The sequence below is a fragment of the Pleurodeles waltl genome, chromosome 5, assembly GCF_031143425.1.
Source record: "Pleurodeles waltl isolate 20211129_DDA chromosome 5, aPleWal1.hap1.20221129, whole genome shotgun sequence".
Lineage (NCBI taxonomy): Eukaryota > Metazoa > Chordata > Amphibia > Caudata > Salamandridae > Pleurodeles > Pleurodeles waltl.
In genome coordinates, this window is record NC_090444.1 from 299,797,109 (window position 1) to 299,869,197 (window position 72,089).

The 72,089-nt window shown below is 44.8% G+C and overlaps 1 protein-coding gene across 1 annotated transcript; it reads right to left on the reverse strand.

The window, feature by feature from the left end:
• Window positions 1-19,128: 19,128 nt before the first annotated feature.
• LOC138297023 (uncharacterized) lies at window positions 19,129-49,121 on the reverse strand. Its single transcript, XM_069236541.1, has 5 exons — window positions 48,968-49,121; window positions 48,777-48,875; window positions 48,501-48,629; window positions 47,741-48,376; window positions 19,129-19,244 (listed from the first exon to the last, which is right to left on the reverse strand). Exons 1-5 carry the CDS (start codon window positions 48,984-48,986, stop codon window positions 19,129-19,131), a joined length of 999 nt encoding a protein of 332 aa, XP_069092642.1. The 5' UTR covers window positions 48,987-49,121.
• Between the last annotated feature and the right edge of the window lie 22,968 nt (window positions 49,122-72,089).

The window sequence follows — 72,089 nt, forward strand, 5'->3', positions numbered from 1 at the left end:
AAAAGATATTAAAAGGCAGTCCCCATGTTTACCTGTGGGAGAGGTAGGCCTTGCAATAACGAAAACCGAATTTGGCTGTGTTTCACTATCAGGACATGTAAAACACACCAGTACATGTCCTACATTTTAACTACACCCTCACCCTGGGGCTTCCTAGGGCCTACTTTAGGGGTGGCTTACATGTTTAAAGAGGGAAGGTTTAAACCTGGCAAGTGAGTACACTTGCCGGGTCGAATTGACAGTTAAAAATGCACTCACAGACACTTCAGTGGCAGGTCTGAGCCATGTTTACAGTGCTACTTATATGGGTGGCACAATCAGTGCTGCAGGCCCACTGGTAGCCTTTGGTTTACAGGTACTCTGCACCTCTAGTGCACTTTACTAGGGACTTACTAGTAAACTAAATATGCCAGTCATGGAAAAGCCAATCACTAATACACTTTTCACAGAGAGCACTTGCACTTTATCACTTTAAACTGAGGGAACCTTGTGTGTGTGTTTGGAATAGGTGCAGGAGGGCAGTCCATCTGCTCACTAGTTCCCATCTGTTACAAAACTGGTCAATCTGTGATGTGACACTCTCTACACCAATAAATGTTGTGTAGTGGAACTATCCAATGCCCGTGTCCTTAATCAGACCTGAGACTGAACACAGCAAGCCTTCCTTATATTGCCTTCATTGTGGTGTAATAGCCAAAAACCTACTAACCGCCATTGCGTAGATGAGTGTACCTCAGAAGTAGCCACCTTGCAGCAACAAAGGAAGAGCAGTGAAATGGTAGCATAAGCAATTAATCCGAGGGCAAAGTTTTTTCAAATGATTACTGTTAAATTGATACCTTGGGCCTCATTCCGACCCTGGCGGTCATGGACCGCCAGGGCCGGGGACGGAGGAAGCACCGCCAACAGGCTGGCGGTGCTTCATGGGCAATTCTGACCGCGGCGGTAAAGCCGCGGTCAGAAAAGGGCAACCGGCAGTTTCCCGCCGGTTTACCCCTGCCCCAAAGAATCCTCATGGCGGCGCTGCTCGCAGCACCGCCATGGGGATTCCGACCCCCTTCCCGCCATCCTGGTCCTGGCGGTAAAAACCGCCAGGAACAGGATGGCGGGAACGGGTGTCGTGGGGCCCCTGGCGGCCCCTGCACTGCCCATGCCACAGGCATGGGCAGTGCAGGGGCCCCCTAACAGGGCAACATAATGATTTTCAGTGTTTGCCTAGCAGCCACTGAAAATCGCGACGGGTGCCACTGCACCCGTCGCACCCCTTCAGCTCCGCTGGCTCCATTCGGAGACGGCTTCATTGTTGAAGGGGCTTTCCCGCTGGGCCGGCGGGCGGCCTTCTGGCGGTCGCCCGCCGGCGCAGCGGGAAAGTCAGAATGACCGCCGCGGTCATTTGACCGCGGTACGGTCTTCTGGCAGTTCCCGCCAGGCGGGCGGCTTCTGCCGCCCGCCGGGGTCGGAATGACCCCCCTTGTGTTTAATAAAGCATAACATATTTTCACAGCTAACACGACAGAGCGTTTTGAAGTAATCATACGCCGTCCTCCATGAAGTGTAAAAGGCCATTCATAAGGACAGGGTTGCAAACATGTAAACAATATCATCAGTATAAACATAACATCAAACATCCTTAATGTAATCCTTTTTTACACATCACACTTCTCATTTGTCACCACGCTTTCACCCCCAGCACAACATCTTGTTCCACTGTTCCATTCACCTTCCACTGAGTGACCTCCTACCATTCCTAGTCTCCTTCTCACTTTCTTTCCCTAATCATCCTCCAATTAAGCCTTGTTACTCTGTCCAAAGAATCCCCAAAATGTCTTCCATAACTTGTGCTCCCTTCCTTTCCCCCAAGGGGTGGATAAGCCTGCATCTGACTCTCCACCCCCGCAACTAACGCCACCCAAGAAAACTCTGAAAGGGCATTTCACTGCCCCACCTTCCCACCTTCCCACATACTGCAACACATCAACTCATTGCCAAACCTCCTTGTGTCATAGCTCACCAAGATTGTCCCTTATTTCCAACATATAATAAGCATTGCCCAGGTTAGAGAGCTGTACCCAACAAACCTAAAAAGGACAATTTCTTCTTCCTTGATGCCCCCATGAGCTATCACCTTAATATCTCTGGCCGCACAAAAAACCTTCAACGCTCTTTTGAGTTTCCTCCTGAGTTATGAATGGCCATATGTTTAATCACTCCTCTCCATTTCCGCCAAGATACAAGTTCAGTCCATATCAGGCAAGTCTCTGAAAACTTCTATTTGAGTAACAAGTCCTGTTGCATATGTTGCAGTAAATTGAGCCCTGATAGCTGGATCAAATAATTTCCCCCCAGATGGATAAAGAGCATGTCCGGGCAACCTCTCTTTGGCACCAAGGTTGCTAAGGAAGGCAACAGGTTACCCCATATCATCCCAGTCTTTCCCCACCAGAGCACCTCATGCCTGCTGCTGGGCAGTCCCAGGTTCAGTGCGTAAATCTGCCGGTCTGCATGCTTAGCTGCCCATTGAACAAACGTGTGTCCAACCATGCAAGTCATCATCTTATGTCTCCCCCAAGCATTCACACATCCTACAATGAAAAAGAACAAGTTAGTGCGAAATATGCAACCATGAACCCTTCCACCAAACAGTGTTGTCACCCTTTATTTCCTCACACAGCACTCACAACATCTCCAACTCCACTTACCCATCCTATGAATCTGAATCCAACCCCATCCCAATCGTGCAGCTGTCATAGCTGCCCCAATTCTAAAAGAATCAGTTCCAAAAGTGGTAGGGTTCCAACCAATCTCCTCAATGCCATTTGCAGCACCGCCAATAACTGAAACAAAGTAACCCTTGCCCCTCCCTTTGGACAAAAGATTGCCTCCTGCTTGATCCCTGGCAACTTTTGAAACTTGCACCATTCACTTACTGAACATGCCTCATCACACCCGCCTTCTTGAAACCTTATCCACTTGCCCCTTACCGCCTCATCGGTCTTGGACTTCCTCATCCAAATCTCCAGTTCACCCTGGCCCAAGCATATCTCACTATACAACACCACAGACTTGCGCCCAGAGCCAACAAATGAGACACCTTGAAAGCTCCAAAAGATCCATATCATGCACAATCTGAACAATGCCACTTCAAATCTGTGATAACAGCACTCGGGTAAACACGAAAGGATTTCTAACAGCAAGTCCAATGTGATGGCCCCACACAAGTTATTCCCCTCTACTTTCTCCCTGCCCCACCCCTTCAGAATTTTTCCCACAATGTCATACCTTGTTTGGTGAAACCACCAATACAACTTGCCATAAAAGACACACCAGTCACTTTTCCTGCTATGATAGCAGGCGATAAACCTTTATCAATTAAAAACATCACAAAACGTATCACATGTCCTTACTTGTTGCTGTGCTCCAGACTCAACTGCCTTCCCGGGCACCCCTCAAAAGTCTCACATTCACTCCAAGCAAGATGATAGCTCCTCCTGCTAGACTCCCTATAAAGACATCTCCACCAGCCTAATCTCTCTTATGCCACTCACACCCAAATGTCTGCTGGTCCTAACGCCTTGCTTTCCTCCACTCCTGGTGCCAGACTGTGAAAAGGGTGCCACTGTCAACGAGACAATGCATCAGTTATAGAGTTGTTCATGCCGGGCACATGTCTAGCCTTGAAGACAATATTCAACTGTAGACATACCAACATGAAACATCTCAACAGTTGCAAAACCCTCAAGTCACATTAAACATCACCGTCTTGTTGGCCAGGTCACCACCCCTCACTGTCAATGCCACCAGTAGCGGCAAAAGCTCCAAGAATGCTATGCTCGGTCCCTGTTGCAACCAGTGTAGTGGCCACCTCTCTACACATCATTGTCTATCCCAGATAAGGCCAAAATAATGTCACCCCACTGCATCAGAAAAAAATTGCACTTGCCCCACCTTGTTCTCCTCTAAAAACATCATCGACACTCCACTGAAGTCATGCAGAAAAGTTCCCAACACAAGTAGGCCAGCCTTCACCACCATGGAAATCTGTAACCTGTGATGGGACAGCATCGCCCGTGACATGGCCATGCCCAATCTCCTGCAAAAATTCGGTCCACCCAGTATGACTCTGCATGCAAAATTGAGACACCCCAACAGCTTCTGCACCTTCCTCAGCTCCAGTCTCCTCTCTTCAATAATTTCTTCCAAAAAACACTGACTCTCCTGCACCTTCACTCTTGGCAATCTCGCTATCATGTTGCCTGTGTCCAGCTTAATGCCCATAAAGGTCAACACTGTACTGGGGCCTTCCATCTTTTCTGGAGCTAAAGGAACTCCTAAGTCCACTGTCAAAGACTTAAAATGCTTCAGGGCCCTGTGGCACTCATCTGTCCCTGCTTTGCAGACAAAGAGGAAATCATCCCACTCTGCCTGGTAAATACCCACTCTAGAAAGGTGCGTAACACTTCAAACAATGCACAGGAAATGGCAGATCCCATGGGCAGTATTCTGTCAATGTAGACAGCACCTTCAAATTGCATGCTGAGCAGTGGAAAATCCTCTGGGTGTAAGAGAAACAAGCGAAATGCTGACTTGATGTCACACTTACCCAAGGCAGCCCACTGTTCACACTGCCTGACCAACCTGATAGCATCGTCAACTAAAGAATACACCACCCTAGTGTCATCTCAAGCAATAAAATTGTTCACCAAGGCACCCTCTGGCCATGACAAATGGTGTACCAACCTGAATTCTCCCTCCAACATCTTTGGCACCACACCCAAAGAAGATATGATAAAGTCAGTCAAAGGCCAGTCGTAGAAGGGGCCCATAATCTTCCCTTCACCAACTTCCTTCCACAGCTGACACCACTTGCAGCGCTGTCTTGGCTGACTGCAAATTGTTAGCCCACCTATGTCCCCTGGGATCCTGGTAACCAACCTGAAACCCCTTCTTAGATCCCCAATCCAACTTCAACACTGTGTCCCTGTCTGGATATATCGCCAGCCATGGCAGTAAATATCCGGACCTAATTGGTGTAGGAACCTTTTCCCCAGAAGGACCTTGATGTTCCCTTCCTCTATTTGCCTTTCACTGTTCTGAGGGGATGGCCAGCATGAAACAATGAGTAGTGGGGTGTGTGCCCCCACATTTTGAACACTCTTTGGATTTGCAAGGGTGTCTAGAGCAGAAACCCTTGTTAAAGTTCCAGCAAGCCCCAGTGCTGGCCCCTGTGGGTCTTTGCATATTACCCGTCCCCTGTTGGGTGAGTCAGGTCTGAAAAGACCTATATGTGATCGGAAGGCCACTCACCATATGGGTCGAGGCCATAGATTGGCTCACCCTATGGCTTATCTGGGTTCACAGTTACCCTGGCCCTAAATTCCTCATCATAATGGATTATGGCGTAAATCAAGAATGCCGAAGTCCAGTTTTCTATATAAATGGACGCCCTGGAGCTCTATGCAAGCTCGCACTCTTCCTCCTTAGACCCTTCCTTAGCCTGAATGTCTCTGTGGAGAAGTTTAAAATTGTCCATATATTCGTGTTTCCATATCTTATTTTTAGCCTTATCAGACACATGAGACCATAGGTGCATTGCCAGGTCCATCTAATGCAATTATTTCTTATTTCAACAACCCACCTTGTACTCCTCTTCTGTCTTGTCGGTCCCCTTTACTGCACCAGTTTGAACCCTGGTTTCGTCCAATACCTTACCACTCTGTGATCCCTGCATCTTGTCCTTCCCCTCCTTGGCATCTGCCAACTTCTCCTCAGCTCCTTTAATCACCCCATTACCCACTCCTACTGACTTCCACACCTTTCCCCCAGTCCCACTACTCTGCGTGTCCCACACCAACCTCTAATCCTTCTTACCTGAAGGAAAAGCTACAGGTTTTCACCTACTCTTGTGACCTCCTTCTGCTGCATATGGAGCCTCCATCTTCCACTCTTGACTTCGGTAAAACACCAACTGACTGATCTGATTTTTCCTTTCACCACTGGCAAGCTCACACTGATTTCCACATGCAATTCACCTTGCCCCCATTCATCACTGCCCTCGTGATAATCCAACTCCATCTTGTCCTCAACAGCAAACACCTCTGCTGTGTTACGGAATGACACATCACCACTCTTCCCATCAGACATACCCACCAACGTGGATACTTCAGCATGTGATTGAGTCCTTAGTGTAGGGAAGGCTGCGATAGACCCCCTATGTCTTCTGCCCAATGTCCAGGAACCATCATGTGCCCCGTGGGTACCACCAGCAGTCTGACAAATTCAACTGCTGGCATCATCGTTCTGTCTACTGTCAGGCTTCACCAACCGGATGGTTCCCCTGCATTACTGGGTCCTCAAGCTGCGTGAGCTCCCTTAGTCCCTATCCCCTCTGGCTTCTCAACTGGCACCCACAACCAATGCCCCCCTCCATGGCCTTCCTGCTCTGGCCCTGCCTGCCTAGATACTGACATGCCTCTTACCTTTTTACTTGGTGACCCTGACCCATGCCTCCTTTTCTCTGCAAAGGCACTCCCCATGCTCCTCTGTTTCCTCCATCAGTCTGTGCTTCTCCCTTATGGAGGCACCCAATTCAACCCCCTGTCACTTGCTACACGGTCCCATTCCCAGTCCCATTGGTCTATGTACAGAACCAAGAGACTGCATGTTAGTGGCTAGCCCCAGCCCTGCCAGCCTCACTGCCTGTCCCATTTCCCCGGCTTGCAGCACATTTGTTTCAGTGCCCCCTGTCCTGACTTACTCGTGGAATTCTGCTGGGGCTCCCCTTTCTTTTTCACTCTGCTGTTGTCCCCTGGCCCCTAGGGGCTGGCCTAGCAGTCAAGTCTAGTGTGGTAACCCTATGTGACGGCCTAACCTCATGCCGAGCCCCCGCAGCCTCTTTATGGCCTCCGCATGGACTGTAGAATCAGGCCCCACTCCTGCTGTCTTTACAATTGGGCTGCTTTCCACTGCGGCTCTGTGCAGGGATTCCAAGAGGCTCTACTGCCTCCCAGGAGTCGATTTAGCTGTCACCTCGGTGATTCGCTGCAGCCCCACCCCACTTAATTTGAGGCTTGCCTCTCAGAGAGCTACAGGCCGCAACCGCTGCCGCCATGCCAACCGACGCTGCATGTATTAGATGGCACATGCTGACCTATGGCTGGTCAAAGACACAAGGCCTGAGCAGGTTCTTGCTTCCAGCTACTCCTAACGTTCACAAGGCATGATGGACCAGAGATGATTGATCCGCTCCACTCATTGTGACTAAAGCTAAAACTTCCCAATGTGTCCAAATCCTTCCCTCCGGGTAGTGTGAGGAACAAGGAGTCAGTGAGAGGCTGATTCCGCCTATCCCGACTCCTTGTATCCTGACTTCAAAACCCACTCCCACCCACAAACCCACCAATCACCGTCCAGGCCTCATTTCCCCTTCACAAAGTCTAGGCTGTACCTTTAACTTCCCCTGGGACCCTCCAATGTGGGTAGAGTTAAACAATAAATATAGTGTTGATGATTGGCGCGGACAGAAATGAGGAAGCATGGCGCATAAAGACCACACTATGCCAGGTTTTGTGCCTGACCTCGCCAAGATCCATGCCTTCTCTATTTACTCTCTGACGCTAGAATGGGGTAGACCAACCAGTCTACCAAACCACAAGGTCAACAATAAAACTACCTCCTCCTCGGATTGTAGATGGTTCATCTCCGTGAACATTACAGTCAACGCCAACTATGAACAAAATCTCAAAACTGAACACAACCAAAACTCCCGCTCACCAGAGGAAAAGAAGAGAAACTGTTATTTTCCTTTTCTTTTGCTGGTCACTCTCGGTCAAAACTAAACTTACTCTGTTAAAAAATCCTGACACCTTTGAGATGGTTTAGGTTCAGCTCGCAGATCATACCTATGGGAGCCCTCTAGTTGGCTCTGGGATTCAAACGGGAATACATCACAGTCCTCCTGACAATGGATGTCTACTTCTGGTACTGGTGTCACTTCCGACAGCTCCTGCAAACCGGGATCCACCAGACGGGCCCCCTGGCCTGGAGTGCTTGAGTCTCCCTTGCACTCTTCATCCTTGCTTTCTTCAGCTGTATGCTCACTGATTTTAGTATACTCACTGTGCTGGTCGCTCAGCAGGTTCCAGAATTTCTTGAACAACTGTATTTTCCTTGTGATGATCTTGTGTTCTCTACATGCTGAGACCATGATGCCTTGAACTCCGGTGTTCGTCCATGGACCGGGTTCAAAAGGCAGTCGAAATTTACTTCCTGGGTGGCTGCCTGTTACATCACTTGGTTGCTTATGTGCAAAGGCCAAAGACGGGCCCTTTTTCACCAGCTTCAAATGTTTTGGGACAATCAACATTGAAAATACATGTTTTCCAGTGGATGATGTGGGATAGTGTTGCCATCTTTAAGCCTAGGCACAGCACGCTGGGCGCTAGCCCTGTGTTAGTGTATGGAATTAGCCAGTACTTCTTCAGGAATGTGTAAATGGCCCCTTCACCATTCTGCTGCAATGCCTGAGTTAAGCGTATCAATTTCCTGATGGTCTTCATGATGCGCTCAACTTCAGCTTTTCCACTGGCTTGTGACCACTAGGGGAATGATCTTCCAGTGCTTGGTTGAATGAGAATGGAAGTACTCGGCCACTTTGAGACCATTGAATGGAGGCTTGTTGTTAGTGCGTAGTCCCAGATAATGCGATGGGTTGACCTGATTTTTTACTAGTTGCGGCATCATCTCTCCTGCTGCTATCAATGACATGATCTCCACCTCTGGGTAGTTTGATTGGTCACAATGAACACCAGAATTTGGCGACTGTCAGGTAGGCTACTGAAGTCTGAGCATGCTCGATGCCACCAGCTCTTCTAACTTGGTGAACCACATGTTGCTCCTCAGTGCACTCTTTGTTTTTACTATGCTCTGATGGGAATTGTGGGACAATTGTACTGCCTTCTGGGTCATGCCTTAAGGTGGAGACCTCACAGGGTGCAGCCCTCCATGGTAGTGGTTAGCTTGTGGCACACCAGAAATAGGGTTGTCGGTGCTTGTTGGAATTACATAGTTCTGCAAGACTCATTGAGCTTGAGGGATTTCCAATTTCCCGACTATATGGCTGCTGTGTCCACTTGTAGGCAGTTGTTGGCTTAGTTTGCTTCAATGATTTCTTCCAGAGACCCTCTGCACGTACTCCTCTGTGTCCAGCATAACATCCTATTCTGCCTTTGTGGCTGGTCTGGCAAGCCGTGACAGGTAGTCCACTGGAATTTGCATCCCCTTTTGTATGTTACTGTAAACTAGTACTCTTTTAGTTGCAGTGTCCACTTTTCTATGCGACTGGGCAGCTTAGAAGCTGACCCCTGTAATAGAAAGATAAGGGGTTTGTGGTCAGTATGCACAGGGAAGGGGTATCCATACAGGTAGAGGTGAAAATGCCTGCAACCCCAGTGGATTTCTATGGCCTCTTTTTCGATATGGGAATATCGTTGTTCAATGGGGGAAGTGCACAGCTTGTGTACGCTGCAGAAACCCACTTACCACACCCGTACTTAGGGGATAGCAGCTGCCCAGCCCTCTGTGGCTGGTGTCTACCGACAGCTCTAAATCCTGTTGGGGGGGGGGGCGGCCTAACTAAGCAGTGTTTTATCCTCCAACAGCACTTGTTTTGCGTCCTGTAAAGCTTGTTCCTGTTATGGCCACCAGGACCGTGGTGTGGACCTTTTATCAACTCCCATAGCAGTGCTGTCAAGGTTATTAGCTTTTGAATGAAGTGGCCACAGTAAGTGACAATGCCTAGGATGCTCAGGACACCTGTCATGGATGCGGGGGCAGATGCAGATTGAAAGTCTTGGATTGGCTGGGTTGGGTTGGGAATCACTCCTGTATGCAATATTTTGTGACCTAAGAAGCTGATTTCTGTTTTAAGTACTTCTCCTTTCTTCTTATGAAGTGTCGGCCCAGTATGTAAGAGTCTGGTGAACACAGCTTTCAGATGGGTGAAGTGCTCACCAAAATGTCCTTGCTAATCTTCAATACCCCCGGAGGCTTTCTAGTACACCGCGTAATGTGTCCTGGAAAATATATGCAGCACTTTAGATGCAAACGTTGAGGTGTTTGTATCACCTTAATCCGAGATGAGTTGAGAAGGTGATGCCATCTCGGGACTATTGTGATAATTGTATTTGGTAGTACTGTTACCTCAGTTCCATCTTTGAGAATCAGCACAATCTATTGCCAACAATGTCACTGACCGTTAGCATCAGGTGTCCGTCCCTTTTTATGGCTAGGTTCAGTCCATGCATATCTATACTCCACCTGGTTGTTTCGACTTCCTGGCTACCATGACTTGGAGATACCCACAGTGTGCCCTTCAGCTTTTTGATTATGTCCACCTCTTCCAACTTTTTGAACTCTTCCTCCACCTTTAAGTGAAGGTGGAAGGCTACTCTCAGATGGCACAGGGCGACTGGCTGGATGGATTGGCCAATGTGGAAAAGCATTATTTTTCCTTTGAGGTATCCTATGCCTTGGAACAGCAACAAGAAATCTTGGAGCAGTGTTTCAATCCTAGTCATGTGTATGCTGAAGGCAAATTGTTTCAACTGAAGTATTTCCACTATTTTGCAGCTTGGCAGCATGCCTGTGTCAGTTTTAGTGACATATACTTTTGTAAACATGGCTTGTTTTTGGTCGTAGATGTTTGCCTCGACCAGCCCAGCTAGTGGAAGGCATTTCTCATTTCCAAAAGCATATACCTTGACACAGGCAGATCGGAGCTTTGGTTTCGCTGTCAAAGTCTCATTTAGTGCTTGTGCCATGATGTTGACCAACACCTCTGTGTCAATAAGGGCTGTCATCATCTGTCCTCCCTCCTTCATTCAGCACTTGGCAGACACTCTGGCTTTGTTGTGACTTGGCTCAACAGCTTGAAAAACATGTATAGTTCCTTCTTGGTTATCATTGTCCATGTCCGTCTAATGTTTCGGCAGGAAAAAAAAAAGTGTGTTTCTGGCTTTCTTTTGGCGAGTCTGTGACATGGGAGCAGATCAATTGACCTTTAGAAAGGGATTTTGCTTCCCGCATACTGAGAATTTCTTCATCTAAGCTGGAAATTAATAATCACACCAGCAACAGGACTTGCATGTTGCTTGGGTTTCTTTATGTCTTTCCGGCTGGGGCTTACCTAGATACCAGGTGAAAAGGTTCTTCATTGACTGGTCACTGTGGCGCTGCTCCAAATTGGATGCTTGCACTTCAGACAGCTCCTTCGAATGCTCCAATGTGGGCATGTCTTGCATGTATTTCTCTGTGTCTTGCTGGATTTGTTCCTGCAGCTAAGTGGAGGTGCAGCTTTGGATATATTGTGTTCTTATCTCATCTTGCTCAACAGGATGAGTGCAGGTGCTAGCCAGCTTTTTGAGCCATATATAAAACATGTCCACCAATTCCTCTGGGTTTTGGCGGGCTTGACGCAGGAGAAATCATTCCTCTTTAAGGTTGGCAAGTTGTTTGAAGTGTGCTGCCAATGCTGCCTTCAGTATTGTGTAATTGAAAGTCAGATTTGCGGTTGCTACATTTTTGGAAGGTTTGTAGAATTCTTCTCCAGCCAGATTGAGAGGTAGATGCCTCCTCTTGGCATTGTATATGCCTAACACAGTGAAGTAGGCTTCTAGACATTCTAACCAGGTGTGCCATTTTGCTGCTTGCCCAGTTATGGGACCTTATGACAGAACTGGCTCAATGGGAGGAATGGAGGCCATAGCTGCAACAGTGTGGTGGCAAGCTGTGTGGTGGTAGCGGGTTTATTATGAAGCGAGAGATCTGTCAGCCATGGTTGCAGGTTGGTGGCCCTTTTGCTGCACTGTGCAAAGCAGTAAAATGTCATGAGGCATTCTAGGTGTTAGGATATGCTGTAGGGAGCTTCACATGTGGCAAGCCGCCTGTGTTATTTGCGGGTGTGATGGTTAACCACTGCAAGTCTGTGTGCAACAGATACCTTCATGCTCACTGGAACCAACACTGGAGAGAGTCCAAGCCACCTGATGGGGATAGCTGACAGGGCTGAAGCCCTAGTCATATGCGCTGTGGGCATTCGCTATGGTGCAAAGCACATTGAGCTGGTGGGGTACCTGCACAGGTGATGGCACGTGTTCCAGCCATGTGAACAGGTAGCCAGGCATTGAGCAACCTATAGCACATAGGTTGCAGGTTTAGGTAGGGATGCAATGTCTCTCACCAGCAGCCAGGTAGTGGCACGTGTGGCACACTGGACCGGCTAGGAACAGGAGCAGCTGAGCTCTTGGCATCGGACTTGCAGCAGGGCAGCCACATTTCAGCAACTGTGGCCATTTCAATATCTCAACACGCCCTAAATCTCCAGCCCTCACGGAGCAGTGTAGGGCCAGAGGGAGTGCAGAGTGAGAGGTTGGTGGAAGGTTCCACAGCTGGACCTGTCTCGTTACTATTGTAGTGTTGCCAATAGGTACAGATAGGCCTGAGGCAGTGATGCGCGCAAAGAAAACACCACGCCAGAGTTACAAGTTTTGTGTCTGACTACACCCCGACAGCCCCTCAATCCAGGCCCTCTTTATTTACTCTCTGATGATAACTGGGTTTGACCACCCAGACTTGCAAAACACAGGGAGACTATCCCTAATGATACTGCAGATTGTTCGCTCCCATAAACATTACAAATAGGGTAAAAACAAGTGGCGTAACAAAACTTGTGGGGGCCCCTCTGCAAGGTACATGGAGAAGCCCCCCCCCCACGCAGCCAGGAGCTGTCAGGCCAGGGGCCCACCGCCTGTGCACAGTGTACTGAGCTGAGGGGGCCCCCTGGAACCTGGAGCCCCCCACACCACGGGGGCTGTGGAGGCTATTGTTACACCAGTGGTGAAAACCCTTTAGGGTTAGAGCAATAGTAAACAAGCCTATGTAGGAAAGTACCATCTAGCCTGGCATGTTACCCCCATATTTCACTGTATATATGTTGTTTTAGCATATGTGTCACTGGGGCCCTGCCAGCCAGGGCCCCAGTGCTCATAAGTGTGCCCTGTATGTGTTCCCTGTGTGATGACTAACTGTCTCACTGAGGCTCTGCTAACCAGAACCTCAGTGGTTATGCTCTCTCTGCTTTCCAAATTGTCACTAACAGGCTAGTGACCAATTTCACCAATTCACATTGGCATACTGGAACACCTTTATAATTCCCTAGTATATGGTACTAAGGTACCCAGGGTATTGGGGTTCCAGGAGATCCCTATGGGCTGCAGCATTTCTTTTGCCACCCATAGGGAGCTCTGACAATTCTTACACAGGCCTGCCACTGCAGCCTGAGTGAAATAACGTCCACGTAATTTCACAGCCATTTCCCACTGCACTTCAGTAACTTATAAGTCACCTACATGTCTAACCTTTACCTAGTAAAGGTTGGATGCTAAGTTACTTAGGCGGTGATTCTAACCGCGGCGGGCGGCGGTCGCCGCCCGCCATGCGGTTACCGCCAAATGACCGCACCGCGGTCACAAGACTGCGGCGGCCATTCTGGCTTTCCCGCTGTGCTGGCGGGCGACCGCCAAAAGGCCGCCCGCCAGCACAGCGGGAAAGACCCAGCAACGATGAAGCCGGCTCCGAATGGAGCCGGCGGAGTTGCTGGAGTGCGACGGGTGCAGTAGCACCCGTCGCGAATTTCAGTGTCTGCTAGGCAGACACTGAAATTCTTTTTGGGGCCCTCTTACGGGGGCCCCTGCAGTGCCCATGCCATTGGCATGGGCACTGCAGGGGCCCCCAGGGGCCCCGCGGCACCCCCTACCGCCATCCTGTTCCAGGCGGGTGACCCGCCAGGAACAGGATGCGGTAGGGGGTGTCAGAATCCCCATGGCGGCGGAGCGCGCTCCGCCGCCATGGAGGATTCTCAAGGGCAGCGGAAAGTCGGCGGTACACCGCCGACTTTCCGTTTCTGGCGGCGGCTGAACCGCCGCGGTCAGAATGCCCAGCGGTGCACCGCCAGCCTGTTGGCGGTGCTACCGCGGTCATTCGCCCTGGCGGTTTTTACCGCCAGGGTTAGAATGACCCCCTTAGTGTGTGGGCACCCTGGCACTAGCCAAGGTTCCCCCACATCGTTCAGGGCAAATTCCCCGGACTTTGTGAGTGCGGGGACACCATTACACGCGTGCACTGTACATAGGTCACTACCTATGTACAGCATCACAATGGTAACTCCGAACATGGCCATGTAACATGTCTAAGATCATGGAATTGTCACCCCACTGCCATTCTGGCATTGGGGAGACAATTCCATGATCCCCTGAGTCTCTAGCACAGACCTGGGTACTGCCAAACTACCTTTCCCGGGGTTTCACTGCAGCTGCTGCTGCTGCCAACCCCTCAGACAGGTTTCTTCCCTCCTGGGGTCCAGCCAGGCTTGGCCCAGGAAGGCAGAACAAAGGACTTCCTCAGAGAGAGGGTGTTACACCCTCTCCCTTTGGAAAAAGGTGTCAGGGCTGGGGAGGAGTAGCCTCCCCCAGCCTCTGGAAATGCTTTGATGGGCACAGATGGTGCCCATCTCTGCATAAGCCAGTCTACACCGGTTCAGGGATCCCCCAGCCCTGCTCTGGCGCGAAACTGGACAAAGGAAAGGGGAGTGACCACTCCCCTGACCTGCTCCTCCCAGGGGAGGTGCCCAGAGCTCCTCCAGTGTGCTCCAGACCTCTGCCATCTTGGAAACAGAGGTGCTGCTGGCACATTGGACTGCTCTGAGTGGCCAGTGCCAGCAGGTGACGTCAGAGACTCCTCCTGATAGGCTCTTACCTGTGTTGCTAGCCTATCCTCCTTCCTAGGTAGCCAAACCTCCTTTTCTGGCTATTTAGGGTCTCTGCTTTGGGGAATTCTTTAGATAACGAATGCAAGAGCTCATCAGAGTTCCTCTGCATCTCTCTCTTCACCTTCTGCCAAAGGATCGACCGCTGACTGCTCAGGACGCCTGCAAAACCGCATCAAAGTAGCAAAGACGACTACTGCAACCTTGTATCGCTGATCCTGCCACCTTCTCGACTGTTTTCCTGGTGGTGCATGCTCTGGGGGTAGCCTGCCTACTCTCTGCACTAGGAGCTCTGAAGAAATCTCCCGTTGGTCGACTGAATCTTCCCCCTGCAACTGCAGGCAACAAAAGACTGCATCACCGGTCCTCTGGGTCCCCTCTCAGCACAACGAGCGTGGTCCCAGGAACTCAGCAACTCTGTCCAAGTGACTCCCACAGTCCAGTGACTCTTCAGTCCAAGTTTGGTGGAGGTAAGTCCTTGCCTCCCCACGCTAGACTGCATTGCTGGGTACCGCATGATTTGCAGCTGCTCCGGCTCCTGTGCACTCTTCCAGGATTTCCTTCATGCACACCCAAGCCTGGGTCCCCGACACTCTAACCTGCAGTGCACAACCTCCTGAGTTGTCCTCCGGCGTCGTGGGACTCCCTTTTGTGTCTTCGGGTGAGCTCCAGTTCACTCCTCTTCCAAGTGCCTGTTCCGGTACTTCTGCGGGTGATGCCTGCTTCTGTGAGGGCTCCCTGACTTGCTGGGCGCCCCCTCTGTCTCCTCATCCAAGTGGCGACATCCTGGTCCCTCCTGGGCCACAGCAGCATCCAAAAACCCTAACCGTGACCCTTGCAGCTAGCAAGGCTTGTTTGCGGTCTTTCTGCGTGGGAACACCTCTGCAAGCTTCTACACGATGTGGGACATCCATCCTCCAAAGGGGAAGTTTCTAGCCCTCTTCGTTCTTGCAGAATCCAGAGCTTCTACCATCCAGTGACAGCTTCTTTGCACCCTCAGCTGGCATTTCCTGGCATCTGCCCAATCTCGACTTTGTTGCGACTCTTGGACTTGGTCCCCTTGTTCCACAGGTACTCTTGTCCGGAAATCCACTTTGGTTGCATTGCTGGTGTTGGTCTTCCTTGCAGAATTTCCCTATCTCGACTTCTGTGCTCTCTGCGGAACATAGGTGCACTTTACACCTACTTTTCAGGGTCTTGGGGTGGGCTATTTTTCTAACCCTCACTATTTTCTTACAGTCCCAGCGACCCTCTACAAGCTCACATAGGTTTGGGGTCCATTCGTGCTTCGCATTCCACTTTTGGAGTATATGGTTTGTGTTGCCCCTATACCTATGTGCTCCTATTGCAATCTACTGTAACTTTACATTCCTTGCATTACTTCCTTTTGCTATTACTGCATATTTTTGGTATTGTGTACATATATCTTGTGTATATTTGGCATCCTCATGCTGAGGGTACTCACTTTTGGCATATTGTCATAAAAATAAAGTACCTTTATTTTTAGTATATCTGTGTATTGTGTTTTCTTTTGATATTGTGCATATGACACCAGTGGTATAGTAGGAGCTTTGCATGTCTCCTAGTTTAGCTAAGCTGCTCTGCTATAGCTACCTTCTATCAGCTTAAGCTGCTAGAAACACCTCTTCTACACTAATAAGGGATAACTGGACCTGGTACAGAGTGTAAGTACCCCTTGGTACCCACTACAAACCAGGCCAGCCTCCTACAGCCTAGGCTCTCATAAAAATGTTGTGTCCTTGCCTCCATTCAGTTCTTTAATGTGGCAAATTATTTTCAGCTTGGTGTCTTTCCAGGTCATGACAGATTTGGTAGTAGGATCTGCTCCAGGGTTTCATCCTATGTCCCCTTCCAAACACAATGGCCCTCATTATAACATTGGCGGCATATGCCACCTACCGCCACGGCGACGGCCACCAACAAACCACCTCTGTGGCTACTGACCGTCCACCAAATTATGACCGTAGCCTGGAATTCCACCAGAAGGCTGGCGGAATTACGGCTACGGTTATGGCGGCGGACGGCGGTAGCCACGCCAGCAGAATGCCACCGACAGTATCAGGGGCCATGATAAGGCCTGGCGGTGTTTTGCTGGCGGACGCTGCTGCTGGCAGCAGCATCGCGTCCTGTCTCCTGCCGAAGGACCCCTGCAAGCAGGTAAGTCGGGTTCTCTGACAGGTGAGCGGGGTGGAGGGTGTTGTGTGCATGTGTGGGTGTGTGTTTGACTGTGTTTGAATGCGGGCATGTGTCTGTAATGCGTGTGTGCATGAATGGGTGTGTGTGTAGGTGCATGTTGTATTGTGTGATTGCGTTTGTGCCTGGACGTATGTTAGTGAGTGTTGCTCTGAGTGTGTATGAATGCATGCATGCGTGTGTGAATGTGGAAATGCAGGTGTGTATGTATGTGCGTGTATGTATGTATACAGGGGAGTCAGGGGAGTCGGGAGGGGAAAGAGGAGGGTGGGGGAGGACTCTGGGAGGGGGAAGGGGGCAGAGAAGACCCCTATCAGTGCCAGGGAAGGAATTCCCTGGCACTGATAGTGCCTACTGCCATGGTTTTTGTGGTGGCATAGAAACCACAGAAACCATGGCGATGTGCGGGGTCAAAATGCCATGGGCGGTCTAGTGACAGGCGCCGGGCTGGAGACTGTAGTCTCCAGTCTGGTGGTCATTACCGTCGTGGCGGTCGGTGTGTTAACTTGGCGGTTTGGCTTTGGCCAAACCGCCAATTTCATAATAGTAGTGGTATGTACTGCCAGCCTGTTGGCGGTGCTACCGCCACTATTACACCGACCGCCGGGGTCGTAATGACCTCCAATAGGTCTTCAACAGGAATGAACTGAACCACAAATAGACCCGGCACCAAAATAAAAGTAGTCCTCCTTAGTAAATGAGATAGCTACAAAAGTGGCCCACATTTGCAAATCCGTCAGTTTTTAATATGTAAAGACATGCTGCATGAGTATCTTGCTAGCCATGGAAAACTGCATGCATTTGTGCTTGATGGAGTCAATATTTGTTGTAATTTCACAGAAATCAATAGTCAAAATCACCACTAGATCATCAAACAGGCCAACAGTAAAGAAACAAACAGCCCACGCACTGACCAGACATACCGGCCCTTCTGGCAAAACCAGATTGTCCTATCCACCAATTAGACAGTAATCTTTGATCCTAAGCGAGTCAACTCAAAACTTAGAGCAGGCCTGGCCCTTCAGGAGTACCGTTCTCACACTACTGTTTTCCATGAGTGACATGTTAATATTCTATACAGTGCAGCAATCACGTGCTCATCTTGATTTCATTAATCATTGACTTTTTTCTTACGATCCTTCATGTTGCGTTCTTTATCACCATATCAGTTTTCAACTTTATCAGTTCCCTGTTACCTACTCAGTTATTAAATATCTGTCAAAATGATTAAAACATGTGGTTTAGGATGTTCTAAAGTCTGCTGCATCAACATACTATCAGGAGTAATATACACATTGACTTAAGTGAGAGACTTTTTTATATCAGAGTTTGCATTTGCTATCCTTTTTTGAGATGCCTTAAACTGCCTCACTTGTTTTTTTGTTTTTTTAATATATAATAAATACAGACATCTATACATACACAGAGGTGCTTGAGTCAGCCATCTTTATCCACTGGTTTGGTTAGTGGCAGCATTTCTCTTAGTATTTTCCTATGTTTTACATTTTGATTTTGCAATATTGCATATGTTTCCAAAACAAAATTATATACTTACCGGGGGCCGGGCTTATGGGCTTATTCAATACTTTCTAGGTTTGGTTACATGTATAATATTTATGGCATCAATTTGTCTCAGCCTAATGATGATACTGCGGGCAATGATGCACAAAGAGGAACTGCTGGCTCCGCGACTGGTTGAGTTTCCACACCATGCTTGAGAAATTGATTTTTGTTTCCACACTCTATTCCAGCAACATCTGCTGTTTTAATTAGTTTATGATATAAAATAAATAATGGGACCAATTCATAAAGGTATTTTCAGGTGTAAAGTACATGAAAAGACAAAAATACCTCCATTCGGGTCTCCTGGGAATACACAAAAGGATTCCCGGCAGGTGTAAATGGATATCCTAATCTGTATTTCTTCACCATGAGTGAGGTGAAATCTGCAGTACTAAATGCCAGGCAATGGCAAGTAGGGGTTGTACAACGCGTGATTTGCCTTGTAAGTTTGTGAACACCCACAGCAATGTATGTTTGTGGACATTCACAAACTCCTATGCAATCCCTTCCCTCGACAAAACATGGTTGGAAATTTACTCCAGTCGAGAGATGAAGTAGCTTTCCTTCCAAGATGAGAAGTGGAAAAGATCATCCCCAGATTCCGCAGGGATGTAGTGAAAGGGCATTATCCACCAGGAAAAAATGTTGCCTGTGGAAAAACAAATGAAGAAAAAAACGTGAATTTTCAAAGTGGACTCCATTTCACCTGTGGTTAAATGTACTCTTTGTAAATGTCCTCAGAGGGAGAATAGGAGCACATGGGAGATGTTGCAGTACTATGCCTGGAAACCTGCACTTGGAGCATCTTTCTTGGTATAAATCTGGGAATGCTTGTGAATTGAAACCAAACATAAAAGTACACTTAGGCAGAGATGTAAATCTTTGGACATATTTGTTATTTTTTATTTGTAAATCGGCCCAAATGTCTTGATAATGTTAGATTACATTGAATTCAATGATATTGCCTTTCCAGGGACTCAGCAGCTTAGAAGGCTTGGCCCATTACCAGTGCTTAATTTGAGCTTGTTGTTGCAGGTGGGGCCCACCCGCACTCATTTTTGGAGATCTGCACTTATTTTAATGCATCAGACATTGACCCAGAGTGATCCAAAGAGAAAGTGAGAAAATTATAAAAGGGAAAGAGGGAGAACGTGAAAGACCACAAAGGGAGAAAAGCAGGAACACAAAATGCAAGAGTAAGCCAAAGGGGAGGTAGTGGCTGCTGGTGGATTAAAGAGGCATGAAGCTGAACCAAGACTATGCAGCCCTGGTATTTGGCAAACCAGATGTTTGCCGTGGGCTTTGAGCAAAACTTTGCGCCCTGGCACTTACTCTTTTACAAATCAAGCACTCTCCAATACAAATATTCATCAAATGAGAGTCAATGTTTTGTGTATAAAACAAAGCAGTCTCAGAGTAACGGAACATGCTGGAAGACGCAGCATAGAGAATTTTTTTTCAAAACAATGCATGGATGATGGGGAACAAGGTCAAGACTGATTTGCATATGGCTGGGTCCAAACTGGGGGGGCATGGAGAGCAAAAGAATTGTATTTGTTTGTTTCTGGATGATTTTATTGCCTCTGCTTAAATCAGTGTGCTTCTTTCTCAGGATTCTTGTGTTTTGTGTCTCCTGACAGATGCTCCACCATGAGGTTACCATGTTTATCATCCAGTGGAATTCTGAACTCTTCCATCAAGGGTGGGAAGGTTCACACTTTATTATAGGTGTCTGCTGTCTCCATGCACAGGCCACAGGCATTGGAAACAGCAGTTGGAGGAGAAACAGCATACTGGATCTATCTATTAAGCTTAGGCAGTCTCTCATGAGTAGAATTCTTCCCTTCAACTCCAGTGAGAGTGACATGTGCATAGCATGATCCTGGTGCCTATCTGGGTATGGACTCTAGAATGTGGGAGGTTCAGGTGGGTGCTGTGCAATGTCCTCTCACGGCATGCACAAGCCTGCTCTGCCTCACACCACTGCCTCCTCCCTGCACAGTTAATCGTTGCAGCTTGTTGTGTGTCTGGTTTGGATCAACACACTCCTAGTTAAATGGAGAAGGGATCTTTTTCCTTGCTCTACTTGTTTGCGGGTATTCAAGCAGAAGAGCCTGTGACCTGCACAAACTGACTAGTGCAAAAAAGAACTGGGCAAGGGCATAGTCAATTGCTCTCACATGTAATAATAAAGTGTGCTGCGTTACCCTGCATTCTTTGTACAGCGTGGGCAAAGGAACCTCAGCCACAGCAGTAGCCTCTTCTTGGCTACGAAATTGCTGGAGTGAAAATGCACTCCTACCAAGTATTATGGGAAGCCGGCCATCACCATTAGTTTTGAAAGCACTATGGACTGTTGATTACCACTGAACTGCAGTATGCAACAGGAAACAGGGACCTGAATTTAGTTGTCTCCCTCTGAACTTTCAATACCTGAGACTGTACAAGACCAGTTGCTGGTCATCCTCCAGTCAGCTGCCACTAATCTGGATATGAGCAGCACTTTTGTGTCACAATATTAGTTTACCATTTTTCTTTAGTCTGAGCTCAATGTTCTATTACAGAGGAAAGATGTGGACCTTGTACCTGAGGATAAAAAAGATCCCAAGATGAGAGCGTTATCGCTGCAGACCAGCTTTATACAAGATAAGCAGCAAACCACAAAGACCTCTCAGCACCTTCCCTCCTTGAGAGAGAGAGACAGCGAGAGAGAGAAAGAGACAGAGAGACTCAGCACTATCCTTTAGAGTAAGGGAACAGGATAAGAGTCTCCAGGTAAAACAAATATCTTTTGGCTGATGGCCTGAGGCGCTCTTCCGCCTCATGACTGATTTTGTCTTTGGAAACATGTTTGTGGGGCCTACAAGTCCTAATGTTTTTTCGCCAAAGCCAGCCACCAGTCCAAAGGTAAAAGGTTCATAGTTTTCTGATGGCCACTTTCAGGATACTGCATCAACTTTGTGATGTATCCCTGATTTGTGTGTCACCACTGTGTCTGGACTGTGTCATGTGCATTCCATGATGCCAAGAATTGCCTATAAAATGAGCGGCACCTGATCAGAGCACTCTGCTTAGCTTCAAAACTCTCTCCCTGCTTTCATACTCTAACCAGGACCATGCTATTGCTAACTTTGCCGTGTCAGAGCAATTCAGGAACCAGTGGCAATGCTTTTAGCCCAGAATAACATTACTAAAATATTGTGTGAGATAAATATTGTGTCCAAAACATTATTTACAAAAACATAATCCAGATGGGTGTAGATTTTCTATTATTAACTCAAATTGAACAATATTCTTGAAGCCAATAGTAAGTACATAATATTCATGTCACACAATATTCTCAGAACAATATTCTGGTTCCACGCCCTGGCACTGACATCTACCCTACTCTGATATTTAAGATTAAAAGAGATGCTCACAGAACATTCTGAAAACAACCGCTAGCCCACATTTAACAACCCCAAACATTCACGTTTTTTATGCCTTTATGGAAGTGCTGATACCGTGCATTGAGTTTACAGGCATTCCTTGAATTCCATTCAAGCAGCCATTAGGTGACAAGATTGGGGCAAGGGGTTCCACAAGGAGATGCTTTGTACATCCTAGAACTAGTGATCAAGTTGTTAATGTTTTTTTTGTGAAATTATACCATATAACTTGTCTATATGTTGTACTTGCTTTTCACAGTTCACCTCACACAGCAGCATATTTGTACAATGCCTCAATAATCCACTTTGGTAATGTTCCTCACCCTATCTGCATTTCATGCTATGGACTGCCCTTGTCCTTTTGTGTGGTATTACTTCTCTAAATACCATGCCGGTCATATAATATAAGTAAATATATAAATAAACTGCCACTCTGGAAGACTCTTCTGCTGGGTGAACAGCTAGAGCGCTCTCCTTGCCCTTGGTATATGTTTACAGTTCTCTTATGCTCGAATAGCCTGCAGTGCTTGTTGCACCAGAAAACACATAACAAAATTAAAGTGGTATATTATCGTTTTATAGCATGTGTTAAAAATGCTTTATTCTGTTCATAGTTTTAGGTTAGCAAGCAGGGGCAGTCTCAATTTACATGACTGGGTGGTCGATTTCGCTTCACATTGAATGTCAAATTTGAGGAAAAAAATAAAATTAAAAGGATTGAAATTTAAAAAAAGTGGTTGGTCACCGATTACATGACTCACCCGGGACGCCAGTTGCTGACAGCCAATTTAGGAATGCTCTGTTTGAACAATAAATTCCAAAAGGCCACAATTATAGTACAGAGTACAAGAAGCTAGATGCCCATCGTTAAGGGGTCCAGGCTCTGGAGGCAGGCTCGTGGTCTAAATGCATGGGTGCAGGCGCTGGGTGACTCCTAGCTCTGCAAACATTCTTACTGTGAAGATGTTTGATATTGTAATAGTATTTATATAGGGATTGCGTTGAAGTGAGTACCAAGCTAAAGTGGATTTGTTGTGAGCCAGCGTAGCGGAATATACGTAGTTAATGCGTCCTACTGCACCTATGAGAAGTCATACTTGCAGCAGGAATGTTCAGTACATCGTATACATTTCCCTTCTCTTTATAATCACAACCAGGGCGTGATTGGAGCTATCACATAATTAGTTGGAAGATGACACTGTTCACACTCCCTCTTGACCTTTGCATCCTACCAGCGCGAGCCTGGCCGCGTGAGCCACCGGGGTCTTCCGGGTTCTTGGCACGCACTGACGACTTCCACAGGTGTCAGGGTAGCAGGTGAGGAGCGGCAAGAGGACCAAAAGCTAAACATAAACGGGGATGACATACTCCGAACCGAAAACGGATACAAACAAAATAAAAAGACGCAGACAGCTGCCGTGTGGTCTTTACAAAAATACACATTAATGAAGACTTCAGCATGTGTGAATGTGATGAGTGGCAGAGGGAACTGTATCCTGTGTTCCATCTTGTGAGCATGTGCGCTCCCTGCTCCCGCGCAGTGTATTTCATGGGGTAGTGTTTTTTGACTGGGAGAACCGGAGCTTCAGGCGGAAGTGGGGCTGAGCAGAGAGCTCAGCTTACACCTGGAGAGGTGCCTTACCACAAACCTATGAGTAACTGGAACAAAGAAGCTAAGCATGTAATCTGACCATGTTTGATTACTTTTTGAAGTAACTGTAGTGGTTACTTCAGTTATCATATTGTTTTTTATCTCTAGTTCTGGTAACATGAAACTCAGAGCGGAATAATTACTTGCAGTACTAGTCTATCTCTCTCTGCTACTCAGAACATTTTTTTCATTGCGTACTCCAGAGGAAACTAGCGGCTGCCTGAGGTAGAGGTTGGTTGTCAAATAACCGGGGTGGCATCTTCACCCGCCCAGTGGAGGCCCGCTCCACCATTTAGAGAGTTTCCTACTATGTTGGTAAGGAATTTTTTCCAAAACCAATCTCTCTAATAAGACTGGAGCACTTTCGTCTAAAATCCAGTGCCAGGCACTCTGTCATGGAATGGCAGCTTCTTTTAGAATTGTCTTTAATTCAAGGAAACAAACCCTCAGAAAGAGGATTTTCTGTGTAACAAAATAGTAAAGGCCTTGAAGCACAGGGAAGTTTCTTCCAGTGAATGGACGTCCTTGATGGTTTTTAATGCACAGAGACACCTCGCATGGCAAATCCGTGTAGGGAAAATCCGTGTGAGAATGTGTGTCTCAAATAGGGTGGACCACCTAATACACTACAGCCAGCATCTCAGTGCTCAATCGTGTGTGTTTGGAATTGACCTGCCTGTGCCCTCCTTCCTCATTCTTTACCTGGAAATAATGCAAAAGAAGCATCAAACCTGTGACAAATGATTCTACTCACTGTCACTCAGGTTTTCCTTCCAGACCCACAACCTGTACAACAACAGCCTTTTGTCTGTAAAGTCAACTGCCCACAAACCTCGGACCCATGCACATGCTAGGGCATGGTTCGCTTGTCTAATGTACTATAGTAAAACATTTGTGCACTTTGCAATTGTACACATTTTTCTGTGATGTTCTTTAGCGTAGGACCAGGTAATTCCCCACTTGATGGCACGCATTTCATATATTGTCTCATTCTTTTTTGCCTCACCCTAATCTGACCCTGCAATTTTCCTCTCAAATGTTGAGGCTTGTTTTGTTACATTTCTCTTATTCTAATGGTGATGGCCTCTGTTAAACAGTGTAGTTAGGTGTCACACCTATGAGGATCTTGATCGTGCATAATTTTATGCATAAACCAATAATTCCTTATTTGTTCAACTCCCTTTCTTCCTAATAGCCCCCTCTCAGATTATGGCCATCAACAATGTGACTTGGCTCCATCTTGTCCAGTGCCCTTTTACTTTGTAACTAGCTGGCTTTACTTTCTATGAAACCCGTTCTTACATACAAACATAGCCGAGCCCATTCAGTTGTGGATACCCCTCAGCACATGACTATTTGCTGGCATTCCAGGCGGGGGCTTCTACGGGAGGGCACAAGATGGCGGTAGCTTAGTTTCCGAAAGGAAACCTTACCTGCGTTTACTTCTAGGAGGTACTTATGTCCACCTTTATGTGGCAAGCAATGCCCCTGGTGAACATTTTATGTTTGCAGAAATTGCTTCCTCACCATATATTGAAATTCCATTATGTGATAGTTCTATTTTTCAAGTTATGTATTATTATTAACTGTCTATCTGGCCACATAGGTCCGGGCAGGCCTGTCATCGCCATGTGATGTGCATTACCTACAGAGAGACCTAGAGGACTAAAGCTTCAAAGTACTGAAGACGCCTGTTTCCTGCAGACTCTGTGGATTCAGGAAAGTTCTGCTGTGTTAGATGTTTCCAAGTTTGTTAGCTGAGCAACTTGAGTGGGACCCCACCTTTATTAATTCCATATTGTTTTCGGAGCTGTGCTTCTCGTGTTTTGCTGTACTGTTTTAGGTATGTCTTTAGGTATTGCTCAGAAGAGCTATATCCTCGGTCATGGAAGTGGAAGGCATGATGACAGACATATTAGGTGTTTGTAGGAGTCTGGGTTGTATTTGGACTGTCGCCTTGTCCAGCAACCAAATCCTTCTATGTTCAGGCAGCTGTTTCCTCACCCCTTCTTTTCCCATCCTGCTCATTCCCTTGCTCTTATTAGGTCCAGAGGGCAGCCAAGTATACTATCTACCCATTAACTCTACTTTTTTTCCCAGTGTGTCAAGCTCTTGCATCCTGGTAAAGGACAGAGAGGTCAAGGACGCTTCCATGTAGGTGTCTGTAAGGATGTGGGGCAAGCTTTGGCCTACAACCACTTTCTATTTCAAAAACCTTTCAAATTCTGATTCTCTCCAATTTGCAAATTCTAATCTTCATAAATGAACTAAGGGCAAGATATACTAAGAATGCACAATGTAAAACTAGTTGCAAATTGTGCATCAAATTTTATTGAATTCATTTTGCGAATCAACTTGGGCACTAATAGGATGATTCACGAAATCCCAATTTGTAGTGGGTCGCAATTGGACCTAGTCTATGAATATTCATAAGGTAGGTTGCAGATTGTGACCCACTATGAATCGCAGCCATCACATGGATGGCGGCATGCTGTGGTCAGCAAACCACCATATCTGCAACTGTTTTCAAATAAAGTATTTTTTTTTTTTTTTAATGTAATCCATTTTCCCTTAAAGGAAAAGGGATTTATTTAAAAAAAATAAACATTTAAGTTACATTTTTAAGAGTAGGCAGTGATCCAGGGGAGTGATCCTTGGGACCCCTTACCTACTCATAAAATATTTGTTATCAACATTCACAGTGAGGAAGGAGTCCTTGGGGGTCCCTTCCCATTTGCGAACGTGTTACCACTACATTTGTGTAGTCATTAAAATGTTAATGTTTACCACCTGCGTTCAGTCACAAAACATTAATACATCTCATTCCAAATTGGGATTTGGAAGAGACGCCCTAAACCCATCCCTTCCAAATATTGATTTGGTATTTGGTTGCATACTTAAATTGCAATTCGGTAACATGTTACTGAATTACAATTTGCATTTCATACATTACAAAAAGCCTTTTTGAGGTTTCAAAATGTCCGGATTCGGCAAATCGGACCTTTTGTAAATGCAAAAGTGCTCCTTATATCTGGCCCAATATCTCCTTCCACGTTTTCTTTCATTGATGCTGAGGATAATTCCCTGATAACACCTACTTGTGTGGGTAACATGACCACCACTACTGGATGAACCCAAAGACCTATACACCACAAAGCCCAGTGTTCTCAGTGGTTTGTGGCAGTAGTTATCCCATGTGGATTCAACAATAGAACCCTGTGGTTTAATATCTGCAAATCCTACTGTTGGGACTCCTGCTGGGTTAACTGCATATTTTATATGCATTAGTTGTGTTTAACTGTGCTTACAGTGGACCAAATGATGTCATTAATGGGTTGAATTTATACAGCACTTCCTAACCCCAGAGGTTTATGGCGCTGTAGTTCCTCTTTCACTCAATATTGTTCATTCACTGCTTGCACAGCAGTGCTTCCAAAGATAAGGCCTCTGTTGCTCTTAAGAAACTTCCTATCCACTGATTACTTAATAAAGAATTAGGGGGTTGGGTTTCTATCGATCTTAGATTCCCTTCAAATTGCATTGCACTAGTGAATGTTGGGATTTCAAGCCAATAAAAAAAGTACTTTTTTTTGTTATGATAACTACAAAAGAATACAGAGATAAAAAATACATATGTATCACATTGTAAAATACCATAGATTCGTAGAGGATGTTTTGATTTTTTTTTAAATAGACTATTAATACCAATGGCACAAAAGGAGTCTGCTCATAGACATTCTTCATCATAAAATTAAGCAATATATATTTGAAAAAGCTGATCAGAAAGTCGAAAAAGAGGAGCCATTCCAGGGCTACTAATGTGCAAAGTCACGTAAGTGCAATAAGTTTGACAAACTGCCAGTGCAATTTCAGAAAGTGCAAAATATACATGGTGTAGATAACAATTTTAGATGCAACAATCTAAACATAAACAGTACATAAATGACGTTATATACGAACAGTTCCACTGTTCATGTTGTTAAACGAGGTAAAAACTTCACAAGTTTGTACCATACATTTGTCAAAAGGCGGCTTACCGCAAACACGGTGAAAGTTGAGGTGTCGCTTTTCAGAGTCCCCAGGGACACCAGATAGCCGGTCATCCCAAAATTCAAGCACACTAGTTGTATCTAGTGCCGGTGAGGATCGAGGGGTTCTGGGCAGAAGAACAGAATGTGCTTCTCTGTCTCGGGAACCAAACTACAAAATGGTCATAGATTAGGAGTCTGGTCGTTCTGCCTTCTACTTGTGAACTACGTCAGTGGAAGGTTACCAAGCCAGAAGCGAACATACAGGCTCTTTTCTAGTAATGCTGTAATCATATCTTTGAACAGTTCGAAACACGAGGTGATCTTGAACTTAAGGAAGTGATTTGTTAATTGCCCTTTTGACCCACTCCCAACATAATGATCGTAAACAAAAGCCCAGCATTGGGACTTTAGACCACCAACCTCTGCTTTCCAAACATTTATAGGGTCGTTCCATAGTCTTTGGGGAACTAGCTTTTTGAAACAGCAAGATACAAATTTGCACCAGGGAACCTGCATGGCATTATTCATATTCACTAATTCCCCTAGATAGTCCCTTTATTTATTTAGTTCCAGAGTAGACCAAAGGCATACAGAGTAGACTATGGGCTTCAGTGATGCCAAATTCGAAATTCTGTTAATATCCACATCAAGAAAGAGGGGTGAGGGGAGCAGTAACCAGAGTGAAACACGCGATCTTGCAAAATTGTTTTCTGCTATGGCCAACTGCTGGGCATCAACATATTCCAATGCTTCAGCTCCACAAAGTACAGCACTCTGCGCTTTAGCGTGGTATACTGCAAGTGCGGGGGTATCAAGAGGGAAACCGTTTGTGTAGTCGAAGAATTGCTTTCGATCTATAGTGAATTAAGAATGAGCTTTCTTAAGTTTAGGATTCCCAATTAAATTTATCTGATAATTGACCACTAAATAAACAAAGGTATGAACTGTTTCCAAGAGTTAGTAGCCATCCCTTACTGTGCAGTTCCTGCCTACATTGGTTCCAAATACCATATATTTGTTTTTTGTCGTATACAGCTCAAGGCTTCTGGATTTGCAAAACCTCATAAACTTGTTGATTAAGACCTGGAGCACCATAGCAGTTTTGGAAATGAGAAGATAATCATCTGCAAAAAGAAGGATAGGAACCTTCTTGCTATGTAAGATGAGTGAATTATTTTGACAACTCGTGTTCATCCGCCACATTTTTGTGCAGGGTAAACAAGGCGGGAACAAGGACGCACTCCTGACGCACACTGTCAGCATACCTTTGCTACCCCTGCGGACTTGAGCATTCTTCCTATCATGGAGCCTTGCTGAGATTAATCAAATTCCTTTCAACCAAAACTTTCCATAGATTATCGTTGGGTAAAAGGTTAAATGAAGCTCGAAGGTCTAAGAAAGCCACATCTTTTCTTTGTTTTACCATATGTGCATATTTCCAAGAAAGGAGAGCACATCTAAAGTCTTTAATCCCGACTTATTTTAGCCTGTCCAGCAGAACACTAAGGTGAATGCTGCTGACAGATCAAAGAGAACCCGCGCAGATGGTTCAACAAAATTCAACAGCATTCGAATGGTATCCACCACCAACAGCGCAGCTGTTTCAATGTTGTGGAGTGGAGAAATGTGTAGCTGAATGATGTCCTGCATATGACTCTGTGCCAGTCTCTCCATTAACAATCCATTCATGTGTTTTTCTAAATTCTTAACACAAACGAAAGTAATGATATAAGACAGTAGTTGGAGGGAACTGAAGGATCAGTATAGGTAGTTTTTAATAGAGGGACAATTAAGGCCATTTTCCAAGCCTCAAGGACCTGCCAGTAGGCCGGCAATCTATTACACACCTTCCTCAATGGGGTACCAAGAGTGCGACTCAAATTCTGACACTAAGATGGGGGCAGGGGATCTAGTAGGGACCTAAATTTCAAAACTTTGTTTCCAACATGGGGGCCTAGTGAGCTAGAATCACAGCCTGATTAGAGGTGGTGGAAAGGGAGGTTTTCTGCTCAGTCCCTATTTCTACATCCAGAGTGAGTATCAGAGGTTTGGACTGGGTAGTATTCCTGTCTGGCTTGAGGTCATCAAGAATTGCCCTTATCTTGTTCTCAGAAAAGTTTGTCAGCGTATCAGTGAGCTCTTGTGTGTGTAAGATAGTAAGAGGTACACACCTAGGAACCAAAAAGTTTTTTCATGATATGGACATTTCCTTGGCAGAATTGACTGAATTCAGGGTTCTAGGGGTATAAAATGCCCTCATTTCACATATTATCAGTTGTTTATGTTCCTCGCTTCGAATATCAGGGTTAGTCTTGCTGAGTCAGCATATTCAACTCACCACACCTGTTCCAGTTTCTTGCATCCTAGTTTGGATTTTTCAAGGGTGTTGGTTTACTAAGGTGCAGAAGGAGTAGCCCAGCCTTATACCTGATGTTTTTCTGGTAAAACCGTATCCACTGCCAATTGCACACAGTTTACATCATTATCATAGCCTACCAACACCAGTACATTATTTCCTGTATTTTTCCTAGGTGACATGTATGACAGAGCTCTTTACAGCTCAGAGGTGTTTAATTTTGACGAAGAGCAATATTTATTCTGTGATACCTTCTATCGCCCCACATTGTTTCCTTTCTCTGAATTAAGTTGTTGTGAGAGGACCTGGAAAGGGATTAATAAGTGGTCCATCCATACTTGTGGGATGCCTTCTTCATAATAGATATGCTCTACTGCCCCAAAAATCAAACCTAGTGTTTGCCCTTGATATGAGTGGGACCAGAAACTAACAAGTCCACCCCAAAAGCTGACATCGCATCCAATAGCCTGGCCGCTTCTGGGAGATTAAAGTTGCCCAGCACTACTAAGTTGTTATAGGTCACAGAGGCAGATAAAACAGGTCCACAAAATGATTGATGAAAGCATTGTCAGGGCCCGAAGGATGAAAACATAGTAAGCCATTAAAAAGAGTGACGTTGTAGGAGATGGTAGGGTTCTCTGCCATGATTGTCAGTAAATCCCATTCACAAATTGTAAACTGTTCCTCTGCTGCGATCTCTATGCCACCTCCCTGTTGATTAGGCCTCACTCTTTACGTGATATTATAACCGGCTGGACAAATGTTTGCTAGTGCAGGATCACATGACTCCATGAACCACGTCTCTGTGACACACAGGACTGCAAGAGTTCCCATACGCAGCAGCTTGCATAGTTCAAGGCATGGCACACTGCCAAATGCGCGTTTATCAGGGCACATCGGATGTTATGTCGAGGAAGGGTGCTTGGCGTTCCCTTGTTGGTCAGAGTGGTTACAGATCCATTGGCCTTAATGTAGACCTCACTAATGAACATACTAATATGATGGATCTTTTCTGTCTTAATCCCTGGGTTTGTCACTGCAGGCCACCATTCTGCAAATTGCTTAACCTTGGTGAGTTCTTTCTCTTCCCTCACTCCCTCTCAATATCAAGCAACTGCTACTTGGTGTGTGTTATTCTACAAAGATGGTCTGCCTCTAAGATCAAAAGGACAGCATATCTGGTACTGAGCACGGACGGAGCATAGATGGGCACAGATGGGGTTGCCTTTTGTATGCCTTCAGTGCGCCAGCAGCGCACCTGCTGTGTAGGCACGCAACCGTCTCCATTAAATGGGTAAAGAGTGAGTACCAACTAGACTGTCATTCCAAGATGATGCCCTAGGCATGACTCTGAAGAGAGGTAAAAATTGTGTCTCTTAGCACTATACTTTCCAGGCAAAAACAACCCAACAAGCAAGTACAGGTAATAAGTGCCCTGAAATATTTTCACCTGAAGAAACGTTTAAGAGGTGCAGCATTGCAAGTTAAAAGTACAATAATCAAAAATCAAAGAATTGCAGGATCAGGTGTAGCACACACGTGGCTGGGGCCTTTAGTTCTCAGGGTTGCGAAGCTGTCGCCATTAAATGGGTAACAAATGAGCGGCAACTAGACCATCACTCCAACATAGTGCCCTAGGCATGCCTCTGAAGAGGAGTCAAAGTAAAAATGGCATCCCCTTGCGCTACACATCCCAACCAAAAACAGCCCAACAAACAAATGCAAGCAAAAAGTGTCCTGAAACTTTTACCCCCATGAAAAGTTAAAGAGATGTAGAAGTGCAAGTTAAAAACACCATAGTTAAAAATCAAATTAATGCAGGGCCAGGAGTAGCATACACTTGGCTGGGACCTTTTGTTCTCATGGTCGCGCAGTTGTGGTCATTAGATGGGTAACAAGGGAGGGCAACTACACCGTCATTCCAAAATGCATGATGGTGCTCTACACGTGTCCCTACGCGCTCTAATTTCCAGGCAACAACAGCACAATACACAAGTGCAAGTAAGAAGTGCCCCAAAACCTTTTCCCCCAATGAAAAGTTTGAGAGGTGCAGTAGCGCAAATTAAATGCCCGATAATCAAATATCAAATTAATGCAACGTCAAGAGTAGCACACACTTGGCTAGAGCCTTTAGTTGTCACGGTTGCACAGCTATCTCCCTAGACATGCTTCTGAAGAGGAGTAAAAATGGCAGCCCATTGCGCAGTCCCATCCTGTTGGGCTATACTTTCCAGGCAAAAACAGCCCAGTGAATAAATGCAGGTAAGAAGTCCACCGACTGGCACACGTTAAAGGCCCAATATTAGAAAATCTAATTAATGCAGAGTCAGGAGTAGCACACACTTGGCTGTGAACTTTAGTTCTCAATGTTGTGCAGCTGTCTCCATTAAATGGGTAAGGAACGAGAGGCAACTAGACCGTCACTCTAAGACTGCGCCCTAGGTGTACCTCTGAAAGGGAGTAAAAATGCTGTCTTCTCACGCTATATTACTCACAAAAAGCGTCACACAATTAAAAAATATATTCCATCCATGTGATACATTCTTCACATTCCCACCGGGTAAAAATCAATCAAAACCCAGTGTTCTCTCCATACTTGGTGTCGGCCTTCATGATATTTCACAAAGGAGTATTAATCGCCTAATTTTCCTATCCTGTGCATGTGCTGCAGCCACTGTCCAAACTATCTAATTGCTAGTCTGTGACCTTCAGACTATAAGCTAACATGGTGAGGCTAGTGCACGAAACAGGTGTTATGCACAACAAGCAAAAAAATACATTTATTTCAAACATAAAATAAGGTACCTAGCTTAAAATGCACCTACCCTAACAAAAGTTAATCAAAATACATGATTCTAAACATAAAACAATATGAAAAATAAGATGTGAAATAATATCCATAAATCATGTATAAGTGATGTAAGCAGTCGTTCTGGGGTTACAGATTAACATTTCATTAAGAACATATAAGTGACATGACACTCTATCACCACTATCTAAAAACAAGTATTTTTTAATTAATATTGCTACTAATATTACATTACTGTTACTTCTACTATTGTACCTATTTTCTTTATGTAGCACATTCAACATTCAGTTGTGTCAGTAGACTGTAAAGCATTAAGGGCCAGATGTAGGAAGCCATTTGCATGGTGCAACCTGTGAAAATCGCAGTTTGCACCATGCAAACGGCCTAACGCGATGCACATTCGCAAATTGCGAGTCGATACCGACCCGCAATTTGTGAATGCGACTCACAAATAGGAAGGGGTGTTCCCTTCCTATTTGCGACGCGCATCGCAATTCAGAATTGCTTTGTGACCGCGAATGCGGTCGCAAAGCAACTCGCAGTTACCACCAGTGTCACACTGGTGGTAACTCATTCGCAAAAGGGAAGGGGTCCCCAAGGGACCCCTTCCCCTTTGTGAATGTTGCCCAGAATGTTTTTTCAGAGATACACTGAAGAAACGAAACCAAATGGTTTCGGTATTTTTTTCATTTTGCAACTCGTTTTCCTTTAAGGAAAACGGGCTGCAAAATGAAGGAAAAAAAAATGCTTTATTTCAAAAGCAGTCACAGACATGGAGGTCTGCTGACTTCAGTAGGCCACCTTTCCTGTGAGCGCAGGGACTCGCTATGGGGTCGCAAAATGCGACCCACCTCATTAATATTGATGAGGTGGGTCTTTGCGACCCCATAGCGAGTCGCAGACGGTGTCTGAGAAACCGTTCTGCATCCGAGATTGCGACTCGGAAATTGCGAGTCGGACAGACTCGCAATTTCCGAGTCGCAATCTCGGAGTTTGCCACATGTGGCCCTAAGAAACACGATTACAGAACCCTATGCTGTGCTCTCACACACTGTCGAACACTGGACCCAATGCAATATAATGTTTCTGTGAGTAGGCGTACCTTACTCCTGAATTTCCCGCAGTACATTACAAGTGGTTGTATAAACAGTGTTATGAATCCTAGCCAATATCTCCAGTAGAAGACTGAATACACTCTCAACTTAAGGTGGCCCCCAATTGATGGGTGAAAGCATGGAACACTTAACTGGCTTGCTTGACTGCGTGCACAGGTATGAATTAGCTGATGCACTGAACTATTCTAGCTCGAGAAGGGGAAGGAGTCCCGCATGAGAAGGTATCAAACACTTGAAAAATAATAAGCACACTTAAAGAAATATTTTATTCAAACTCCAGCTATTTAACAAGGCAGAGGCGTTAGTAGTAGGAAGGGATACCTTTAATCACCATATTAAAAGTGACAGTTGTCCCGCCCCGGAAATGACGTCATATCCGGTGGCTGGGACTTCCGGTGTCCCAGAAAGCCCTCCCCGGAAGTGACGTGCATGGGGGTGTCACGTGGTTTGTGAACACGTGGTGTTGGCTGGTAGAGCCACCCTTTTTTTTTTTTTGAAATGTTGCATATAAGGAGCTGGTTAGAACCGGCTGTCAAACCGCAAACCAGGGCTGAATCAGTTTGCCAAGGCGCTATGAAGAGATACAATCCGATCGCCAGAAAAGCCGTCTCCTCAGGGGCCCTGAACACTATTGGTAGATATTACCGGACCCTCGCCCCTCGTACGATGGATGAGAATGCACAACAGGGTGTCCCAGACACCCGGGATACCGATGTTACAGGTTTTCAAGAGGAACTTTGCCATCGGCTTGAAAAGCTTGACCTCAAGGATGTGTCGCCCTTGATATCCCCTATTAAGGGGGCCGGCAGTGACAGCGATGTCTCGAAAGATGGATTAAGCGGGGCATCTAACGTCGTTGACATTGAAGTTGAAGAATGTGTACCACCCCCGAATTCGCCCGTCTATGAAGACATGGGCTTCCAGGAGGACCCCGAGGCAGAGGCCTTTATTTTACAACCATCAGGTGTGAGTTCAGGCGCTGTTTCTGTCCCAATGGACCTCTGCGACTCCCAAGATTTCAGAGGAGCCGCTGAGTGTGAAGCGAATGCTGAGGTTAGTAAAGACATTTTTTATTTTATTTTTTTATGCCTGTATACTCTAATGTCATACTTTTAACTAATAATGTGTCTTGTGCTTTCTGTTTGAACCCTAGAACATAACAGAAGAAAGAGAGCCTCTAGAAGGGTCAGCTCCAAAGGTTAACACCGTAAATTTTTTCTGCTTATGCTGTTCCAGACAGTCTGAAAGTATTACAAGCCAGAACAAAGAGCCTCGTAAGAAATGTGTTTGCACCTACACTAGCCACGATCTTGAAAAGGAAGCTCCGGGCGTCCCCTGTGACACCATATGGCCGGTTAAAGGCTTTGCAGCTGCCGTTGTGAACGCGTGTGTTAAAAGGGATTATTATGACCTTTGCTACGGGCATAAAATTAATGACCCTCAACAGGAGGCTCACGAATGTCTATACGATGCATACACTGCAAGAACAATTCGTCACGTTTGTAACCGGATAGACACTTATCGGGTATATAAGCTGTTAAGGGTTGTGTATGGGCTGTCTGCTGTGAAGAAAAGTGTCCACTGTGACATGATGAAGGTCTTGGCTGCGGCTGTCCTTGAGATCCGATACGCTGCAGAGCCATGCTCAAAACTCGACCGCATGCACGGGATGTGTCCCCCCTTTGACAAACGTATGGTAGAACGGGTTATAGAAAGACGAATGTGTGACATTTATTATAAAAACAGAAGAATGTTGTCTTTAGCCCCTCGAAAACTGTTTTAAATAAATAAATAAAGAAATAAATAAAAAATAAATAAATAAAAAAAAAAAAAAAAAAAGTAGACCATTAATATGTTACTTAACGCTCCATACTTACTCACTTTTAGGAGGGGATTCTGGGTATCGAGGTGCAAGATGTCTATGAGTTACAACCGGGCTACATCTGTATCGGGAGATTGATTTTTGTGCTGGTTAAAGAAAGAATAGCTGAAATACAGCCTGTGACTCTGCGATGTCTGAACATTTCGGAACCTTCGGCCTTGTTGCAATGTAACTGCCATGAGTGTATCGCCAAGTGGTGTATCAATGGCCGGCTAAACGCATCTGTTAAATGCTGGGCCTTGGACAAAGACCACAAGCGCAAGTTAAGACTTTCACCTGAGACGGGGGTGCATGAGGCTTTGGAGAACATGACTGTAGATTATCTCACAAATAAAGGTTCTGCATTGTCCTATCTAGAACTGTATGAACTGTTGAATTATATCAGTATCCTGAGCGTTCAGAGTTATAGACGTGGGGAACGGGAAGTCATGTCTAGAGCTATTGAGAGTATAGCCATAAAAATATCAAAGTTTGTGTCGCTTAGGGTTTGTAAAGGAACATGCTCTGAGTAACATGTGTAGTGGATGTTGTACTATGTATACGTTTGTAAAAAAGGCCACATTGGATCCGGGTTTTGACATTTATAAGCTATGTAGCACAAAATGTCAAATACACGTTGATTGTATACCCCAGCCGCACATGTATGTTTTTTATGTTTAATAAAATGACCTTACACAAAACAGGTGTCTTTCATTTCGGGGTGTTGATGTGAGACAGCATGACGGATGCTGATTTAAGGAAGCTTTATTACGATAAACAGGGGGTTGGAAGTTTCGGAGGCTCCGAAGCTCTATTTAGAAGGGCTCGAGCTGAAAATGAATCTGTAAAACGTGCCAGTGTGAAGACTTGGTTAGCTGGGGAAGAGGCTTATTCGCTGCACAAACCTGCCAGGAGGCGCTTTAAGAGAGCGGGCCACCGTTGTTAACGCACAGCTCGATTATCAGTGGCAGGCCGACATAATCAGTCTTCAAGATCTAGCAAAACATAACGATGGCGCCATGTATATATTAACCGTCATAGACGTCTTGTCCAAATACGCCTATGCAGAGGCGTTAAACGATAAAAGTGGTACCAGCGTTACAGCTGCTTTTAAAGACATCTTCGCTAGTGGGCGTGTGCCCCAGAAACTACAAACAGACGCCGGAAAGGAATTTTTAAACAAACATTTCCAAAAATTATTAGACCTGCACGCTGTTCAACATTTTGTAACGCACACAGAGGTAAAGGCTGCTGTTGTAGAGCGTTTTAACCGTACTTTAAAGTCAAAGATGTGGCGATATTTCACCGCCAACAACACCTACAGATACGTGGATGTTCTAAAGGCTTTTATAGATGTTTATAACGCCACCTACCACAGGACAATCAAAATGGCCCCTGTTAAGGTAACAAGGGATAATTCGTTAACGGTGTGGAGAACGGTGTACGGTGGGCGTCTCACACAGAAGGTCAAGAAACCGGATTTAAAAGAAGGGGCTCATGTCAGGGTTTCAAAGTTGAAGGGGGTCTTCACCAAAGGCTACCAACAAACATTCAGCGATGAGATATTCATAGTGGAAAGTGTGCAGCTTAAAGAAGGGGTATATATTTACAGGTTAAAGGACTACGCTGGGGAAGAGGTATCGGGTGTCTTTTACACAGAAGAGTTACAAGAGGTGCCCTACGACCCGAACAGGGTGTACAGGGTTGAAAAGGTTCTGAAAAGAAAAGGGAGCGGAGCCCGGCGACAGGCGTTGGTCAAATGGCGCGGGTGGCCCGAGAAATTTAACAGTTGGGTTCTGGCCAGCTCGTTGCACGGTGTGTGAGGTATAGCTGTAAACGCTATGATGGAGAACTCCCCTTTTTATATCACGCTGCCATCCAACGCTTCGAAGGACATGTTCCCAGACAATCAGATTTCGAGTTATACAGTGAAACTTGCAAAGCCAGTGGATTTGAAAGGCCCGTGGGAGGTGGCACTAACGGAAATACAGTACCCTAGAACTTGGAATACCTTTACAAAGGCCGATGTTAAATTTCATATAAAGCGACCTCAGGATGCACTGACCTATAACTTGTCTTTCCCGCACGGCTATTACCCTACCGTCGCAACGGTGGTCGATGCCATCAACAAGTCTATAGCCAGCACTGAAGCGTATGCGAATATATATCTGGTATTGGATCACGTTAGAAGAAAGGTGGTTCTTAAAGCCCCAGAGTTCAGTACAGTGTTTAAATGTAGTGGTAAATTACAAAGGGTTTTAGGGACCGTACAGCATCACCAAAGGCAGATGGATCCAGACCCTACATGCCCCGATATTAACGGCGGTTTTTATACACTCTACGTTTATAGCGACATTGTAGAGCCGCAGAGGGTCGGGGATAGTTATTCCCCTTTGTTGAGGTGGGTCCCGGTGCAGGGTGAAAATAACGCAATGGTTAATATACAACATCACAAACTCGACTATGTTGCAATTTCTAAAAACCATTTTGACACTATAACCATCATGGTGTACAACGATCAGTCGGAGCCGGTCGCCTTTAAATACGGGAAAGTTATTGTTAAGCTTCATTTAAGGCCACGGCGCGAAGGTGACTATTAGACAGCTGCAATGGTCACCATGAAAACCTACGGGGATCCCTCGATGTACAGGGACTATTATAGAGTTCAGGCCGGGTATGGCGGTCCCCAACCCTACTTTCAAGGGGCTCCGGTTATGTATGGGGCGGGATTGGGGGGTTTCTTCCGGAGCATGTTTAGATGTGCCATGCCCTTTTTGAGAAGAGGGTTCGAAATTGCAAAACCTCATGTTAAAGCGGCAGCTACAAACATAGCCCAGGACGTTGTGGGCAGTGTAACGTCTGCGGTAGCAGAGCGCATGAATAGACAGCCCCAAGAAGGAGCGGGGTTGCTGTATAAAGCGCATGGTTTTGTTAAAAGGAAGCGAAGGGCATCGCTGCGTAGGGGACCGCCAAGGCCCTATAAGAAGCGCCGGACTACTTCAAAAGGCCCTCACAAAAGAAGAGTCATAAGACGGAAGAGATCAACCAAGAAGAAGAGAACTCGTTCTAGTGCGAATATTTTTTAAAACATCGATCATGGCCTTCGTACACTGTGCATCGGGTGAATGCGCCAAATCTGAGTTAGATCTGTTTTCTCTCAAACCCACACAGACAAGCATTGAAAACAGTTTTTTCATGGAAGTGTCGCCGATGGCCGCTCTGACACCCCTTGCACCGATAGAGTTTTATGTGTCGGGATCCACGGATATGTACCTTGATCTCAACAATACTCTCCTGCACCTCGTCTGTAAAATAACCAAAGCGAACGGTGACAACATCGAGGATGATGCTAGAGTGGCCCCTATAGCCTATCCCATCGCAACAATGTTTAATCAAGTGGACATTAACCTAGGCGATCGCCTCGTCACACAGAGTGATAACATGTATGCCTACAGGGCCTACATAGAGAGTATTCTAAATTATAGTCGTGATGCGCTGGACACACATCTTTCAGCGGGGCTCTTCTACCGAGATACCGAAGCGCATTTGGAGAACACAGCTTTGGACGGAGACAACGAGGGTTTTAAAAAAAGAGCCAGCTTCGTCGCCGGCAGTAGGCAGTTTGACCTCCTGGGGCGCGTACATTCAGACCTTTTCTTCCAAGACAAACTGTTAGTCAACGGTATTGATCTTAAGATCAAACTCAATCGTAACAAGGACTCTTTCTGTCTCATCAGCGGTGATGCAGAGCAGTATAAACTGGTTATATTGTCAGCGAGCCTGTTTGTAAAGAGAGTGAAAGTGTCCCCAAGTGTCAGACTAGCCCATGCTGAAGCTTTACAATTATCGAACGCCAAGTATGCCATTGAAAGAGTTGCTCTGAAGATATTCAGCATCCCCGCCGGAACCCGATTAACGCAGCAGCAGAATCTATTTCTGGGGCAGTTACCGAAACTCATCATCATAGGGTTTGTGGACAATACCGCTTTTAGTGGCGCCTACAACTCAAACCCTTTCAACTTCAAACACTATGATATCAACTATGCCGCTCTGGTTCACGAGGGTGCTGTGATCCCCGCAAAACCTTTCACGCCGAATTTTGGAACATCAAATTTTGTCCGGGAATATCTAGGACTGGTCTCGATAACGGGGAAACAGCTGCGGGACTCAGGAGTAGTTGTTTCAAGGGAAGGGTATGCTGCAGGCTACACGCTGTTTGCGTTCGACCTGACGCCGGACATGGAAGATGGCGACCATTACAACCTGATCAAAAACGGAAATCTAAAAGCGGAAATACGTTTTACACAGGCACTGGCGGCCAATGTGAACATGGTTGTGTTCTCTGTATTCGACAGTGTTATTCAGATCAACCACGCCCGTCAGCTTATGTTTGACTACCATTGAAAAAGTGTAAAATAAAAATTAAAAATTTTTTTTTTTATTTTTTAAAAAAATATATAAAATGGACACTACTGAGATACGTGACTTCTTAAGTATACATAAATATGCTAAGAAATACTTTCTAGGGGTATACCCTAGCGATGGACTACCTGAAAAGATAGGTCCGGAAAGGCCCCGTACCCTCGTCTTTAACACCGATCCCCATTACAAGGGTGGGGCACATTGGGCGGCACTGTTTCTGGATGTGGACAAGGTTATAGTGTTTGATAGTTTAGCTGAATTCCCTAAGCATAGTATTTATACAAAGCCGATATTCAAATATGTAAAAAAAGCATCACCCACTGTTGTGTATAATAAACTGCGGGTACAGGATCCTATGGCCATCACATGTGGGGAACATTGTATATACTTTATTAGTAAAATGTCTGAAGGTATAACGTTTAGAAATTTTTTAAATCTATACTCAGATGATTTAGTAAACAACGATGATGTTGTTATGAAATATGTGAATGAAAACTACAGGACAATGTCACACGTTGTTAAAACAGACTCGGGTCTCTGTCAAAAGTGTAAGGTCTTGTAAAGCTGTTATTTGTACTTGTGAGTGTCTAAAATAAAAAACATCTTAAACAAGCTTTCATCCTAGGCATTTTTTTTTTAATCCGTACTGTGTACATTTTCAAACCATTCATAAATAAAAAGATGGCATACTCCGGCTGAAAATTTAAAAGTGTTTATTACAAGCATGTTTCAACACGAACATTTACATGGTTAAACATATAAAATGAAGCACATTTTTTCGAACCGTAAAAACTTTTAACAAAAAAAACTGTACATGTGTGCAAAATTAGATCGGTAGCCATGTGTTCATTTTGAATAGTCTCTTTTTAGGCCCCATAGGAAGATCAGCACGGTCCCGAGCGGGTGTTAGTTGTGGAAAGAAAGGCGATGTCGATATAGCGGGGCTCCTTGTAAAAATAGCGGGGGCCGGGTCTTTTAAACTTTCAAGCTTACGGCGATTCTCGGCATTTCCGATGATCGTGGAGGGAATGTTGAGTTCCGCAGCTGCATTTAGGAACTGTTCCCAGCCTCTAGGAGCTTCTCGTGTTGTTAGGGTTTTACCGTGTGTGAGACCCCGGACCAGATCATACATATGGGAACCAGCAACCGGCTGCCCTTTGTAAACGAATTCACCCCGGGCGTTCCAAGTGGTCAAATCTTTAGTAGTACTCATTTTACTGAGTAACATTTGCGCAGCCCCTCTATATTTCTGACTGATATTTTTTAAAAGGTCTAAGACAAAGGCATCAGTTGTGGGTGTGGGCCCTATGTCATGAGCCTGCGTAGAGGGTCCAGGCGGCTGTTCAGCATCTGGGGTGTACAGCGTCAGTTTGGTTTTTTCAGAGGTGAGTTGCTTGTAGTATTGTAGAAAGTTTTGAAGGGCTCCTGAGTAAAGCCCTGCCTTGTCGTGGGGTTTTAAATCAGTCCGGTTCAAAATGGCTTTGATTTCCGCATCGAGACGATGTGTTTCGTTTTTGCGTATGTCCCAGACGTCCGTGTTAGAAGGGGACAGATGTTCCACCTGTTGCCGGGGGCACGAGGTACATTTTGTGGGCGTGCTCCATCAGGATCGCGACAGTAGCCCTGTGATTAGGGGTATAGCTATACCTAACAACGACCCTATAAAGCCTCCTGACTGTTTGAACAGTTTTCTTTTGGAAAGGAGTGAAGCCCTCTTATTGCTGAGCTTCTTAATAATGTGGCGTTTCTTCTTCAGAACCCGGAACTGGCGCGTTGATATAGGGACATTACCTTTTAGGGTGTTTAGGGCTATTTCTGAAATGGCGGCCACTAAATCATCCGTGGCAGCGCAGAGGATGGCTTTTCTTCTCGCGGGGCTGGCCGTGATCAACATTTTTAGAAGTCCTAAATTACGTCGTAACCGAGCCGACATTGTGGGGACCTTATATTACAAGGTTTAGAGTGTAAATGTTATAAGCAGCTTTTTACTTGTTCTTTTTATAGTTTTTGGACACTGTTTTAGGCGTGTAGGCGACTGGGAAGTCCGGGGGTATTATGCCGGATCGTAGTCTGTAGTCTTCAAAAGTGTTGGGTTTCAAATCCACCAGTAAGTAGCCGTGGGGTTTTGCTGTAGCATCGTTAAAGGCATCCATGAAAAACTGGGTGTTGCCGGGGTACATTTGTTTAGCTATAATTGAGATTTGAAGTTTGTCTCTAGGGTTTTTAAATAAGACCAGGTATGAGGCGTTGAGAGTTATGGACCGGCTGCTCTTGCCCTTGTAAAACAGGTTCTGCACTATATAGCATATGCTCAGATTGCGGTGGTGTGAATATTGCGTAAAAGCCCGCTCAAGCTCGGGGTGGTCCCCTCCTTCACGCATGAGGTCATCCACCACGACCATGTTTACAAGGTGTTTTGGTAGCAAGTCATCGTCGTTGAGATTATCGGGGATACCCTCTATAAATCGAATGTGGGGAAATTTTAGGGTGAGCTCAGTGTAAAGATCCTGCCAGCATGAATAAAGCCACACGATGTTGTTAGGGGTCTGAGATAAAACACCGGGAGCGTTTTCTAACAGTTTCTTTATAAAAAAACTTTTACCGCTATTGGAGGGCCCCGCTAAAACGCAGGAGAATGGGTGCTGCAGTCTGGTGTCCATATCTGGGCGATGTTCAAACCTCTAATGGCTTTTAGTAACCGTAAGGCAGTGTTTTGTAGTCCGTTGTGAGGACCCGTTTGTCAAACACTACTCTTAAGGTTTTAAACATAGGCTGTGTTGTAATTTCCCATTTTTTCTTGGACCTGACTATGCTCGGATGGTTTACAACAATGGCTTTGCTATTTTTGTGATCGCTCGATGCAGAGTATTCGTGCACCAGGCCCTTCAGACTGTCAAAGTTTATTTTAATCGTATTGTTGACGTTTAAAGTGATACCTTTGACTTTCATGCAAACCTTGTTGCTTGAGGTCTTATAACTGTACGTCTTAGGGCCTGATGAGGTAAATTCCTGTATATACTCCCCCTTTTCGAGCTCGCTGGTCAAATCCCCTAGATAATCACCCAGCGGAGGATCTTCATCACCCTCTTTACTCACAAAGATAACAGAGTCTGTGTCATGGTACAAACACCGTTCCTGAAGCTGGTCCAACAACCTGTAAAGCTCTAACCTGGCATGAGCGGTTGTGAAGCAGGCTATAAAGATGTTTATATTGTTACACGTTGTGGGGTACTCTTTGGCGTATTTCCAGCATAGAACGGCCGTCTCGTCGTCAATAAATTCACAACTGGATACGTCATAAACAGGTGTGAATATGTACTTAAAAAGCTCATCCGGATCTGTGACGATGGATGTGTTTGACAAATTGGTCCGCTGTGCGAACTTTCCCCACAAGGAGTTGAGACAGAGCTTAGCTAACTGCCGGCGGGCGGGGTTAACCTTAATGAACGCAGGTCTCAGTTTAATACCCTCGCGAGCTTTGTAATCAGCGATATACTTTTTCTTTGAGGGCTCATCGACACACCATTCTGGATACCCCGAGGCCTCCTGCTTGTCTCTAAGAAACAAGTTTATGTACTCAGAAAAGAGCTGTGTTGTTGTATTTGGAAAGTGCCAGACTTCCAGGATTTTACCAAGCCGATACCCTTTCTCTAGGGCCGTCTGCACCTCAATGGTACACCACGTCCCTTCCAGCAGCCTCTGCTCATCACTATGCCGACATTCGCTAAGCTGTTTACTTTCAGCGCAGGTACGGCATAGGGGGAACATTAGCTTACCGTCGACTCTATAAGGGAGCACCGGAAAGTAAAGTTTCCGCGGAGGGTGAATCTGACACTTAATGATTCCAAAGTACTCTTTGAGAGGTTTAAAGTTCCTGTATACAATTGTAGGGTGGCCCACAGGGTACAACTTCACCTTGTTCACAAATGGATACAGACTAGTGAAGTCGTAGTAATGTATTTTCTCACCAGGGCCAGCTACACGGTACAATTGAATGGCGTTTGTACGGCCGCCGAATAAGGCGTCACGGGGCTCCAGCGGTGAAGGTAGCTGCTGGCTCTTAATAAAAGTGCTCAGTGCGCCATCTTTCGATAGCTCAGTTACCCAATCATGTTCCCAGAGAGTTCTCAGAACAAACCCACAACTCTCAATATACTGCGCCTTTGCCAGAGTCCGGCGGTACAGATGTTCAAACGTGGTGCCCTGCAGTCTATTAAATTCATGGGGTTTGTAACACTGAGGGCAACCATGGTAAAAACAACCGTTGAACTCAAAGGCCGTTGGAACACCGTTAATTAATGCATACCCGTCTAGATAGTAGCGGCCTAGACGGTATTCGCCGCCCTGCAAAGCGTGCTGAATGAAGATGCTCTCATTCGCAGAGACGTACATGAGCCACTGAATAGAAGGTGTGGAGTAACGTTTCTGCTTGCCGTTATAGAGGTCAGGTGGTATTAAGGCGATAGTTTCAGACCTTAAAAACATGTGTTTATAAATAGACATGCACATTGAAGCCAGAGTAATGTTTTGAAATGGGTCCAGGTATACAGTTATTTTTTTTTCACGCTCGCACGGATCTGTTTCAATAAACACGACCCGCTTCGTCATAGCCACCACAACATCTCTGAATAGGTTGCATGCTTTTCGCAATATCATAACGTCCGCCTGACAGTATGCTCTCAATTCAGTTTGGAAATGAAACCGTTTTTCACGGTTTTCATCGTACCACTGTAGAAAACTCTCTTTTTCAGAGGGCATCATATAATCGCAACCATAACTGTCGGGCGGAGGCATAGGCCCGAAGTAATTCTGATTAGCCCATGTGTTAAAAAAGTGTGGGAAATAACCTTTACAGCCTTCAAACCCAAAGGCTTTTGGCAGTTTGCTCAACTTCATGGGCAGAAAATTCAAGGTGTCTATGAACCTAATGTCAAAAGGCACAACCTTAAGCAGCATTAGTTTGGAACCTTGGGTTATGAGACTAACGGGAAGCTTTTCATGTATCAGGTCCCTGATAATGAAAAAAGAATCATATGCTTTGGAGTTGTGAGCCAGAAATGTATAATCCTGGTATCGGGGTTGCATAAATGTGAGGAGGAAATCATTCACGCAAGTCCGACCTTCAAACTCCCAGCTCCCATCACCGGTTAGATGGTGGGCGTAAATATAGTTTGGTTGGTGCACCCCCGTCTCTTGCGTACACTCTATGTCAAATACGATATAGTCTTCTGTTTTTTTCTGGTAGTGACTTCTGAGCATGTAACACTCATGGGTTGTTCCGGCTATAAAAGGAGCTGTACACCTAGGGCACTGCATACCTTCACATTTGTGATCGACAGGTTTATAACGGCCGCAAGTCCCACAGTCGGCTTTAAGAACACATTGGGCGAGGCCTATGTGCGTGTTTAAGCAGTCTTGCGACCGACAAAACAGCTTGCACGTTGGACAGTTCACTTTCAGAGCATTGTCATTGACACAACCGTCCCTCTGACACATTTTACAGTGTAATTCACACTGGTGTTTGGTCCGGTTGTTGTATATGTGATCGCAATGCTCACACACATACTTGGCGCCTAGAAAACCCTTCAGGTTCAAGACACCGTAAAAGTGGTTTTCATGGTGTAGCACATACACGGTCTTGTTTTTCACACCTTCATTGGTAGTGAAGTACTTCCAAGAACCTGCATGGTATAGAACTTTAACCGTCACGGCGAAGTGATTCTCAAAAAGTCCCAGATCCCCAAAACCGACCATTTTGTCAGTCGGTATCTGAAGCGCCTCATGTGCTGCTACAGCCATAGCCATAATGACGGCGTCTGGGGTAGAGCGGTCCATCAATAAGCCTGCAATGCTTGCGGCCAGACACATGTTGGTAGCTCCGGTATTAAAATCGAGCAACCACCGTGATTTCTTGTCAATGATTTTACTGTACATAACGCTCTTTAAGGCTCTGGAAGCACCCCCCTCGCGCCCCCTAACAACGAGGGAGATGATTCTAAAGGACCCGTACGCCAGTAATTCAGCCTTGCTCTGTAAAAGTTTAGATAGGTTTTCTAAAAACGTTACAGCGTCAAACACATCCCGAGATGACCGTCTGGTGAACAGGGGACTATTGAGACCCTGTCCCTGAAAACGCATCTGAAAGAAATCATTAGGACCCACATCGTGTAACAATCGTTCGATCAGCGTTTGCACAGCCTGATGTATAGCTATGATGCCATGATCTGAGGAGTGTAGGCGATCTAGGTTAACGAACCTAAACTCCTCATAGTGTTCTGTAGCGTTAAACCGCTCTACAACACGACTATACCGTCTCACACTTTCCATAAAAACTGGTTCTGAAGCCTCAGTTTGAGAATTACTGGTTGTTGGAGAGCTCCCAGGGGTGTGGTTAGATGTAGGTGTGTTTTTAGACCTTCTGGTAACGCAGAGTCTGGCTTTCTTTAACTTTTTTATTACCAGCTTGCGTTTTCTAGAGCTACCAAGCCACTCTGGCTTCTTATGGGCCCATCTGGTTTTTGGTAAACGACCCCCGCCGATCTGAACAATGTCTGGCTTGTTTACAAGTGGTGACACTGACACTACACCGACTTCGGACGGGGCTCCTCCAGACTGCTTAAGGCTGAGACGGCTCGGACCGCCACCCCCAGACGGCCTGTAAAGACCCGCAGCACCTCCTAACTCTATATTTTGAGGTCTTATGGGTGCAGGGCTTGGGGGTTGACATGACCTCTGACTATTGAGCGCTCGTAAAACTCTTAGAGCTCTACTAAGCAGGTGCTGGGGCTTCTTTTCATATTTAGACCTATGGCCCCCTGTACTGGTAAATGTAGTTCTAACATTCCCCGGGTATGTACGCTCACCTAGTCATGACGGGATGTTACCCATGGCCACAATTGTTGAAGCGCAAGTTTGGGCCATTGTGTTTCTACACCGAGCCATCAGCTGTTTTAAAACCTTTATGCTAGCTCTGGATGCCCCTCTATTACCGTCGTTCTTACATAGTTTTAAAGTTTTTAGACGGAGTTGGCATTTTAACTGTCTGAACGAATGATGGATTTCTTTAACGTAGTTGTCTAGAACTCTAGCCCGGCTTGAAAGGTTTGTTTCAAGGCCAGTACTTGTGACACTAGAGGGGTGATTGCCAACTCCCTGAGCATCCCCAGTTATAGGACAGCGGCCGTTGTTATCACCCCCAATCACGGCTGAGGGATCAGAGCGGGCCGTAAAAACAGGATTCCAGTGTGAACATCCAGGAGTTTGAGAGCCCTGATCATCGCTCGAGGGTGTTCCAAAACTCTGATTTTGCGTTCCGCTACACCCTATACTGCTGTCGGGGTATATTGATGATGATGGTGAAGACCATTGCGCACGGGCACTTGGCGCAGGACTGGTGGGGTCGTATGCCCCCGGGGGTGTATCGGGGGACATCAGACATGGGGATGCCGGGGCTTCAGAACTTTGGGTAGTACCAGCTAGAGCCTTAAGAAGCTCTATACAGTGGGAGTAGGGATCCTCTGCAGGGTGATCATTTTCCATGGAAGGGTCACATAACACAGCGGGGATAGTTGTACACCCTGGAGAGGTTAGGTCGAGGCCAGACACGCCGGTATTAGAACTCTGGGCCCTAGGGGGAGCCGGTTGTACCTTAACAAAATTTTTAAAAGACAGGTCTAGAGGCCCAGATTGTTGCTCAGGGTTCTGGAACTTCTTCCTACGATTCTTTAAGGACAGCCGATTTATTTTAGGGTTGCTGCACTGTTTTGGGGACCCTCCAGAGGCTTCACAAGGTGCAATCAGTTGGGCGCTTGGTGTTGTAAGAACGATAATGTCCGGATGGTCACACCCCAAACCCGGGATAGTTGTTGCAGAAGTGCCCGCTGTACTAGGTATTCCCTTTATGATGGATGATGTGGTGTCGTTATGAGTTGTACCTGGTCCAGGAGCGACGGATGTGGAGATGTTGCAGGGCGGGTCTCGGTGCTCTGGTTGGCTCACGAGTACCGATGACTTTGTGGGGTTTTGAACAGTCCCAGTGTAGACCTTTAAAGATGACATCCGCGGCTTAGGCTGAGGGCAGGCGTCTCCGGAGCTCTGGTGTGATGATTCTAGGACGTAAAGATAGCAAAATATAGATTAGGGCTAGTTAGAGCGGCTATACCTATGGGTCGGAAAGACGTTTAGACACACGCTGCACTGTATACACCAAACTCTACATTTTCTTAAACTCACCATGGTTTTTCCGGCTTGAGGGTCCCTTCTTAATGGGCGGGCCGTCCTTAGAACCAGGGGACTTCCTTTTGCGGGGCTGTTTTTTAAGCTTTCCATCCATATCCCGGCTCGCTTCATCCATAGGAGCCCCTCGGGATAAAAAACATAAAAAAATAATGTTACACATACAATATAATACATAGACTATACGAACTCACTGAGATGACCAAATATAGGTCTGATTGTTAGACCCTGTTAGGTTTTCAATGGGGGTACAAAAAGACCCCTAATATATACCTGCAGAAACGTTATCCTGTGACAAGGTGCTTGACCCCTCTTGAACATGGAGGATTTGTTGGAGAGAGGCAATCGCGCACCTGAGTTCTGCATCATAACCTATGCAAACACATGGGTGCCCATTAGAAGTAAAATAAAAAAATAACATTCCTGACAACGTCGTTCAGAACGACCAAGGTCCTGTAACTCACCTTGCTGCACGGTCTCCATTTGCACAGGGGGTTCCCCAGACTCTTGACAGTCCTGTGTACAAGAGAGACAGATTTACCTTTAAACATACCACAATTCATCTTCTACGTCCGAACCCTTCATAAAAGCACAACAAGGGTAGGACAAAAAGAAAAAAAAAAAAATTTAAAAATAAATTTTAAAAAAATAAAAAAAAATAATAATAAATAAATAAAAAAAATTATAAATAAAAAAAATTTTTTTTTTTTAAAAAAAAATGTATCTATCAAGATTCAAATTGTTGAATCCCTATGTTCTGTAAGTATAAATACATATTGACAACTGTAAAACTTTTCTCAAAAACTATACACGGTTTAATAAACAAATTCCACATGGTGGCGCTCTTGCATAATACTACCTCTAGGACTGTCTCTATAAGACATAGACTGGAAAGTGGATCCTAGGATCCAGGCCTGGTTTTCACCCTAGCTGAACAAGGCTGTGAACCATGTGTGGGGCGGAGCTCAGTCTAAACTCCTAGCTGAGCCAATTCCAACACCACACAGTCTTTGTTTTAAAAGAAAAAGAAAATGGCCGGATGTGGATGCAACATGTGTGAGGTCCTGGGTTTTTTCAAGGCAACAAAATCAGATCCAAAGCCATCCTGAACTACGGTGAGTGGTGTGGGGTACTTGAGGGGTCTGAAAAGCTTTTAGCAGGGATAGTTATTTTTTAATCATTATTATTTTAATTTATTTCAATATTTTTTTTTATTTATATGCTTTTAAAAAAAACGACCTTGTAGGCCCCTAAACCCCTGTCCACACTTGCCACACAAACACACACAGATATATATATATATATATATATATATATAAATAAATAAATATATATATATATATATATATATATTTTTTTTTTTTAAAGGCTGCCACATGGCGGCCTGGGGGTCTCTGAGCCCTGTGCTCAGGGACCTCATATATGTATTTGTATTTTTTTTTTTAAATGCTGCCCTATGGGGCCTTGGGGGCCCCAATCCCAAGGCCCCCAAAACGCTATTCATTTTTATTTCTTTTTTTTTATATTTGTATGGGCCCTAGGGCCCTAGCGCGCGAGGTCAGGGCCCCACAGACCCGGGCCTCGCGCCATTACTATATTTTTTTTTTTTTTTTTAAACAAGCAAATGCCGCACTCTGGCGGCAAGCGATCGGATCCCCGAGACCTTGGGAACCCCACGAGGTCTTGGGGATCCGATCGGATGGTTTAATTAGAGAGAATACCGCGCTGAAACACGCACGGCATTCTCTCTAATTAAACTTTCAACGCGGCTCTCAGAAGCCGCAGGGGTGTTCCCCAGCGGCTTCTGAGAGCCGCGTTGTTAATAAACCCATTTAAAAAAAAAAAAACTGCCGGTAGAGGTCTCCGAGGCTGTAAACGCTCGGAGACCTCGTTATCAAGTTAGGAGATCTCTTCACGGAGGCATCGCGACCTCCGAGAAGAGATCTCCTAACTTGATAACGCTGTCTCCGGGCTTTTACAGCCTCTGGAGACACGCGCTATTAACTTAACCCGAGCTGCTTTCAGAGACAGCCCGGTCTCTGGGAACAGTTTTGTTAAGTTAATAACGCGGGTCCCCAGAGCCCAGGACGGCTTTGGGGACCCGCGTTATTAACTTAACAAAGCGGCTTTCAGAGACCTGCAGGTCTCTGGGAGCCGTTTTGTTAAGTTAATAACGCGGGTCCCCAGAGCCCAGGACGGCTTTGGGGGACCCGCGTTATTAACTTAACAAAGAGGCTTTCAGAGCCCTGCAGTTCTCTGGGAGCCGTTTTGTTAAGTTAATAACGCGGGTCCCCAGAGCCCAGGACGGCTCTGGGGACCGGCGTTATTAACTTAGCAAAACTGGTCTCTGGGAGCCGTTTTGTTAAGTTAATAACGCCGGTCCCCAGAGCCCAGGACGGCTTTGGGGACCTGCGTTATTAGCCTAGCACAGCGGCTTTCAGAGACCAGCAGGTCTCTGAAAGCCGTTGTGCTAGGTTAATAACACCGGTCCCCAGAGCACAGACCGGCTCTGGGGACCACGAGTTATTAACCTAGCAAAGCTGCTTTCAGAGACCTGCAGAGACCTGCAGGTCTCTGGGAGCAGTTTTGCTGAGTTAATTACTCGAGCCCCAGAGCGCAGTATGGCTCTGGGAACCTAGTGATTAACTTAACAAAGCAGCTTTCAGAGACCTAGTGGCCTCTGAGACCAGTTTTGCTAAGTTAATCACAAGGGCCCCAGAGCTCAGGCCTGCTCTGGGGGGCCCTTGCTATGAACATTTTGGCGCGGCTCTCAAGAGGCCTCGCGGTCTCTTGAGAGCCACGCCGCAAAAGTTCATAACCTGGGCCCCCCAGAGCTATGGTTGACCCCTTGGAACGTCGTTATTAATTTTAGAGCTCTGCACCCCGGAACTCATTGCGCTGAGCTCTAAAATTAACAACTAGGCCACCCCCAAAAGCTCACCACTTAAACACACTATTGCGGCCATATAATACTGGCCCATACCATAAAATACACATAAAAAAATACATAAAGAGCCACATAACATTTCCTGTACAAATTAAATACAGCCCCACCACTAATACCATTAGCTACACAACCCCTGAACCATGACGTACACAATAAGCCCACCAAACTGCCATCAAAATAAGTGCAACCCCACAAAAATACAGGCCCCTACATAGTCCCAGAACCAATATGTACATATTAAGCAGTCCAAATACACCCCACATCGTAAGTGCACTCGCCCTGAAATACATGCCTATACATTGCACATTAACCCCCAAGTACCAATTAAACAACCCCTGCCCCACAAAACAAGTGCAGACTTTAAAAAATACCGACAGATACACAGCCCCAGAATCAGCAAGTACACATTAAAAGAACACCATCCCACAAAATGAGTGCAGATTTTCAAAAATACATGTCCATACACAGGTCCAGAACCAGCAGGTACAATTTAAGCAGTACCAATACACTCCCCAAAATAATTGCGCCCCCATAAAAATACAGACAAATACATAGCACAAGACCCTACTAGTACCATTTAAACAAAATCACCCCACAAAGTAATTACAGTATCTCAAAAATACACTAATAGCAGCTTTTACATTTTTTTTTATTTTTTATTTATTTTTTAAAAGCAGGCATTTTACATCTCTATGTATAGTTAAACAGATTGGTGCTAATGTCATTGTTAAACTTTAGTAAAACACATACACACATCACACTGTTACAGACCTTAAGTAGAAGATGTTCAGCATCACCAGTCTGAGCTCTGCCCTTCATGTTTCCAGCCATTATGTCCTGATGCGTCCCTGCTTGCCACAAATGTCAGTATGTAGTTCAGAAAAAAAGAGGCCTGTGAAGTTGGGGGGTTCTTATACTAGGATCACAGTGGTAATTATGCCTGGGCTCTGTGATTGGTGGGACCTGGAAATAGGCATCTGTTATAGGTTAGCAATAGTTGGCCTTTGGTGTGTTTCAACTTTTAATTACTGGGTCTGTTTTCTAATTTAACCCCACCTCTGTCACCCCTGGAAAGAATGTAAGCCCATCTCTGTTTTAGATTAGCCATGCCACAACAACCTCTGTTGTGTTTCAAACTTTTAATTACAGGGTCAGTTCTGGGAACCCATGAAAGAATGTAGGCCCATCTCTGTTTTAAATCAGCCATGCCCCTCAACCTCTGTTGTGTTTCAAACTTTTAATTACCGTGTCAGTTTCTAATTTAACCCCACCTCTGTCACCCCTGGAAAGAATGTAGGCCCATCTCTGTTTTAGATTAGCCATGTCACAACAACCTCTGGGGTGTTTCAAACTTTTAATTACTGGGGCAGTTCTGGGACCCCCTGAAAGAATGCAGGCACATATCTGTTTTAGATTAGCCATGCCACAACAACATCTGTTGTGTTTCAAACTTTTAATTACAGGGTCAGTTTCTAATTTAACCCCACCTCTGTCACCCCTGGAAAGAATGTAGGCCCATCTCTGTTTTAGATCAGCCATGCCCCTCAACCTCTGTTGTGTTTCAAACTTTTAATTACTGGGTCAGTTCTGGAACCCCCTGAAAGAACGCAGGCACATCTCTGTTTTAGATTAGCCATGTCACAACAAACTCTGGGGTGTTTCAAACTTTTAATTACATGGTCAGTTTTCTAATTTAAACCATCTGGGAACCCATGAAAGAATGCAGGCCCACCTCTGTTTTAGATTTACCTCTCTACATTGATAGGCTGGCTCTAACATAAGCAGCATTTGACCATTCCCACTTTATTTATTTTTTGGATTAGCCAACAGTGTGGAGGTTTGACCAGACCGCCCACTTTGCAGCCCTGTGCAGAGGCCCCCTAACTGGCACTTGGGCATGAATGTCTGACATGTCCAGACCTGTCCCTCTCAGGCTCTGAAACCACTTGCACAACACTAAGTCATACTTTTTTTTTTTTTACACAGCTCATAGGCCAAAACCCAGGGGCTAGGACCCAGACACGGGACACCACGTGTTCACAAACCACGTGACACCCCCATGCACGTCACTTCCGGGGAGGGCTTTCTGGGACACCGGAAGTCCCAGCCACCGGATATGACGTCATTTCCGGGGCGGGACAACTGTCACTTTTAATATGGTGATTAAAGGTATCCCTTCCTACTACTGGCGTTGTGAAATTCCAGCTTCAGCAGCAGTTAAGTTTGAGTGGGAAGGGAGACTTAAAGAGGGGCTTTAGGTTTCACCACTGAACCCGATTAGTGTTTATGTTGGCCCCTTCATAAATGCATCTAAGATAAAACCATGACAGAGCTGAGGGGGGGAGCAGAAGTCTGCTAAATGAATCAACTACAGTTGTGTAGACAGAGGAATTTGAAAAATGGGGATAAGGTGAGAGGACAGAAATTAAAACATAGAAGGATGAACAATAGCAAAGCTGAGGAGAAAGAAAGAAGTACGCAAGGGAGAGAACAAAAAAACAAGTAAGAAACATAAGAAATGGAAAGATAGGCAAAAATCAAAAAGAGAGTAAAAGAGGAGAAAGAATGAAAAGAAGAAATTCTTAAAATGAAAGGTCGAAATGGAGAATGGAAGAAAGACAGAAAAGAAGAACAAAGATAAATGAGAAATAGAGGAGAGAGAGTAAGAAAAGAAGAAAAATGACAATTGTGAAGATAAAGAAATAAAGAAAAACACAAAGAAAGAAAGAATAGCAAGAAAGGTTAAAGTAAGGGGAGATGGAAGAAATGAGAAAGGGAAAAGGAAGAGGAAGAAAAGAGAGGAAGTAGAAAGAAAGAAAGTATAGGAGGAAAAAAGCAAGGGGAGATGGAGGGTACGAAGAGGTGAAAGGAAGAAAGAGAAGAATGAAAAGGGAAAAAGAAAGGCAAAGGGAGAATAAAGGAAAAAAAGAAATAGCCAAATGAAGATAATGAAAAGGAAGAAAATGGGAAAATAGTAAATGACAGGGTAGAAGAAAAATAAGAGAAGCTGGAAATAAAGGAAGTAGAGTAGGAACGGGGAAGTGGGAAGGAAGGAAGGAAGAAAGAAAGAGAGAAAGAAAGAAAGAAAGAAAGAAAGAAAGAAAGAAAGAAAGAAAGAAAGAAAGAAAGAAAGAAAGAAAATGTGGAAAATGAAATGGGAGACTCCAAAAAGGGAAAAAAAAGAAAAATATTGGAAGATGTTGAGAAGGATCGAGGCAAAAAGATATAAGGATTAGGAGGGAAAAAGAAGAATAGTAAGTGACTGAGTTGGAACAAACAGACACAGAAAAATAAGAAAGGGGAACTAGAAAATGAAAAAAAGATAAAAGGATGCAAAACCAAGAGGAAAAGAGAGAAAGGAGTGGTGACAAGAAGCAAGACTGAGAAAGAAATAATGAAAGACAGAACTAAAAAGATTAACTATATGAAGGACATAAGGAAAGTGTTAGAAATGGGGTCTCTAGTTGGCAGTCAGTTTACACACTGTACAAGAAGGGACCCTCACTCTAGTCAGGGTAAGAGAGTCACACGCTTAAGATAAACCCTGCTCACCCCTTTGGTAGCTTGGCTCAAGCAGTCAGGCTTATCTCAGAGGCAATGTGTAAAGTATTTGTACACACACACAGTAACACAGTGAAAACATCACAAAGGGACTCAGAACCTGTTTAGAAAAATAGCCAATATTTATCTGAGTTAAACAGGACCAAAATGACAAAAATCCAACATACACATGTAGACATATTACTTTTAAGGTTTAAAAGAGTCTTAATCCTGAAGAATCAATGGTTGTATCATCATAACACACAGTACCTTGAATGCGCCAAAAACCAAAACGATGCAGGCTGCAAAGGAGGTGATGTGTTAGAAAAGCAAGTGATCCATTGATTCTTTTCCTGCCGGACGTGCGATGCATCAATTATTTTCCTGCTGGGTTGGAGATGCTTTGATACTTTTTCCGCCAGATTAGTGATGAGTTGATTCTTTTAACTCGCAGGAAAGGCAATGCGTGGAATCCTTACTGCGGTGCAGTGTCGAAGAAGCAAATGATACCTAGGAGTGATGCGTGAAAAATCCAGACGCATGGCAAAGAGGAATCCGCCCTGTGGCAGGAGATGCATCGAATCTGCAGCCACAAAAAAGGCGATTTGTTGATTTTTCAGCCGTGGTACAATTGCTGGGTCGATTTTTCTGCCGCAACGACCTGGTGCGTGGATTTTTCTTCAGGTCACCAACTTCCACTTCCAAGGGCCCAGGGACTGGATTTGGCACCACTTGGCAAGTCAGGACTCTCAGCAGAAGAGCCCAGGCACTGGCAGATGAAGTTGTTAATGTCCCTGAGGCTTCTTAACAGGAGGCAAGCTCAGTTCAAGCCCTTGGAGAACCTTGCACAGCGGAATGTAGAGAGCAGAGTCCAGTCCTTTCACTCCAAGGGCAGAAGCAGCAAGCAGCAGGCCAGCACCGCAAAGCAAAAGGGAGAGTGTCAGTTCCTCCGACAGCATCCAGCTCTTCTCTGTGCAGACTTTACTCAGTCCAGAAGTGTTCTGAAGTTTTGATTTCAGAGGCCCAATACTTCTACTCATTCCTGCCTCTGAGGTAGGCAAACTTCAAAAGAAATTATTTGTAGTGGACAAGTCCCTGCCTCTCCCTGTACTGGCACCAGACACACTCCAGGGGGTTGGGGACTGCTTTGTGTAAGGATAAGCACAGCCCTATTCACAGCCCTATTCAAATGCAAGTGTCAGCTCCTCCCAGCACTCTAGCCCAAGAAGACCCATCAGAATATACACAACATACCTCAGCTCCTTTTGTTTGACTGTCTAGAGTGAATTGACAAACAGCCCAACTGTCATTGTGGCCCAGACGTGAATTCAGCTGCCAGGCAGACCCACAGAATGGTTAAGCAAGAAAATACCCACTTTCTAAAAATGGCATTTTCAAACTTACAATTCAAAAAACAACTTTACCGAAAGATGCATTTTTAAATTGTGAGTTCATAGATCCCAAATTCTATATCTGCATCTGCTCCCAATGGGAAATTACACTTAAAAGATATTTCAAGGGAATCCCCATGTTAACCTGTGATAGGCCTTGCAATAGTGAAAAACAAATTCAGCAGTATTTAACTATTAGAACATGTAAAACACATCAGTACACGCCCTACCTTCTTTTAAATACACTGCACCCTGCCCATGGGGCTGCCTTGAGCCTATCTTAGAGGTGAATTACATGTAGTGAAAGGGAAATATTGGGCCTGGCAAGTGGGTACACTAGCCAAGTCGAACAGGCAGTTCAAAACTAGACGCACAGACACTGCAATGGCAGGTGTGAGTCATGCTTACAGAGCTATTCATGTGTGTTCACAATCAGTGCTGCAGGCCCACTAGTAGCATTTGATTTACAGGCCCTGGGCACACCTAGTGCACTTTACTAGGGACTTAATAGTAATTACATATATATATATGTATATATATCCAAAAACAAACAGTTGCAAGCAACTTCACCACCGCACTCCAGGAGGAAATTATTTATTTTTATTGCAGTCAGGATTAAATCACCATCCTTCACCACTGACGCGTTTCGACCTACTGGTCTTGATCACAGTATATATATAGATAGATACATATATATATATGTATATATAGATATAGATACCTTGTGATTCCAGTGAGCTTCTTTCCACCGCCAACAGCCGCACCATGGCATCAGATTCCCACACCATCATCTTTTTCATCAAAAATATGGAAATGCAGCACACAATCAATTCATTCCATTTATTTTAAATAAAGGTGCTTCCCCAAACAGAATGTCAACGCATTATCTCACATTGTGGTGTACTATATATTATCCTGGCCATCCCTGACATAGTTTTGTCAGCACTTTTAAGGTCCAGTGGTGGAATCCCCTTAATATGATGGTCACTGTTGACCTCTGATAAGTATGTTGACTATAAGAGGGCATCTTTCAAATTGGTAGGTACCTCAAACATATGATGAGCATTTTTGGTATGTGATTATGATTCATGTGAGGCAGATTCTGTCCATGGGGAGCAGTAGAACAGGTGAGTATTTGATGAAATTGACAACTCAGTATTTGGGGACCAATCCCAAGTTATTTAGGCGACCAAATGTACTATTTTCAAAACTTTGCAATATTTCATTTGAGGAGTGTAGGAAAGTACCATCTTGCCTGGCATGTTACCCCCATTTTCACTGTATGTATGTTTGTTTTTGCCTATGTGTCACTGGAATCCTGCCAGGCAGGACCCCAGTGCTCATAATGTGTGCCCTGTATGTGTTCCCTGTGTGGTGCCTAACTGTATCACTGAGGCTCTGCTAACCAGAACCTCAGTGTTTATGCTCTCTCTCTGCTTCAAAAATTGTCACTGCAGGCTAGTGACTAATTTTACCAATTCTCATTGGCACACTGGAACACCCTTATAATTCCCTTGTATATGCCTAGGTACCCAGGGTATTGGGGTTCCAGGAGATCCCTATGGGCTGCAGCATTTCTTTTGCCACCCATAGGGAGCACAGACAATTCTTACACAGGACTGCCACTGCAGCCTGAGTGAAATAACGTCCACATTATTTCACAGCCATTTTCACTGTACATAAGTAACTTATAAGTCACCTATATGTCTAACCCTCATTTGGTGAAGGTTAGGTGCCAAGTTACTTAGTGTGTGGGCACCCTGGCACTAGCCAAGGTGCTCCCACATTGTTCAGAGCAAATTCCCCGGACTTTGTCAGTGGGGGGACACCATTACACGTGTGTACTACATATAGGTCAATACCTATATGTAGCGTCACCATGGTAACTCCGAATATGGCCATGTAACATGTCTAGAATCATGCGATTGTCACCCCAATACCATTCTGGTATTGGGGGGACAATTCCATGCATCCCCGGGTCTCTAGCACAGAACCCAGGTACTGCCTAACTTGCTTTCCTGGGTCTCCACTGCAGATGCTGCTGCTGTCAACCCCTCAGACAGGTTTCTGCCCCCCTGGGGCCTGGGCAGTCTGGTCCCAGGAAGGTAGAACAAAGAATTTCCTCTGAGAGAGGGTGTAACACCCTCTCCCTTTGGAAATAGGTGTGAAGGGCTGGGGAGGAGTAGCCTGGAAATGCTTTGATGGGCACAGATGGTGCCCTTTCTGCATAAGCCAGTCTACTCCGGTTCAGGGATCCCCCAGCCCTGCTCTGGCACAAAACTGGACAAAGGAAAGGGGAGTGACCACTCCCCTGACCAGCACCTCCCGGGGGAGGTGCCCAGAGCTCCTCCAGTGTGTCCCAAACCTCTGCCATCTTGGATACAGAGGTGTTGGGGCACAATGGACAGCTCTGAGTGGCCAGTGCCAGAAGGTGACGTCAGAGAGCCCTCCTGATAGGTGCTTACCTTTCTCAGTAGCCAATCCTCCTTTCTGGGCTATTTAGGGTCTCTCCTCTGGGATATTCCTCGGATAACAAATGCAAGAGCTCACCAGAGTTCCTCTGCACTTCCCTCTTCGACTTCTGCCAAAGATCGACTGCTGACTGCTCCAGGACGCCTGCAAAACCGCAACAAAGTAGCAAGACGACTACCAGCAACATTATAGCACCTCATCCTGCCGGCTTTCTCAACTGTTTCCTGGTGGTGCATGCTCTGAGTGCTGTCTGCCTTCACTCTGCACTGGAAGCCAAGAAGAAATCTCCTGAGGGTCGACGGAATCTTCCCCCTGCTAACGCACGCACCAAACTTCTGCATCACCCGTCCTCTGGGTCCCCTCTCATCCTGACGAGCATGGTCCCTGGAACACAGGAGCTGGGTCCAAGTGTCTCCCACAGTCCAGTGGCCCTTCTGTCCAAATTTGGTGGAGGTAACTCCTTGCCTCCCCACGCCAGACAGCAAATCTGTGTACTGCGTGAGCTGCAGCTGCTCGGGCTTCTGTGCACTTTTCCAGGACTTCTTTTGTGCACAGCCAAGCCTGGGTCCCCAGCACTCCGTCCTGCATTGCCCAACTCGCTGAGTTGGACTCCGACGTCGTGGGACCCTCCTTAGTGACTCTGAGTTGACCCCTGTCCTCAGATCTTTTAAGTGCCTGTTCTGGTACTTTCGTGGATGGTGCCTGCTTCTGTGGGGGCTCTCTGAGTTGCTGAGTGCCCCCTCTGTCTCCTCCTCCAAAGGGTGACATCCTGGTCCTTTCTGGGCCCCAGAAACACCCAAAATCCTCAACCATGACTCTTGCAGCTAGCAAGGCTTGTTTGCAGTCCTTCTGCGTGGAAACAACTCTGCATCCTCCAGCACTCCGTGGGACATCTTCTGACCAAAGAAAAAGTTCCTGGCACCTTCTGTTGTTGCAGAATCTTTGGCTTCTTCCACTTGGAGGCAGCCCTTTTGCACCTTCATCCGGGGTTTAGTGGGCTCCTGCCCCCCCCTGGACACTTGCGTGACTCTTGGACTTGGTCCCCTTCCTTTACAGGTCCTCAGGTCCAGGAATCTGTCTTCAGTGTTTTGGTAGCAGTTGTTGTTCTTGCAGAATCCCCTATCTCGACTATACTGTTTTTCTGGGGTAGTAGGGAACTTTACTCCTACTTTTCAGGGTCTTGGGGTGGGGTATTTTGGACACCCTTACTGTTTTCTCACAGTCCCAGCAACCCTCTACAACCTACCATAGGCCTGGGGTCCATTCGTGATTCGCATTCCACTTTTGGAGTATATGGTTTGTGTTGCCCTTAGGCCTATTTCTACCTATTGCATCCTATTGTGATTCTACATTGTTTGCACTACTTTTCTTACTGTTACTTATCTGATTTTGGTTTGTGTACATAAAACTTGTGTATATTACTTACCTCCTAAGTGAGGGTATCCTCTGAGATACTTTTGGCATATTGTCACTAAAATAAAGTACCTTTATTTTTAGTAACTCTGAGTATTGTGTTTTCTTGTGATATAATGCTATGTGATATAAGTGGTATAGCAGGAGCTTTGCATGTCTCCTAGTTCAGCCTAAGCTGCTCAGCTATAGCTACCTCTATCAGCCTAGAAACTCCTCTATTCTACTAATAAGGGATAACTGGACCTGGCACAAGTTGTAAGTACCACAATGTACCCACTATAAGCCAGGCCAGCCTCCTACAAGGAGTATTAGCATTATTTATTCCAAATGTAAAGCTGACATTTGAGAATACAATTTGTTTTCGAGGAAATGTCAGATCTATGTTTTTGGACAAAACGATCACACTTACAAAATGCTGCCATTTGGAAGATAATTTGTGCTGAGCTGCTGATGCCTCTTCACAGGTGCATGTAATCATGTGCAATGAAAAGGTATATAAGACATTATCATAAGCACCTCAGTCAGGGGCCAAAGCAACAGGAGTTACTTTATGGCTACATCAGCTGCATGAATCTGTATGATCTCTGCACCATAAGAGATCTATCTAGTGGGTGAGGTCTGTCTGACCCAAAGGATAGACCTGCTGTCAACTGAGGTTATGAAATGTAAAGTCCTATTTCTTCTGTTTTACTTGAGTAGATGTTCAGTCATAATACATGTCATAATACATGAGTAAATCTATTTGAAAGAACAGGAACAGGACAGTGGAAGGAGGGATGCTATATACACCCTTAAAAATGATAGACGAGGATGTCAAATCATATATCAAGATTATTTAAACTGTCTCCGCGTTTGTGCTGTTAAATGCAGTGTTGGCCCCGTACTTTAAAAATGTTCTTAGGGGAGTGGGAACTCCATCAACACCCTTAGGAAATATCAACCTCAGCAGGCAGTGTTTAAGAGTTTTGGTTTACGTCATGAATACTCATTGACAACTATTTAAGAGATTGAAATATTCTTAGAGAGAATCATCATCACCTCTCCTCATAAAGCTTCCAAATCACTGCTTCGCAAACTTTTTCAAAACATGACCCACTTTTTAGAACGACAAATATTCATGACCCACCTAGCTTTACTAAAGCATTGCACAGAGGTACAGTTTTACTGATAAAACTATATTGCACACAAATGATAATTTGTGAAATCGGATTTGAGTGAATATTTATCATTTGTACTTCAACAAGTATAGTGTCTTTAGTTATTTTGAGCCTATTAAGATCTTTCCTTCACACTTCAGAATTGCAAAAATGTGCTTCATTTGTGCTTTTCTAACAGCTGAATTTGTACAGTTCATTAACAGTATTTATATTGTGTAGTGTTACAAAAAGTAACATCCTACAACCTTTACTTTCACACTCCCTAAACCCAACAAAATTGTCACTTAACTCATTTTACTTCTCTTTCTCTGACTGCAAAGTTAGAGAAGGTTGTTAACACCAATCCCCATGTTCAAAAATAAGCATCAATTTGCCAGAAGTCATAGTCTGACATTTGATCACTGCCTTTGAAGCGCAGCAAATGTGAAAAGGTAAGTACAGAATTTAGAGGCATCTTTATTTATTGCTTGGACTTCCACAACCCACCAAAAATCAGCTTGTGACCCACCAGAGGGTCTCGTCCCACAGTTTTGAAAACACTGTTCTAAGCCATTAAAGTTCTGAGTCAAAAGGGGCAGAACTTAATGTTCTGGTCCTTCCTTGTCCCAAGGGAAAGGTTTCCATCACTTTTTTGGTGTTTAAAATTGTATTCCAATTTGCTTAGCAATTGCTAGCATTATTTTTGTATATCTTGCATGTATAACTGCAGCCTGGTTTCCAAAACCTTAAGAACTGATCCCTTGGAAGCAACCAAAACTGACTAATGCTTCACTGTGCATATGTGGTTGTTAGTTAAGACATCTGCCGAAGGTTGATATGACATGAGTGCATTAAGAGGTTGTTTGTTCATACTATTTGCAATGTATACTTTCTTTCACAGGTCTAGCTCAAGATGGTGGACAATGGCATGCGAAGCAATGCATGAATCAGGGACTTAGTAGCATGATAAAGTATAAAACTGTAAACTTTGCACTTGTATAGAGCACTACTCACCCGTTAGGGTCTCAAGGCGCTGTGGAACCCCTCCTGGCTTTTCCCTGTGAGGCACCCACTCCTGGACAGCCCCAGGGTGAAGCCAAGCATCCAAGCGCTGTGAGGGCCGTTGTGGAGATTAAGCAAGCTATTGCCCAGAGTTACAGAGTGGGACCCATTAATTAGATTAGGCACTGAGGCAAGAATTATCTGGTCCAAGGGAATTGAGCTCAAAAGTCCCCAAGGGGGGAATTGAACCCTGGTCCCAGACCAGATCTCTGCATCAGGGTCTGCTGCTCTAACCATTGTGCCACACTTCTCCACTTCATTGAAAGACCTCCCAGTATCTACTAACCAAACAGTAAGTGAAGACATTGGCACACATGCTAGTCATCTGCAGGATTGATGGTGGCAACGCCATTCTGGGAGGTCTTTCAATGAATCTGCTGACACCTATTGAAGCAATATTACATTCCTACACCTGTCTGATTTCAGAGAAAAAGAGAGTCGACCAAATCTCCCCAATACTCAGGTATATACAATTTTGAATCAACTGTCTCAGCATCAAAGCACTCCATGTACTTAATTAAAGCTAACTAGCAGATTCACTGATAATCTCAATAGGTACAAGAGACTCCAGGCGCAAACCCACTCTTCAATTGGAAATTTCAAAATTGTGAAGCACCCAAGCCCTAAAGCAAACCTTATCTGAGGCAGTTACAACCATCTGGGACTCCCTATCAATACAGTTAGTGAATTTCATGGGCACCTTGCCATTCAGAAAATAGCTGAAGATTAATTTTTTCAAGCTGTATCTAAGAAGAAGAGGAAAGAGAACCATGTGTTCACCAGTGTGGTGGAGTCAGCCCAAAAGAGATTCTGAATTGAGACAGACCTCGCTCATTGCCAATCGTCATGTTTTGTCATTCTGCATCCGCTGTCTGCCACTGTAACTTTGGTTGGGGTCCTTTTCCTCTGTGTGAGTATGCCCTATAAATCAAATGATGTGAAATGGTGGAAATAACACCTTGAGGAGGAACCGAAGTTGGTGACATGAATAATTGGTGTGAAGCTATCGAAAGGCAGTGATAGTGCCTACTCATGTACACCTATACTTCACGAGGTTGATAAGAAGTGGAAAAGCAAATGAAGTTTGCAATCTGAGCCAAAAGTGTCAAAGTTTTTAAAGTCCCATATTTCATTTACTCCTCATAGGCCAAAGGAGACCACATTTTGATCACAGATTCACTGCCCAAACTCCTCTCATGCTTCCAAAGGTGGGCGAGCTCCAGTTGGTTGAGCCTAGTCAGATCCTGTTTCAGATTCTGCCCAGACTGTCCCCTTCCCATGCAGATAAAAAACAAAATGCATGGTATCTTGCTCCCTATATAAAAAATGTGACTTAATCAACCTGTTCCACGTTAGTTTCCTGTCCTTAACCATCAAAACAAGCTGAAGGCTTTCCTTTAGACCCTAGAAGTGGCTAATTTGTGCAGATCGCTGCTGGTGGGCCCCATCAACACTTGTTAAAACAGGGACTTATTTGTGTGCAGGTATTTGCTGGTGTTCAGCACTGGTGGCATAGTGCAGCCAGTACTTAATTTGTGTTTGTTGTTTGCGGTGCTGAGCACCGGCACTTATTTTTGAGGACTGGAGCTTATTCTTGTCTCAAGCATTTGCTGCGAGCAAAAGACACCTATGGGAAAGATGGAAGAAGGGAAAAACAAAAAAGTGTCACAAAGGGAGAAAGTAGAAAGCTGCAAGAGTGAGCTGAAGGGTCAGGGAGTGGCTTTATATTGATTGAAGAGGCCCGAGATGGCTTCAGGATTACGCCGCCATAGTATTCCGTGTTCCCACATTTAATTGCAGCAGCCTCGTGTTTAAGAGGAGAGCTTCGGGCACCAGCACATTTTTATTTACAAATTAAGCACTGAGCGCAGAAATCAATTCTCAGACAATGAGCGGAACAAAGTGACCGCTATAAATTTAAGGGCTGGCAATAATAGAGACCAAGCTTTGACTAAGCCAATATGTCTTTTGTCCTTTGGGACCTATGGGCTTTGCCAGTGTGTTTTAGCTATGTTGCACAGCATCCCTGTTGCCATGTCATTTTGTAGGCATGCACACCACTCATGCACGCACCTACAAAATGACACAGGCACTTTTTTTTGTTTTTAGTTGCCAATCCGAATTGGATCAGTAACTGAAAAGAAAACTAACAATGGGGAGGGTCACAGAAAAAAAATGGTGGATGTTGGTGTTTTGGGAAGCAACACAGGGGGACAGAAACTACACAGGAGAGGCTGATAAGTGCATGTGAGGCAAAGCAACACAAGGGGGGAGCACAGAAAGACATGAAGCGACAGCAACATGGGGACTGGGGAAGTTCAGTGGGGGGGGATAGAAGCACACGGCGAGACAGAGCAACACAGAGACTAAAGAGAACATAGCACTACATGGCGAGACAGAGCAACATAGGGACAGAGAAGCACATCGTTTGACAGAGCAGCAAGAAGGTAAAAAAGGAAACAAGGTGGACATCTGCAAAACACACACACACTCCACTAGAGTGCTTAACTAAAAAAAAGTAGTATAAAAACAAAGCAGTGCAAGGACCTAGTAATGTGTTCATGATCCAGGTGAAGGACAAACTCACAAAGGGAGGGACTTTAAAGCCCACACAAGCCATCAAATAAGAAGCAAGCAAATGGGAGTGAAAATTAGGCCAACCAATGGCAAACAAAAGGTAGCTGATCACCTGGGACCAGTGGGCAGGCAAGGATGGTGGGTCAGCAGCATTCTCAGAGTGGAAGGTGGCGTTGTGCTGTAGTCAAAAAATATTCAGTAGTTTAAAACATTTTCATCCTTTGTGGCCTTTCTAGTAGAATTTCAACTGATTGTTTTGTCTCACTTTGCACACAGAGCTGCTGAGAACCCACAGCAAAGGTCTGATACGTAACAGCTTACTTGATACAATGTGGGCACTTTAGCTGTTGTTTCTCAGTTATAAAAGACTGTTAACTAAGTCTTTGAAAGAAGGATGAAACAAGGAGGTTTCCGGGGATAACCTACACTACCCAAACTTGCACCCATAAAATAACTTTTCCAATAGACATCATTGTTATGTGAAATATAGAGCTCTTCCATAAATGCTCTATAAGTGTTTGTGCCCTATCTCTGATCCAGAAGGCCATTACCACTTTTGAGTATAAGTAGTAGCCGTGACTCACGAGAGATGGAGAGCTGGTACATTGACTAGGTCATAATGTTCATTCCATCCTTAGTAATCAGTGTTTGAAATTGTAAAATTGAAGTGCAGGTACCTTACAGCAGAGTATCTAGAAGTGCTGGTACTCGCCAATTAAAAATATTGCACCTCTACTGAGAAGGGCAGGAACTCTCCCTCTCAAAATAAATAAGTGAAGTTACACAGTACCTGACCGTGTCGGCCCACTTGGAGCACTGCTAATAATATATATCCAAATGTTTAAAGTGTATGATGTGGATGAGTATGGATGAGCAAGTAGGTTTGTGGATAGATGGATGGATGGCTGTGAGTGCATAGGTTGATGCATGGCGGAATGAATAATTGGATGACTGCTTCTCTGTAAATAGATGGGGGCAGGGCAGGTGTTATCTTTCTCACTTCTCTTTTTCACCCTTCTTTGCTCTAACTCAATTCTACCCACTTTCACGTCTGAAATGGGTGCACTGGAAGGAAGATTAAATATGTACACGTGTTTTCATCACTGGTTTTACCCACTATTTCTAATGCACCCTCCTTATTCTGGCACAGCGCAAATCCACCACTGAAATGAAAAAAGCACGAATTCGAAAGCCCGCTAAATGACATCCGCTCCCCTCCCTATTTCACACATCTTAATTTCCTGTAAGCAGGGCTGCCACATGCTTGAGAAGGCCTCTCTTCAGCACTCCAGGCGCCTGCTATGCTCTGCCCCACTTGACTTTATTGTGGGCAAGCGGCTGTGGAGCAGGTGTGCGCCATCGTGATGTATGGCTGCCAGGGCGATAGATGCGATTAAGGGCAGGAAGCTGGTTGCTATGCTTTGCGTGTCACTGTTATAAACAAGTTGCTGCTGCGGCGTTGGCGATAACATCAGCAGTGCGATTCGAACAGTGTGTGCACTGCAAATTAGTATGGCACGCCCCGGTGTAATAACATTTGAACAAATAAGGGTAATTATGACAGGGGCCTGTGTGCTACAATAGCAGCCATGATGAACCCGCTATTTTTTATGAAAAGTCTGATCATAGGTTAACGAGGACCCTAGCAATTAGGGCCACGTTCGCTCGTCAAAGACAACACCGCGTTTTGCTAACGGGGCTTCCAGCAACAGCCAAGATGAATGGATGAATGTGCTGACTCATCTTGCGGGTGAGACCAATACAAGTATCAGCTTTGTAGAGGAAGCCATGCAACTGTTAATGAACCACAATTATAACTGAAACGTTTTGTGGATGAGAGGAAAATACATTGAACCTCTGCGTATACGATATTATGCACAGAATATATCGTCTAATACTTATTTATACACACAGGACGATACGGAAGAAGACATGGACCTGGGACCCCGCTGCTGATTTTGGGACGCAATCCTTTTAGGTCAATCCTTGGACGCTTTTAGATCCAGATTTACAAAGTTCGACGCGCACCCGACTCAAAATTCATTTTGGTATTTACAAAGCGTCGCAAAGGTCGATTTGTGCTGCTTTGCTTTGCGCTACTTTGTATCAGTGAGGCATCTCCCAGGTGGTGCTTGGGTGCTCCTGTGCAACCACCCAAGGATTTTGACACAAACCCATAGTTACAAAGAATTGTAGACATGAGTTTATACCAAAATGGTATGCCTGTCTGAGGCTTACATAGCAATCAGAAATATCTTTATTTCTTCCTATCTCCTCTTTGCATTTGTGTTACATTCGGCAGCGGACATACAAAAAGGAAAGAGCCTCCAAAGATATTTTGGGGGCATATCTACAAGCGCCTAGAGCCTCTTTACATCACCCTATAGTCATTTTTTACGCAAAGGAGGCGTCAAGGAGGCCTTTTCCCCGTGCCAGATTAACAAAGTGGTGCACTTTGTAACCCCTTGGGCCACATTATGCCTGTGCCAGGCCAGGCATAATGTGTGCAAGGGGGTGTTCCCCTTTAGGAGGCCCAGAAAAATGGCACAGTGAAATTTACAAGATTTCACTGTGCCATTTTCCCGTCATTTTTAACACCTGTACAAGGCAGGCATTACAATGATGCTCCTATTGTTTCCAATCAGCCTCCCCACGCATTGCTGGACTAGTGCCATCATTTTGGCACAAGTCAACCAATGCGCACAACAGCATCAAAAATGTTGACGCTATTGTGCTAACATGAAACGTGGTGCGCCATATTGTAAACACGGCACTATCATGGTGACATTAGAGGGTGCAGGTGGGCACTGATGCACCACTTTAATTCTTGTAAATATGCCCCTTTGTGTGCAGGAACATACTATTCTGACCATAACACATGTACTTTTGCACTATGGTGCAAGGGTGTCTGCATTAGTGCTAATCAACCCAAAGTGCACCAATGAAGGGAAAGAGAAGAACTGCAGCATTTCTTTGAAAATATGACAGTACTTCTCTATCCCTTTCAGGCAGCGCAGCAAAGCAACTTCACTTGCTTCATTGCACTGCGTGAAATGTTTGTAAATCCATGCCAGAATTTCATCTCATCTCCCCACCTCAGAGCACAATCCTAATCCAGTCATGGCTGCACTCACTCACTCACTTGCTCACTCACTCAGTCACAAACGTATTTTATTAGCAGTATCTTTGTGACTGTGGAATTCCACACATAAAAAGATAGGACTGTCCTGTCTTTTTTATGTGTGGGGACTTCACAGTCAAAAAGATACTACTAGTAAAATACCTTCTGAATAGCAAACAGTCATAAATTTAACAAAAGTGTACATTTACCTTTGTGAATCAGGGCATAATGTACTGGATTACAAGCCTATGGTCGATAAATAAATACAATCTCTCTACTTCATGCTAGATAGCAATATGAAACTTTATGCGCACATAAATGCAATAACAAAGAGTCCTCACTGCAAAATTAAACTTTTGAAAGCAAGAAGTTGAGAGCACGCAGGAGCGGGAGTTACAATCTTTCAACTGACGGATCTTTTTAAGTTAATGGAAACATCGAAGGAATCAACAATAATAACAATTTATATTTCTGTGTAGCCAATTTGGGCACGCAATGAGGACCAAAAATCGAAAATTGAAGTTAAGTAATTTATTTCCAATCAATAATCAATCCAATATATATACAAATAATGAAAATGTAAAAAGGGTACAAAACTACAGTTGGCAAGCTGAAATATCACAATCGGTTCCGTCCCATCAACTTAACACATTAAGCAATAACTAGCATAGCAATACAGAAACCGAGAATTACAAATAAGTGTTCTATAAAGAAAACCCTGCTCTCTCACCTAATCATTAAATTATTCTAAAATAATCTAGTCAAAGTTTAGAATAAGGAAGGAGGATGATTGGGATATAATCTTAAGGAAATTCTGAAATGTGAAAAGGTGTCAGCATAACGTAGGCTTCAGGAGAAGTCATCCAGAAAAGGAATAGTGTTTAACATAAAACTTTACACTCACAAGAATAAGGGAAGCAGAAATGTCTGTATCCCTCAAACTCTAACTGAAGTCTGTTGTAGCTTCTAACAACATAAGCATTAATTAAAACAGAGTCTTCATCATCAATGTTATATTTCACTCCCCTTCAAGAACCAATCAGCTTCTGATCCATTGTCTCCATTTGCAAACCCACCTGAATTTCTCATCCCACAGAACTAAGGCAGTTACTGTAACCTTGAACATTCCCAGTTCCTGGGACACGATGAATAAGAGACTACAGCTGCTCATTATATCTTCATGTCTTCTGCCAAGTTTTCTTCTCTCAGACCTTACTATCAGCAACTAATACATAAGACAATACTCCTTTTCTCTAGCTAACAAAACCTTGAAACGCAGCTGCAAAGAGAGTCAGATAAGGTTAGCCTGACTCAATCTAACCATTTTAATGTGCATTTCAAATACATGATTATAGATAGACACATTAACTTTCAGAATAAACATAAAACATGAAGAAGAGGAATACCTTCTACTTCAATGAATGCAACGTAAAACGTAAATGTAAAACATTTATATAATGAATAAATGTAAGCATTTTATAGGAACATTAGCATGCATGTTTATAAAACTTCAGTCTTCCAGTGGTGACACTACATTATGCATCGAATCATACGTCAATTTTATTAAGGCATACAGTAAATATAATATCAAATGGAAATGCAAAATCTTGCATGATGATGACGTGTAAATGATGGAGTCTAAATGGTGCTTCTCCAATTCGCCTTCTAATGTCTGCCATCGCAATAACACACATATGAATCCATGTCAGGTGAGATAAAGTCAAGGACTTAAAGTTTTCAACAACTTCCGTCCAGTGTTTTCCAGATGCTTCAGGTCATCATAAAATGTACACTGACTCTCCTCCATATCCACATCCCTTCTTGTGCTTTTCAATCCCGTTGAATGTTGTCTTTCCTTCCTTGCCTTTGTATATTTATACCCCCTGAAGATGATGAACAGACATATCGCACAGATGGCAATAACAATAAGATGTCTCAAGGCAGGACCCACTATTCCAGTCCATAGGATTCAAAACAATCTGCCAATCCTAGAAAGCCCATCTCCAATTGCTTCCCAAACACCTGTAGCTTCTAATTCTTGTAAATCTCCTTTCAGGTCTGTAATGTCCTTAATGTCTTTCTTCAAGTCCTTAGTCTTGTCGGGGATGTAGGTGCAGGACTGCTGGACATTTAGCATCCTGCACACTCTCCCTCTTTCACGAGAAGGATGTCCAGTGCAAGACAATTCTGCAAAACTATGGATCTCATAGCTATCATTTCAGTGTCAACAGCCAACAATGAACTTACTGTACTCATGGACAATTTATCCACTATAGTGGGAAGTTTTCTAATCTAGAGATCATAAAAAACTAGCCCTACAATTAGGAATATTGCATTAAAAATGTCTCCCACAATTTCAGTCAGCACCACTAACACCTCGCTTAGTTCTAAGTTTCAACTCCACAACAGGATCATTCAGATGATCCACATAATAGATCTTTGGGAAAACTACACCCAAATAGCATGTACCATACCATTCTTTGGGCAATTTGAGATATGCATGATCCCCCACAAACAAAATAAACTCCAGGAATGATATGATCACATCCTTCAAAGAATGCAAGCCAAATATCTCCATATTTGAAATCATGGCCACATTCAGTCTTACCCATGAACATTTTGATAAGGGAAGATTAATTCCTACTCACACATAATTTCCCTTTGTGTTGCCAGTCAGTGTTTCGCTTCTTCTTCACCCCATTGTCCCTGATATCTTTCATCCTATCCCATTGTTCCCCTTTCATCCATTGCTCTCTTCCTGTCTTCTATTGAATCCAAAACTTTATTCTCAATTTAAGTTATAGAATATGACCAAATTGTGTCTATATGCATAAGCCGTGTTCAGTGTCGTGATCAGTTTAAGAAAACTACCAACTGTCTCCCTTATCTTAGCATGGAAGTGACAATTCAAATGCTTCAATGAAGGAACTTCAGTAAATACCAAATCATAATTAGAAAAATTAAACTTGTAATGTCCCGTTCCATAAAACAAATTTAACAGAAGACTACACAAAACACCATACACTAGAGGAATATGGTGATATGTAATTCCCTCTGAAGCTAATGCAGGTAACTGCATACTGACATAACAGTTCTTTGAATTGTGTCAACATATTCATAAAGCAATTTTAAATAGGCATTTGATGATTAATCTCCACTAGTTGCATCTACATGTAGAGCTTTATCATCTAGTGTGTGCAGACTATTGTCTATGGGACTCAGGGTCAAAGGGGTTACACTAGATTTAAGCTCAGTTACTGTAGAAGATGTAGGTTAGGATAATCCTGCAAAAGAATTATTAATACCACAATAGTGACAAGCAACACTCCTCCTAACATATATCTACATCTATATGTGATATCAGTTTCCATAACTTCTCTAGAATCAGACTGCTGAGTAGAAATTAGCAGCAATCATACTTTCTCTATAAGATTCTACTTGTTGAAATGGCAAAACAAAGTTCAAATACCGTGCAATGAATGTATGTACAAATTCTTCGTGAGACTTCCTTAGCCCTACTCTGTCTTCTTCTAAATGACACCCTTGCACTCCTTTTGCTGCCTCAGGCTTGGGAACTCATCTTAATTCTTTAAAATGATGTCATTTTTTATTATTTACAAATCAAAGTTCAATTCAAATGATCAAAAGTTTCTCGACTCAGTTTGTTCAATAAAAGTGCAGTTTGAACTCAGTTCGGGCAGCAATACAAATTTAGGGAGGATCACCTGGGGTCTCAATATTGTCTTTTAAATGACAAGTTCCCCTTTCATCATCATATCAGCAAAGTATGTCCATTCAGGGGATGAGTATCTCCAACATGGCACACTAGCTCTGTTTTGATCTCCTGAGTGCTGGTTGCTCACTTCTATTGTCACTCAGGTAGATTCCTCAGTATTCTCTGGGACAGTGCTCAGTTTTCATTCCATC

What these genes read in the sequence shown, in the direction of transcription:
- LOC138297023 (XM_069236541.1), bottom strand. An exon ending in ACAGGATAACGTTTCTGCAG is followed by an intron (nt 48,630 to 48,776) that starts GTATATATTAGG and finishes TTTTATCCCGAG; the next exon opens with GGGCTCCTATGGATGAAGCG. An exon ending in GCTTCTTAAGGCTCTAGCTG is followed by an intron (nt 19,245 to 47,740) that starts GTACTACCCAAA and finishes GTTTTTCCACAG; the next exon opens with GCAACATTTTTTCCTGGTGG.